The sequence below is a fragment of the Anser brachyrhynchus genome (genome assembly GCF_964034855.1).
Source record: "Anser brachyrhynchus genome assembly, chromosome: 1".
Lineage (NCBI taxonomy): Eukaryota > Metazoa > Chordata > Aves > Anseriformes > Anatidae > Anser > Anser brachyrhynchus.
Window position 1 is genome coordinate 185,844,397 of NC_137694.1, and position 72,089 is coordinate 185,916,485.

The 72,089-nt window shown below is 37.2% G+C and overlaps 1 protein-coding gene across 15 annotated transcripts; it reads left to right on the forward strand.

The window, feature by feature from the left end:
• The first annotated feature begins 14,774 nt into the window (after positions 1-14,774).
• Positions 14,775-49,843, forward strand: POSTN (periostin). 15 transcript variants are annotated; one of them, XM_080552088.1, is made up of 24 exons: positions 14,776-14,982; positions 16,442-16,540; positions 22,528-22,592; positions 24,329-24,486; positions 25,093-25,257; positions 26,143-26,289; positions 27,789-27,930; positions 28,728-28,940; positions 29,111-29,245; positions 30,113-30,261; positions 30,785-30,921; positions 31,598-31,728; positions 34,598-34,728; positions 34,908-35,010; positions 35,400-35,467; positions 36,047-36,092; positions 36,994-37,041; positions 40,279-40,374; positions 40,939-41,028; positions 42,581-42,658; positions 43,102-43,182; positions 45,338-45,424; positions 47,466-47,507; positions 48,613-49,843. In XM_080552088.1, exons 1-24 carry the CDS (start codon positions 14,861-14,863, stop codon positions 48,651-48,653), a joined length of 2,574 nt encoding a protein of 857 aa, XP_080408214.1. In that variant the 5' UTR covers positions 14,776-14,860; the 3' UTR covers positions 48,654-49,843. The 15 variants fall into 15 exon arrangements, with proteins under 15 accessions (XP_080408224.1, XP_080408221.1, XP_080408225.1 ...); XM_080552098.1 differs by lacking the exon at positions 40,279-40,374 and having other exon boundaries at positions 14,775-14,982; XM_080552095.1 differs by lacking the exon at positions 36,994-37,041 and having other exon boundaries at positions 14,775-14,982.
• The last annotated feature ends 22,246 nt before the right edge of the window (positions 49,844-72,089 follow it).

The window sequence follows — 72,089 nt, forward strand, 5'->3', positions numbered from 1 at the left end:
CTTCCTTAAATCTGCTCTCAGAGAGGTGCGAACAACCTTGCTTATTGTCTCGGCTCTGGGCAGCAGCTGGTGCCTTTGGAGCTGGCTGATACTGGCCCTTATCTAACATGGGGCAGCTTCTGTATTTTTCTCAAAGAAGCCTCCCCTGCAGCCCCCCTGTTACCAAAACCTTGCCATGTAAACCCAACACAGGGTGGGCTGTGCCATGCCCACCTTGCCCTCAAGCTGCACAATCAGTACAGATAGACAGAGAGGTGGGAGATGGGAGCTTGGCCTGCCCTGTGGCTGACAAGCACTGAACAAGAGGACCCTTGAGGGGGGCTGGTGGCCACTCCTGACAAGCTGGTCTGCTGGGTTTACCATTCCTTGCTGATGAGGCGAGCCTGAACAAAGCCCAGGAAAGAGACTTCAGGTGCTACTAGGAGGCAGAAGCAACAACTACAGAGCCCTTGGGATGGCATTGTTGGGTGTGCCAGGGGAAAGCTGGAGGCACATTGCTAGGCAGTTCTTGTGGGCGCAGAGACTGAACTTCTGGCTTTTCTGCACATAAATATATGGGTCAACACATGCCTGGCAGCACAGCATGTATGCAGGAGAAGGAAGAACAAATACCACAACCACTGAGTCCCTCTCTGAGGCTTGGGAAGTGTTCTTGAGGATCACAGCCCACAGCAACCTGCTCTGTCCCTGCCTTGCTGGGTGATAGGCAGGACTGAAGCTGCTGGAAGGGGCTTTATGGCTTTGTAGATGAAGGGGAAACTGTAGAAGTGTGTGTCACACAGGTGTCCCAGCAGGTGTGGGGCAAGAGAGGCTGGGGAAGGCTATGGCTGGTGTCAGAGGTTGTCTGTGCGGTGAGAGGTTCTCAGACAGTGGCTGCAGTCACCTCACAGCTGTCACCAGTCCCTCTTCCTGTGGTCGCCTGTCACTTCTTTTGGATCAACATCGTCCTTATATTTCTCAGGACTCATCAGATCATATAGCTCGATGGAGAATTTCCCCCCAAAATGAAAGCAAAGCAAACAAAACAAATAAACAAACAACAATAAAAATGAATCTAACATAACCTTTTCCTAATCTAGATTTTTTTAAGAGCTATTTCTGCACTGTATATGTGGCTTCCTATATTATTGTGACAAGGGGTTGACCCTGTATTGGGGCAACCTGAATTTGAGAATTTCTCTTACAGTCTCTGGCAGTGACACTTCTGTCACAGTCAGGAGTTCTGTTGCTGTCTCTGAAATGTCACCTTTTCAAAGTTGCCTTGGGAACAGAATTTTAAAAGAATTTAAAGTTGCGTGGAATTGCAGATGGAATTCTTAACATGTGCGAGAATGCATCTCCTAAGTTGCTAAATAACTTTTAGAAAGTTTGTCAATCAATGATTTAGGAATCTGGCACCCACTGAAAGTAAGTAGAATATATTCAGTTTTACTTTCTGCCTTATCAGTTGTAACTAGATTCGTAAGTTTATTTCTGTTTGTGTTAGTAGAATCTAAGAAGCTAATCCTTTGCATATTGTTAACATTAATCAAACTTCTGAGTTTGATATGAACTGTAATTACTGGTTATTTGCTTGGATACCTTCCGAGTCGGTCACATAATATAAACCTCCTGATATCAACGCACCACAGCAGTCAGCAGCACTGAAGTGAGAAAGTCACAGTCTGGTTATTTAAAGAGGTGGTTGCCATGTGTCTAATAGTTTATTAGCTATCATTTCATTAAAATTCAGCATATTCAGCAGTTTAAATTTATTTAACAATCAACCAGATTTATACCATCTGTAGCATATTTTTTAGCACTACAGTGGCATCGTCTGTACTGCAAAATATATAAGTTTACCCACTCACGCAAACAATCTGGTATAAACTTTTATGTATGACTGAAAAGGAAAAACTGTCCCTCACATACACGCAAAAAATGCATCTCCCTTAGCAATACAGAAGATCTCTCTTGCATCCAAGAAATACAGTACAGTGTTTGGACTTCTACTTTATTATTTAGGTGACATAAGAAATTATAATCTTTCTTTTTCAGAGCCAGAAGTCTCAAAGAACAATTCTGTTCATCAGCATAACAGCGCAGTTCTTTTATGCATACATCTTTTTATGAACTCTTGAGAATCTGATTTTTAATTAGCCACACATCTGATCTTCTGTGGATGTGGATGCTTGCTTCGTCCTGTGGCTTTTACTCATAAAAACAAATATTATAATGTAATTATTATTAATTCACCTTTTCTGCAGCTAGGGATTATCTGATACAGAAATGTTTGCATGCAGTGAATACTGTCTACTAAATGAGTAAGCTGCGTTGCTTAAAGATGCATCACGCAGACTTTGAGTTTACTTTTTGCACCTGCCTTTCATGAGGACACCGTTTTAAACTAGTGTCAATGTTAACAGACATCACTGAGCTGTCATGTAACTAGAGCTTTTAGTGGTGTTCTGCAAACACTACACAATAGGTGGGAAACACACAGTGTCACAGAATGGTTCTTGTAACATGAAAAATGACCACCTGAGCAATCTACTATGGGTCTTTCACAATATATTGATGCATTAAGTAGTACAAAAAAGGATGATTTCAAAAGACAGATCTGTAAATAAACACTAAGTATATTTTGCAAAGCTATGGATTGTTCAGTCTAGTTGGGGTGAAAAAATGATTCTGTCATTTTGATTCAGCTTTATTCTGAATACAATAACCCCGCCCCCAGTGGTTATGCTAAATAAAGTATATCAAAAGCCACTGAGTTGTATTGCTATGGTAACCCACTGAACCACTGAAATATTAATTGTGCTCCTGACATTATACATAAAGATTCCATTTTCCCTCCAAAATACAATACTGATGTACTTTTTTTTTTTTTTCCACAACCCTTTCCACAAGTCAAGGAGAAAATCAGTTTTCTCTAACCTCTCAGCATTAAATCTACTGATTTGTCAGATTATATTCTGCATAGGTTTGTTTGTGTAATTTCACCTTAAAAGTCATGATCTTTAAACTGAACAGAGTAAAAGCTATGGAAGATACCACCTTAAGTTAAAAGTCACATGTTCTAGGAAGGACTGAAAACAAAATTGATGTGTGAATAGTGAACTGCGTCTGGACACAAAGTAAAGATCAGCTGTGACTGTGCATGCTCTGAAACATCTAAAATCCAATAAACATGCTCACAGGACTTGTTGAACTGAAAACTAAATCTGAAGCACACATTCATCTACCAAGAGCAAAACTATCTTTTTCTGTAATTGCATTTTACTGAATTTAAATAGAATTCGTTTAAAGACAGAAGTGTGGCATCCTTGAAGTTGGTTTCTATGATATGTTTCAGAAAGGGGACACTACTCATATTTTCATGCTGACTTAGTTCTTCAGGAGACAATTTGTGTATTTTAAGATATTCATGGGGAAGACGGTTTCATGAATTTTGCCAGAAAAGTATTTATATTTTGATTCAACTTCTCACATTGTATACAGAAACTGCAGAGAGAGACTGGAAATTGATTTTTGCTGTCTTTTTGATTGAGCTTTGTTTTGCACTCAAATGTAAAACCAGTGAAGGATCTCACTTGTATGAGACAATGCCTCTGCACTGAGTTCACACTATTATGAGGACTGTTTATGGGTTTTATTGAGTGAACCCATGTTTTTTAAAAGTTAAAAACCTAAGTTTTTACTGCATTTCCTGGAAAAGGTAGCTTGTTTCCTAGTAAAGATTATAAATCATAAGATTCTTCAGGGCTCTGAAAAACTAACTGCTTTTAGGGAATTAATCTTTATAGGAAGAAACCCTGATTCAGAACCCATACTGTTTGTTTATTTTACACTTACAGTACAGTAGCCTAACCATGTACAGAGAAAACCCTAAGATCTGTGCCACATACTATAGCTGGTGTTAGGGAAATGACACCAGACAATTTTCTTGACTCTGGAAATTATAGAACCCCAACAGGCTAGGCAGGAATGTAAAAGGAAGGAAAAGGAAGGAAAGGAAGGAAATCAGTGTATCTTGTCCTGTTCCATAAATTTAATTTCAGCTCTGGGCAGAGAATAGAAACTTGAGTGTCAGGCAATTAGAGATGCCTGATATTTCACACTGGTCACAGTGTGAATCCACAGTCCAGTCCCTCCCTGAACAGCTTCAGCGGAAGCTCTGGATATCCAGTAACTTTTCAAACTTTATAAGCTTTATAAACAATTTTTCACCTCGTAAATAGAATTATATTGTTTCATTGATTTGTTTGAGAATGATATGTTCTGCGTTCAAATATAATCTATTTTTTTAGTATTTATCACTGCATTATCAGTGATCAATCTGATGTTCACTTTGTGAAATGACTTCTGAAATCAAGCCACATTACTTCCAATATAAAGAATAATCTGAATTGGAAGTACGTTTGAATCTTGCCAACAATATCAATAGAAGTCTTTACAAATCTGTCAGATAATTCTCAAAAAATGCATCCAGATACCTAGACCGCTTTTCTTTTCCCATATTCAGCGTACACAGCTCCATCCTTTACTTGACATTTATTTTGCTATGACAAGTACGTGAAATCTAAGGAAAAAATCATTAACAAACCTGCCTTTTAATGTCAAATGCATTCCCCTTCTATACATTTCACTACAACCAGCTCAAATTGGAAGTTAAGTTTTTAATTTTCACCCCACCTCAATTATGGCAATCTGTATTTTCACAGCTTCTAGAATTTCACTTATTTCTATGTTTAACATCACCACCTTTTAAAAGCTGGAAATATTTATTTCATTTGGAGCCACACCTAAGTCTCTCTACATTATACTCAGTGCAAAACAATACCATTTCTTTTATTACTGTAGTCATATTGATGTGATCAAAGGCCAAACATGAAAAGTTTAAGTCTGCATAAACGCTAGTTATACCCATTTTTTCGCGTTTTTCTTATGCAGAACTTTTTCAGTGACCACATTCTCTCCCCTCACATTAATTCCAATATCTTTCTTATGGTTTTCATTCGTGTCTTAGAAGTTACATATTCTAGGTTATACCAGGCTGTATCAGGAAGAACTCTTAGCAATTATGGTTCTACAATCTATGAGTAACAAGAAGTTTAGAATTTTATTTTGACAGCACCCAACACAAAATTCAAATGAATGATGTGGCTATCATTTTTGTAATATGTATCCTGGGATTCTATCTTTAGTGTTCCTGACAATACAATCACTACAATAAATGGCCTTTTGGTTAACTCGAAGCCTGGCAATTTTACATGCACTGGAGGGGAGGGATTAAGAGACCTTTGAAATCAATGAAAGCTTTCCAGCAGACTAAATAAGCATTTAATTGGGGATTTAGAATGCATATTGCTGTCAATTTGCTGTCATTTCTACCTTGACAATATATATATATATATATATTTGCAAGGAGATGTGTTAAAAAAATATAGTAAATGGATGGTCCTGACTGACTAGTGGGTGTTTTGTTATTGTTTGTTTGTCTGTTTGTTGTTTTGTTTTCTCCCTTAAGCAGTAAAGAACAGACATTCTGGACACACAATGTGGTTAACTATCATACCATCTAATACCAGGGACACCTTAAAATATTATCAGGAGAGAGCACAAGCATCTCTGATGCAGGCTTTTGTTGCTTGCTTGGGGCCATGTACTAGATTCCACTGCTGTCTGAATCACTTATTGACGCCTATTGATTTGTTCACTCAGCTCTTATCTCAGTGTTGTGCTAACACTTGCCATGTGCTTTACAAGCACAAGAACTTGCTAATACTGTGGGTTTTATCTCAAACTGTTATCAGATTATGCGCTCATTTTCTGAGGAAGAAGAGAACTGTTTGCCTATGGCAAGAGCATCACCTGCTGTTGGATGAAGAATCAACACTGCCATTTCCTGAGGAGTTGGCTAAATGCTTACTGTATTTTTCAGAGTAGCTCAGCTGAATATGCAGATAAGGTTTGAGGAAGAAGACCAGATGAGTCATACTGAACTGTAATTTTTTATAAATTATTGCTATACGTACACAGGACCAAAGTTCCAGAGTTTGTGGCTGGCAAGAATCCACACAATAGCCAAAAGATGCAACACAGTTTATTATCACTCTAGAGCCATACAGTCCCAAGATAACAAAAAACGTTTTTACAAATACATCAACGCAAAAAGGAGGACTAAGGAGATTCTCCATCCTCTACTGGATGTGGGGGGAAACGTAGTTACAAAAGATGAGGAAAAGGCTTAGGTGCTCAATGCTTTCTTTGCCTCAGTCTTTAGCGGCAAGACCGGTTGTTCTCTGGATACCTGGTACCCTGAGCTGGTGGAATGGGATGGGGAGCAGGATGTGGCCCTCGCTATCCATGAGGAAATGGTTGGCGACCTGCTACGACACTTGGATGTACGCAAGTCGATGGGGCCGGATGGGATCCACCCGAGGGTACTGAGCGAACTGGCGGAGGAGCTGGCCAAGCCGCTTTCCATTATTTATCAGCAGTCCTGGCTATCAGGGGAGGTTCCAGTCGACTGGCGGCTAGCAAACGTGACGCCCATCTACAAGAAGGGCCGGAGGGTAGACCCGGGGAACTACAGGCCTGTTAGTTTGACCTCAGTGCCAGGGAAGCTCATGGAGCAGATTATCTTGAGAGTCATCACACGGCACTTGCAGGGCAACCAGGTGATCAGGCCCAGTCAGCATGGGTTTATGAAAGGTAGGTCCTGCTTGACGAACCTGATCTCCTTCTATGACCAAGTGACACGCTTGGCGGATGAGGGGAAGGCTGTGGATGTGGTCTACCTTGACTTCAGTAAGGCTTTTGACACCGTTTCCCACAACATTCTCCTCGAGAAACTGGCTGCTCGTGGCTTGGACTGGCGTACGCTTTGTTGGGTTAAAAACTGGCTGGATGGCCGGGCCCAAAGAGTTGTGGTGAATGGAGTCAAATCCAGTTGGAGGCCGGTTACTAGTGGAGTCCCCCAGGGCTCAGTGCTGGGGCCGGTCCTCTTTAATATCTTTATTGATGACCTGGATGAGGGGATCGAGTGCACCCTCAGTAAGTTTGCAGATGACACCAAGTTAGGTGCATGTGTCGATCTGCTCGAGGGTAGGAAGGCTCTGCAGGAGGATCTGGATAGGCTGGACTGATGGGCTGAGGTCAACTGCATGAAGTTCAACAAGGCCAAGTGCCGGGTCCTGCACCTGGGGCGTAACAACCCCAAGCAGCGCTACAGGCTGGGAGATGAGTGGCTGGAAAGCTGCCTGGCCGAGAAGGACCTGGGAGTACTGGTTGATAGTCGGCTGAATATGAGCCAGCAGTGTGCTCAGGTGGCCAAGAAGGCCAACAGCATCCTGGCTTGCATAAGAAGCAGTGTGGCCAGCAGGTCTAAGGAGGTGATTGTCCCCCTGTACTTGGCTCTGGTGGGGCCGCACCTCGAGTACTGTGTTCAGTTTTGGGCCCCTCGCTACAAGAAGGACATGGAGGTGCTCGAGAGAGTCCAGAGAAGGGCAACGAAGCTGGTGAGGGGTCTGGAGAACAAGTCTTATGAGGAGCGGCTGAGGGAGCTGGGGTTGTTTAGCTTGGAGAAGAGGAGGCTCAGGGGAGACCTCATCGCTCTCTATAGGTACCTTAAAGGAGGCTGTAGAGAGGTGGGGGTTGGTCTATTCTCCCACGTGCCTGGTGACAGGACGAGGGGGAATGGGTGAAAGTTGTGCCAGGGGAGGTTTAGGTTGGATGTTAGGAAGAACTTCTTTACTGAAAGGGTTGTTAGGCATTGGAATGGGCTGCCCAGGGAGGTGGTGGAGTCACCATCCCTGGAGGTCTTTAAAAGACGTTTAGATGTAGCCCTTAGTGATATGGTTTAGTGTAGGACTTGTTAGTGTTAGGGCAGAGGTTGGACTAGATGATCTTAGAGGTCTCTTCCAACCTAGACGATTCTGTGATTCTGTGAAAAGTTGCAGGGGAAGCCCCAGGAGCCCTGCCAGGACAAAGACTCCACCAGATGCTATGGAGCATCAGACCATAGTCAAGGATTTCTCCTACTTAAAAGGGCAGCACTTATCTAACCTATCCTGCATATCCGTGTCTGGGGTTCATGGTCATGGCAGGCAGCGCAATAGGACAGCAGCTGCCCTGAGTGATCAGGTTCCAGGTCTGGGAAAGTTAATATAGAAATAGAATAGAATATATAGGGGTGAGCGCATATAAAGAACGGAGAATCAAGAACATTGTGTGATCTTGACCTTCAGCCAAACAAGATATGGTTGGGTACTTGAAATATGCCAGACAGTGATAAACAGTAACAGTCCTTGGCTGATCACATAACTCTTTGCAGAATCTTTTGCAATGGTCCACATAATATGCACATGACTTCGTCAGTAAATAAATAATAATAATAATAAAATTAATCATATACTGGGATTTTTGGTGTCGTTTTTACTCAGACAAAGATGAATATTTTCACGTTTAGGACTATAACTTCCCAAAATACCTAACAATGCCCAGTCCGTACTATGAACAGCTTGTAAGGTATTGTGGTGGTTTTACCCAGCTGGGCATATGAACTCCACCACAACCACTCTCTCACTCCCCGTCCTCAAAGGGAAAGTGGGAGAAAATAAAATTGGAAGGGCTCAAGGGTTGAGATAAGGACAGGGATATCACTTACTTATCATGGACAACACAGACTCAGCATAGGGAGATTAATGTAATTTATTATTTATTACTAGCACACTAGAGAAGTGAAAAGCAAAATGAAAACACTTTCATTCCCATCCACCCTCTTCTACCTCCTCTGGCCAAGCTGCAAAGGGGAACGCGACATTGCCCGGGGCTGCGGTCAGTCCCTAACGCTTTGTCTCCACGGGATGCAGTCCTTCCCGAACTGAGCCTGCGGGGGCTGCCCACAGGCAGCAGCTCTTCAGGAACTGCTTCCCACACGGCTCCGTACCACGGGGTCCATCCCCCAGGAGCAACCTGCTCCAACCTGGATCCCCCATGGGCAGCAGCTCCTGCCAGGTCACCTGCTCCAGCGTGGGCTCCTCTCCACGGGCTGCAGCTCCGGCCCGGGGCCTGCTCCTGCGGGGGCTCTCCATGGGCCGCAGCCTCCTCCAGGCCACATCCACCTGCTCCACCGGGGGCTCCTCCACGGGCTGCAGCGTGGAGATCTGCTCCGTGTGGGACCCATGGGCTGCAGGGGGACAGCCTGCTCCACCAGGGGCCTCTCCACAGCCCGCAGGGGAACTTCTGCTGTGTACCTGGAGCACCTCCTGTCCTCCTGCTGCACTGACCTTGGGGGCTGCAGGGCTGGTGCTCACTCCTCACTCTCCCAGCTTCTGTTGCATAGTAGGTTTTTGGTTTTTTTTTCCTTTTCTTATATCTGTTCTCACAGAGGTGCAACCAATATTGCTCATGGCTTGGCTCTGGGCAGCAGTTGATCCTTCTGGAGCTGTCTGGAATTGGCTCAATCTGACATGGGGCAGCTGCTAGGCTATTCTGGCAGAAGCCACCCCTGCAGCCCCCCACTGCCAAGACCTTGCCACGGAAATCCAAGAGAGGCATTTATTAGAAATAATCCTTCCCTTAGTTTTTAAATCAACATTAATAACAATTTGATAAATTAAAAGTAATAATAATAATAATAGTTAAATACTATATGTCTTGGTTTAGAATTGCATCTAGCAACATTGGATTTAAGATTAATTCATTATGCATTAAAATTAGAATAATTTTGTAATAAGCAAAAACTTTAATATTTACCATGTTAACTTAAAATTTAGGAATATCTCTTATTCCATCAAAATATGACTATAAAATAACACTTTCTAAAGGATCATATTGATTTTGGAACTTCTGTTGTCTAGTCTAATATCTAATATAGACACAGCTTCCAAAGATGTGTAGGGATGGGTGTTTCCTTGCATATTACAGGAGCCAAGGTATTGGTATTTCAAGCTCTGGTCACAATAACTAGTTTTGTGTCTTCCTTTTGCCTTCCCTTCCCTCCCAAATTCAGATGGCTTACAGCCATCTTTGTGTTTTTCCATCCAGCAATGCTTTCTGTGATTTAATCCCCATATACATACACATGCTATGTTATGCAGACATTGGTGGATGTCATGAGGAAGAATAACACAAAATTACTTTGCTGAACACCATGCTTAGTGTGTCACTTAAGCTCTTGAGAACAGAGAAATCTATAGAATAAGCATTAAGCGTGAGTACAAAACAGTAGAAATGGGGGAGGAGAAAAGCCATTTGCAGAGGAGTGTTAAATTAAATTTAAATTAAACAACAAGAACAAACAAACAAACAAATAATCAAAGAGTATTTAGAAGCAGAGTCCTTTGTCTAAATCTCGCAGTACAGGACCAGAGAGAAGAGTATAAAGAATTAGTAGTGGCTTCTTTTGAACCATCCTGCAGTCATGTTGAGATTTGCCTTCAGTCAAACCAAGGTTGATTTTGTTACGTTCAAAATTTCCCTTAAGGTTATTTATTTATTTATTAAACTGCTTTTGGTTTAAGCATTGTTGGGCTCTTCACTACACTTGGGATCTCTCTTCCTTTGGTAGTTTGTTTTGGTAGCCAGGCTTATTGTTCTCTGTGCATTTTTATTTTTGTTTGTTTGCTAGTTTTTTAATTGTCTGATCTAATTTACCAGAAGGTACAAATTCTTACTGAATTAAACTGACTATGCTTTTTCACAGGCAGTTCTCTGCTAAATAGTCTTGAAGAAATTGAAGACTTTTTACATGGCTTTTTCATGCTTTTTTTGACAGGATTCCTAAGTGGCACTGCAATAAACCACCAGGTGTTAAATACTTTTTTTTTTTTTTCCCCTGTCTAAAGTTCCCTTACAATGTTCATATAAGGCAGAAAGGAAGAGAAGCCACCCACCCCAACTGTGACTAGCTCTGTACTGTTTTACATTTAACCCCTTACTTCCTAAAGTGTGTCAACTTCCTTTTATACACAATTTCTTATATACCTATTACAGTCAACCTATTACTTTGTCCAAAAGCACAAAATCGGGGGTTCTTCTAGTACATACCAGTGACATTCCTAACAGCAAACTGTTTTGTTTGCTTGTTTGTTTGTTTAAGAAGAAATACAGCAGGTTACCACAAATGAAAATTTCTGATCTATTGAACTTAATGGTAGAACTCCCAAATTTGCTGAATTGAAGTTTATAAGGAAGCCTTAGGATTCAAACATCAACTGTAGGATAAAGCATGCCTTTATTTTCATCTTAAAACTTTCTTTTCCATTTGCTCTTTTCACTGAGCACACACACACCAAAAACTAAACACATCAAGTGTCTATAAAATAGAGAAGCAGAATATGTATAATGCCACATACACTGTAAATGATCTGCAATGTGGGTAGTTTTTAACTGGGGGAAGAGTATTAGAAAAATTTTTCTTTCCCAACATTCTCATTTGCTAAATTTTTGCATGTCATCAGTAGAATTAGTGACAAGTGATAAAAACCAACACGCTCTTGTCACTTCAAGCTTTTACATTGTAAAGGCTTCTTCAAGCCCCTAAGTATTCAAAAGCAAAGATTCTTGTGACATAATGAAACTAAACCTCGTTAGGAACAGTGCGACATTGCTTCATCATAAAATAAATTCTTAGTGTAAACACTTACTGCAGCTTTGAGGAAACGACCTTTACAGAGTTCTCTCCACTAGAGGTCTCTAGAGAAATACAAGTTAACAATATTCAGAAATTAGCAGGACTTTGCCTTTCTGATACTATATACATTTCGTGGAAGATAAAAATCAATACTTGTTCCCTGCTTGTCCTATTTATTTCTTTGGATAGGTTTCTTCTGCTGTGGATAATATCTTCTACTACAACAATAATTGTTAGATATAATTCTGTGTTTTATGCACTTTATATTTTCTACATTTTTAGTTAGATTTTCAACACCACATCTCTTAGTAAGTATTATATTGTACAAAGCATTTAGTCAAAGGGAGAGAAAACTTTGTGGGATAGCCACCTTACTAAATAAAGACTAAAATTAAATACTAATGATCAAAGGTGAAAAAACTGTGGATAAACCTAAACAGTATGTTAGCTTGAAAATTAGAAAATTGTAACTCTGGTGTGCTATTCAGCAAGCCATTATCTCCCAGGCAAAATATAAATAAATAAGGGGGCCTGGCTTCATTATTTATTTTTATATCCAGGCAAATGTAAACATAAATGTGGAATAGCATTCATGTAGTTGGCCTGTTTTTTTTCTTCTTGATGCTTGTTTTCTTCCATAAGTTTTTAAATGATAATTTGGTGCAGTTTCCATCATTTGAAGATTTTCAAAATAGACAGAGATAAGCTTTGTCCATTCTGGTCTCTGCGTTTTTCACATCACTCACCAAAGCAAGTTATTCAATAGTTTAGAGATTTTTCAGAAAGTCAAACTTATGATCATTATTTTTCTTCATGCTATTTTATTTCCTTGAACTTTATGTCAGTATTTACAGTAACATTTGCATCATTAAATATAATGTAGTCACTAAGTTTTCTACAAGGTTTAATGTCAATTATTCTTTAATCTGATTATTTAGTATTTGCATATTTCTTTAACATCATTTTCTGTGCTGTCCTAGCACCTCTGCCACCATATCTGACACTAAGTTTGACATGTAGCAATACTTCAGATTATTTTTTTTATATACGTCTGAAGTGGAAATGCTAGTTTTTTAACATTAATGTTCATTGCTTATATGGAGTTAGAAACCTGAATGGTTTTAGGATTATTATTTGTTGCCATTATGCCTAGTTCCTACCATGACCAAAAACAAGCAGTGACAGGGAAGATGCTATTCATAAGAACTACCAGTGTAAGAATTAAAGCCTTCTCTATCTCAGCAGTCACTCCAACCCTCAGGAGATAACTACATTAACAAATGGGGTTCTCTTTGATATGGAACTGATTCACTAATCAGAAAGCTGGAAAAATACGGAAATACTTGCCCTGTTAATGTTGCTCCTTCGTTAACTGCAGTGCATAGCTTTGTAAGTGACAGGAGCTCAGTGTGTGTAGCAGCATTAATTTTTACTCATTTTTTGATGCTACATGGTTAAAATGTGAAAGAGAAGGACATGAGCTATGCTGAGAGGTTGGAGACTCAAGAAGGTGATACTGCTGAGAAGACAGGTTACTGTGACAGTGCTGTGACTTTCTCAAGTTTATCAAAGTTATTTTAATGGTAACTTCAGTTTATCTTCTAATTTTTTCATCTGTAGAATGAGAACTGCAAAGGGTAATCAACTGAGACCAATTAGTAACTCTGAATGTCATAGCTAGGTATCTAAGGGGTGGTATTTCCTGCAGTATTTTTCTGCAAAGACCAGAAAGAGGTAAAAAGCTTTGAGACGATTAGAAGGAGCACAGCAGTGACATTCTCCTACAACTTGTAATACTACGCCATATAGCTGACCCATCACCTCCATGAGCTATCTGAAGGTGACGATTCCAGGCAAGGAGTTTTCCTGAATTCACATGCAGCCATCAACTATCTTGAGTCATTTGTAGGTAGGATTATACAGGCTGCAGTACAAAAAAAGAAGTCTTTCTACCTTTTAACCAAATGTCCACGTTCTTAACCTTAGAAACAACGAAGTGCCATGGTCATGTAATATATTTCCTTAATCATTAAATGCCTATATATCTATGCCTAGTTATAATCCTCACCTATAATGATACATAGGAAATAGCCAGTGTCTCTGACCACTGTTCGTTGTCCCATTTTTCTCTGTTCTGTAATGAGAGGTTGGTCCCAGGTGTGTCAGTCCAATACTGCATCCATTTCCACATCCATTCCCATATTCACATAACCACTCTCCCTGTTTTGGAGGAATAATCTACAGCAAAGTACTGTCATGAAAGCTAATATATTTTCACAAAGATCTGAAATGATCTACAGACTATACCTTGAAATTGTATTCATATGAGAACACTTTTATGCGGATGGCAGATTTTTTTCCTTGACGTGAACATTGCAAACTCCTGGATTGCAGTTCAAACACTGACTGTCCCTGGAGCATTAAGACTGTCACTTCACTTTTCTGCCTCAGTTCCCACATTTGCAGCTCAGAATTATATTTTCTATTTGCTTCATGAGAGGCTCCCAACAACCAACTAATGGGTATAAGTAGGTATATATTAAAATTTCCAGCTACTTGGTGATTTTTGTATAACTACATAAAGCTCTAAATAAAAGCATTATGCAATAGTACATGTTATTATTAGAATTAAAATACATATTTAAACTAATAGTGCAACTGCTTCATAATCAGAATGTATGTTAATACAGCCTTCTTTTCCTGAAGACAATAAAAGCTGTTCCAGATTATTGACAGGAGATTATTGTTTGGAACTTCCACCAACTTCACTAGTTAAACAACTCAGAGTTGATAACCATGAGGACATGGAAAACAAAGGAAAGCAATGGAGTTATTATGGGAAGAAACTTCCTCTGGGTTTGAACAAAGCCACACATAATGATCCTGACTTCTGGATGCTTCAGTGCTAAAAATACCAAATCATAAGTCAAAGTCTAAACTTCCCAAACTTTTTCTGCTGTTGTGTCAGCAGAATAAAATGCTAAGCCTTCTGTAATGAGGAAGAAATTAGTCAAGCAGGGATAAAAAAAGAACAGTTTATAAGGCTAATGTATGGTATTAATTTAGGTTACTGAAGCTGGCAGCCAAAGCAGCTGCTCTAAGGAGGGTGGTACGAAGTTTCAGGTTGATCCTGTAGTTCCCTCCCACCACCTTCCAGCATGTATATAAATTGTCAGCTCTCCAGACCCTTTGCCAGTTCTCTCTTCTAGACTTGTCAGAAGCAACAGAGGACTAAAGATGAAGATCTTTTTCTTATTCACCTTTTCTACTATTTTCTTGACGTCTTTTGAACAAGCATCTGCATCTGCTCACTATGACAAGATTTTAACTCATAGTCGAATAAGGGCACGCGACCAAGGGTAAGTACATTGTGTTCATTTGCATTTTAAATGTGAGTTTCTTAATAGCTATTCTCTCCTTTCTTCTCACATTATATTAAATGTGTTTTTTTTCTTTCACTATGAATTCTTACTGTCATTCAAGAATAACTTTCTTTCTAAATTAATTTTATAAAAACTGCTTCTGAATTAAAAGTTTCCTGAGGAGTTTCAAAAGGAGTCAAATTAATGTTAAACTTAAAACCTGTAAAAAAAATAAAATTCCCACTTATGATGAATAAAACATACATTTTAAAATCATTTAAGGCAATTACAGTTCATGATTAATATAATGAGACATGGGGTGTGTTTAATATACATTTTAAAATATTTGGATAGAATTGACACCTATTCCACAACATTTACTCCCTTTATTCTGCCCTAATGAAAATCATGAGCTCTGCTTTCTGACACGGGAAAATACACTAGGAGTCCTTTGTAAAACTTCTGTTCCTGCTAGAGTAATGCAGCAAGCTGCTCAGCAGGGTGCCCAAAAGACAATGCTTACAAGCCAGTCTGCTCAGAGACATGGAACTAATTTGAACAGCTGGTGTCAGGGAAACGCATGTGTCTAAACGTATTTTCTTTCAGTCTTTTAAGTAAAAAAAAAAAAAAATTCTGTGAAAAGAATTGTTCACAATCCTGTCCTTATTGAATTCTCTCTCTCTCTCTCGTCTGTGTGTGTGTGTTTTAAATAGAAAGAGTTGTCTAGCTTCACATTGTTGTAAAGCATGTGTTTTAGCTTTTGAACTGATGAACTTCTGTACTGCAAAAGTATATGAATTAGTGACAAAACACCTTTGCTCCATGGAATTTGCTCTTAAGAAATTCCTCTACACCACCATGCTAAGAAAAAGTTTTCCTTGTTTGAAATCTGTGACTCCTTTTATTTACATGCCAATTACCCTTTGGTCCCCAGTAATTCCCAGAATGTTTACTTAGGTGCTTGTGGTACTCCAAAAGGTTTGTAATCAAAATAACTGATTGATTTACAGAAGACAGGGTTCCCTTTTACATGAAGACCCAGTCACTTTTCTTCACCACCTCCCCATGACCTTCAGCTGCACAGATGTGTGCAAGAAAAAAACTTTATTAAAAAGAGCTTGATGGTATTCACAGCTCAGTCCCTAGTGGCCTGTAATTAATTCACTTCCCAGGAGGAAGGAAGAAATGTAAGGCATATTGAGACAGAGGGTCAGGACAGAGCAGAGGGGGATCATCTGTCTCTACCAGGAGGGTGGGCTTGCCAAGGAACCCAGCTGGGTAGTCCCAGGAGTTTTCACTGTGGTTGCTTCAATGCACACCTGCCCTGGCAACTGAACCCAGATGTTGCTTCCTTACTCTTGCTCAGTAGGAACTGTGTTTACTTCTATTTTATATAATGCTTTCCCAAAGATGAACAAAAATTCCTTTTTAAAATGTTTCTCACTCCCACCCACAGCCCCAATGTCTGTGCCCTTCAGCAAGTTATGGGAACCAAAAAGAAATACTTCAGCACCTGCAGAAACTGGTACCAGGGAGCCATCTGTGGAAAGAAAGCGTAAGTATCTGCTGTTTCCAAACATTCATTGAGATGGGATAATGTACTATTAGAAAGTTCTTATTTTCTCAGTGCAAACAAAACACTTGTTTCAAAAGCAGAGGCAGGAATAATTAACTTCATAATTTTACAGTGTTACAGCATCCCTTTCCCTAAAACCACCTCTAAAACCACTCGAATAACTGATTCAATGATTGCTGCCAAAAATAACCACAAAAGGTATGAAAATGACAGCATGGTACGTAGCACTTTTTAAATTCAGTGGGCTTCAAATCATTAGTTTCACGAATAGTTCTTTGAGTTAAGTTTTTGTAGCTCTCTTTTAAACACGAGGAGAGGAGAGGTTAAGTGTCCTACCCAAAAACACAGAGGGATCTAAGAAGCCAGTTGTGGAAAGAACTCAGCACTATCCAGCAGAGTTGAGTGCTTAGACCACATCTTTCCACAAAGAAACAAAAAAAGTATATATATATATGCATATATATATATATATACTTGAGGACACAAAATAAGTCTGGGTGAGTTTGACATTCTTTTGGAATCTGTGTATAAATTTCAATTTTTAGTTTTTCTGATAATGCAAGCCATTGCCTTTTCATGTGGAAAAAAAGTCAGTAGTATTGGTCACTGCCTCGGCATCAACCACAGAGTGGTTTCAGAGTAAGAACACACAAAAAAACTCCAATCCAGAACTTGGTCTGCCCCACTTGTCATGTTTAAAATTGAGTTAATTTAACAGCAACTGACATTGTTTACCCAATGCATTAAACTAACGTTTTTCCAGTGTACTACATTTTCTCTTGCTGTTACGCAATTAGTTGGATAACTTTCACAGCAGTTGTCAAAGGAAGTTATTGTTTCTGCTTTGCTGTTATTCTCTTACAGGGTCCAGATAGGTTTGGGGTGACATTTTCAGGACAGCTCAAGAGAACAGGGAGTCTAGGCTTCATTTGCAACTCTGTGATAGGATATCAGGAGTCTCATTTTGAAAGCCCATAAGAAATCTTCCACATATCTGTGTAATGTTCAAGTACACAATTTTAATAGTCACTCAGAGATTATGTGCCCTAAGACATAGATACTAAGTTACATTGATACAAGGTGCATATTACATGCATAAGGAACTTAACTCCATCTAAAGTAAGATAGGTGTTTAAAACGTACCTAAATAACCTCAATCACTGTTTCAGATGTTAATGAAAAGTGAAAGAAAGATTCTTTGTTTCCAGGCCAAAGGATTCCTTAACGGAGGTTAATGTGGAAGAAAAATAATGATTAACAGTATTGATCACATAAGCCAAAGATGTCTCCCTTTATAAAACAATCATATTCATAGTTCTTCTTGAGCATGATCCCTATACGTTTTAATGTAAAACTGATTACAACTCCATGATTGTCCACGTGAGTGAAATACCTCCACTAATGATTTTTTCACTGTTCAAATCAGACTTGAATTTGTAGACAGTAGTCAGGCAGAGGCCTGAAATGCACTTATATTGTGATTTCTAGTACTCCTGTTGGGTGTCAGAGGCTTTGCATTTTTGAGATTCCCGAAAGACACTACAGGTCATAACAGAGTGTTGGAAAGGACCCTTAGGGAAAAGACTGAAGAAAGATGGAGGAGGAGGAAGTTTTCTCCCATTGTCTTTCTGAGAAAATGTGTTTATTTCTCTGCCAGTGTAACATGGATTAATGGAATTTAGTTACGTTTACAATACAATGAGGCATAAATTCCACCACAGACTTGCCTTTCTAGTACTGACACGGCTTTGAAGTCTATACATGAAGTATGATACCACGGCCCTACCTGAACTGAGGAAAAGATGATTTTCATGGACCAAGCTGTCACCCTAAGCTTTCTGCTATTGTAAACTTTATTGGATTGCTAATTACTTATTTCCTTAAGGATATGAAAGAAAGTAACAGCATTAAGCTAGAGTGGTAGTAGCACAAATCATAACGAACTTCCTTTGAAGAGAAGCAATCTGATTATTTTAAATCTTCAGAATTTCCTCTGAAATATGATTTACTGTCTAGAACCCTGACCAGTCTCTCCTATTTTGAATTTAGCTTTGTTTTTCTTAGCAGTTCCAGACAGGGTAGAATCCATTTTTCATAAAAATTATCCAGAAAGTTTGAGTAATTAAAAATTGTAACAATGAACAATTTCCAGTCAATCTAGACTGTGTGTGGTCATTTGCCCCATCTCTGCCTTCAGTTCTTTCAGTACCCATAGGTTTATAATCTTTATCAGAATCTTCTCCTCCAGGTGGCATTATAATACTGACTTCCTTTCTTCCTCAGTGGACATGCTGCAAGTCATCCAAAGTATTTCACCTTTTGAGAAAAGTCTGCCATACCACTGATTTGTTTGATGTTACATGCTATTCCACTACAGACACATTAGGAAGAAGGATATTTCCTGAAAATGACTTAGACTGAAATTTGGATATTCTCAAAGTCAGTTTTGGAAACCAACTTACTCCTGTGGTTTTATTCCTGGATAGATGTTGTGTCTTCCCAGGAGGAAAAGTTTGCTCTCAGCACAAATCTGAGAAGGAACTCATTACTTTACTAAGCTCCAGAAGTAAAATGATTTGTGTAGTGAGATACACCTTAATGGGTTAGGAAAAGTAATTTGAAGCAATAGACAGTTTGGACTCATATGACTTTGTTCTATTCTCTGACAAGAATTTAGAGGAACATAAGCTGAAAAACATTTTACAGAGCCAGCGTAAGGCCCTAAGCAGGAAACCTTCTGCAGCCGACCAGTGGCAGACACTGAGCAGCAGTATCTCCATCCTCTTTTAACACTCCTACCATTGTATAAGTACTCAGAGAGGAAGGCTAGAAGGGGAAAACAGTGTGTGTGGAACTAAATTGAGTCATAGGTAGAACTGGGCTTTTGTGTGTGTGTGTGGCTGTAATAGAGCACCTGTTATAATTTAGTCTTAGCTCTTACTTAATTGGATTTTTATATTCTGTTCTCAAAGCATAGATGGAGATGTGACTAAAGGTGTTACTTTAGTAAGAACAGTAATCCAAAGGACAATGGCTCTTCTCAAGTTAATATCTCTGATATCTCTATGTTAACAAGCCATTCATGACTGTATATATGATCTATAAAATGTTAATTTAAGAAAGCTTTTTACATTTACATTTCCTGTCAACTGCTGTAAATTTCCAATAGGGATACAACTTAAAGATTTGCTAAAAACAAAATCTGTTGGACCAGAAAGCTTTCCACTGTTTTTATACAGTATTTTATCTCCATGCCAGCATGGAGTAGAAAGGGATGAGTCACAGAACTCATCTGAATAAGCTGAAAACTGCTCTGTTAACCAAGAATAACAAGGGCATAAAATAGTCTAGCTCTGTCTTTTCTTCCTTCGGAATATATTCCCTTGGATGAGGTAGGAACAGGTTAGTAGTAAAAAATACAAAAGCAACAACAGCAAAAATTACTTTATTCACTTGGACACCATCTTATACTGAGCTAGTAGGGTGATACAGATGAGGATGACTTACAGTGTGAGATGGCACTTCTCATGTGTACTGTGTATATGAGTGATGCTGAAGAAATGCATCTTGCATTAAGTTATATCTTGTTCTGATGTTACCTTGGAATTCTCTTTATGGACCCCTCTTTTTCCGTTCCATCTTCCTCACTATATTTTGAGCACATCTGATACATCAACTTTCTAACTGCTGTCAGCCATAAGAGAATATCAATAGTGATTAGTAGGAATTTACAGTAACCCTTGATGACTGAAAAAAGCCTTGGTTGTATAACAAGCTACATGGTAAATAAGGCACTGATCTTGTAATGCTTGAGTCAAGAAATATCTTTCTTCAGGCAATTTTCTGCCCTTCATTAATTGTTGTGTATGTTAAGAGGAGAAAACTTTCCATGTCTTATGCTATACTTACAACTCATTTTGCTTCTCCAAAAGCTAATGAAGACTGTAGTCTCTTATAGCTGCTCAAAGGGTGAGGTAGAGATATTTTCTAGTCAGTGGAAAAGAAAAACTTTCTGATGACAAAGCAATTCACACAGTTGGACAAACATTCTGACTCCTGTTGAGGAAGTCAGGTGACTTGTTTTATTAGCTTCTGACAGGGATGCAACTAGGAGGAAGGGTATAAGGTTAATTTCCTTGTTAATTAGTAAATCTGTAGCTTAAATTCTCTTCATCTTGTATTCCTAGGAAATAGTCATTCAGTGAATTGCCCTACAGAAAGAAACATACTAAGAAGAACTGTAGAAATACTTTCAATATATGGCTTGTCTGCTGAAGAGATGAACATGCCAGAAATGTGAAAATGTCATGTGCATATGTGTTTATGACAGAATGAAAATGATAGGGCTTGTTTGGTTGTTGTTGTTTTCTGATCTTTATTCTTTAACAGCTCTATCAAACCACAGTAAATCATGGAATTCCAAACTTGACTTTTAAAATAATGCTCTGTAATGCTATTGCTCTTCGAGTCTGCATTCATTTTTTAAATCTCTTCAAGTAGTTTAGATAGTGAAGTTCTTAAGTCCAACTTTTCATTTGAGTAAGCTGTTCAGTTTAATGAGTTTGTGGTTAATGTTTGTCAGATTTAGCTTATGAAAAATGAGAGAAGCCTATTCAACTGCCACTGAAGAGTCATCAATTTAAAAATTGGAATGCAGTGGTAAAGACTCAGCAAAAGTCTTCAAGGAATTACTGTTGAGAACTCTTCTAACACTGCCAACATAAGCCACACGTATAAAAATAAGACTATTATGTAAAACCATGATGGCAAATTTTCCTTGTCATTCACAGTGTACCATAGTTTGAAAAGAAGTATCTGAAATGTAAAGTCAGGAAGTTTAAAATATGCTTTAGACCTTGATAAGGTCTACATAATTTAGACCTGATATAATTTGTTGATATTCCCTGCCTGTAATGGCCAAAATCAACTCAGTGATAACTCTGTTAAATTTAGTGAAGTTGCACTTTCTTATGAGAGAATTTTCAAGCAAGTCTATGGTAGAGCTTTTGTTTCTGTCATATTAATTAAGAAGACATTATATCCGATTGACTTCAGAGCTAAGTTGAATGTTAAACTACAGACTTATCAGTTAGCCCTGGTTTGCTGCTCTGTGTAGCTTATACATGCTCAAAAATGGGAATATTTTATTGATATCATTATATAAAAGTTCTTAGTCTGTTCTATTGATAAATTTTAAGTATACTGTGATGGCATGCTCTTTTAACTCTGTTCATGGTTTGTTACAATCTGGTTTTCATCCTTAATACATTTACAAGGGAACTTTCCCTCAAGTCCACCTATCCTGTCTTTAGTCATTTTATTTTCTATGACCTGCTTTATATCTGTTCTTAATTAGTTCTCTCCCTCATTCCTGAGATTCTTCAAAGTCCTCTTTGATACACTGGAGCTCTGCCATCCCACTTTCTTTCACCATAAAATCCACAGAACCTTCTTCTTCACTACCCTTTAAGTTCCTATATCCAGTATGCAGGTTACCTCACATAGTTTTGTCATTTAAATTTATTTTCAGCTTAATTTTTTTATTTCCTTTTACAACCCTGCTTATAACAGTTCCTCTCACTGTCCCTGCTATCTTTTTTTTTGTTTTTCCTCAGTCCCATCTAATCTTTTCAAAATAGACCCATCAAATTAATTTTCTTCAGCTGCTATTCTATTTACATTATCTTTTCATAACTCTGCATGATATCCACATTCCCTGCCATGTTCCCTCCTTTCAGTTAACGACTGCAGTCATATTGTAAATTCAAAAGCTCTGCATTTACTAAAACAACTAATTTGTAATGTACACAGAATAGGTCAAATGATAAAAAGGCCATGAATATCAAGAGTGTATACTTAGCTATGCAAAATTAATAATTAAAAATAAAAAATGAGGCTATAAGCTAAAATCTGTATACAATTGTCCTGTATGTTACTTAATTATGTTTTTCATTTATATTCCACAGAACTGTCTTATACGAGTGCTGTCCTGGGTATATGAAGATGGATGGTATGAGAGGATGTCCTGCAGGTACAGGCTAATTTGCATATGGATGAATCAGTATATGAGAATCCTTACAACACAGGAGACTTTGGGCCCCTCAGTACAAGAAGGACATCGAGGCCCTGGAACATGTCCAGAGAAGGGCTACAAATCTGGTGAAGGGCCTGGAGCACAGGTCCTATGAGGAGCAGCTGAGGAAACTGGGGTTGTTTAGTCTGGGGAAGAGGATGCTCAGAGGAGACCTTATTGCTCTCTGCAACTACCTGAAAGGAAGGTGTGGGGAGCTGGGGGTTGGCCTCTTCTCGCAGGTAGCTAGTGATAGGACTAGGGGGAATGATCTTAAGTTGCTCCAGGGGAGGTTCAGGTTGGAAATGAGGAGACATTTCTTCTCAGAAAGAGTAATCAGGCATTAGAATTGGTTGCCCAGGGAGGTGGTGGCGTCACCGTCCCTGGGGGTGTTCAAGGAAAGGTTGGACGTGGTGCTTAGGGACATGGTTTAGTGGGTGACATTGGTGGTAGGGGGATGGTTGGACCAGATGGTCTTGGAGGTCTTTTCCAACCTTAATGATTCTATGATTCTATCATATTGCCTAAGAATACAAAGGCTCATTTGCATACTGTCAATACAGTTAAAAATGAGCCTCCATTGAATGTGGTCGTGCAGTTTAAGTTGAATTCCAAGGCTGCTTCTAGCTGCTGGGTTGGAAAAAAGAGGTAGACTCCTCAGTTCCCAAAGCTACTGAAGGTGAATTTTTATTCCTATTCCCCTCCCACTCCAGAGTAACCTAAAGCATACCAGTGAGGTCAAAAACCTAGGACATGAAATGTGGCTTATCTAAATTCTGTTTATTTCTTTGCCTGAGAACACTTGAATCTTGTTAACTAAAAGTGTGTTATAGACTTTAAATAAACTAAGAAGGGGTGAAAATGAAGACAGGAAATCTTAATTTCTCCTGGTTTTGGTGATCTATTTTGCATAAATAAAGTTAATTGCAACAGGAAAGAATAATTTGAAATGGCATGCTTTAGAACACTATATCTGTGCTGCTCTTTTTACATTCACTAATAAAGTAAGGCATATCTAAGGCAGAGTTCATCTTGTTTAGATGAATTCATGTCACTTCAGATGTTTACATTGGAAAGAGGTTGGTCATACTCTAAAGTTGCCTGTTCCTCTCCACAACTGTAAAAACAGCCAGGGACAACTAGCTCACACATCAATGCCTGACTTGTAGATGCATAGAATTAGGAGATATGCATCCTATTCTCATGTGGCAGTGGTTTAACTGTGAGTCTATGACCATTATTACCCTCTGGCTGAATCAATATCTGCGCAAGCCCAACACTGGAGGAGGCCTCACAAAAAGAATTCTGTTTCACCATGCCCACTCCATTGCAATTTTTGTGACTGTAGATAGAATTGACTCATGTCCTTTCTCAAAGGTCCCAAATGGATAGGTTCCCACTTCAGGTTAAGCTTAGCGCAAACAAGACATCTTTTCTAAAGAAAACATAACAATATTTGGTTTTGTTTGATCTAATTTTTCAGCTCATTATGCAAACCAGAAAATAAATAACAAGCAGATGTGTTTGGATGGATTTGGATTACATTGATAATGGAATTTTAATACAAGCATGTTTTAATATTGATTTAAACAGTTTCATAAAGCCAATACCATTGTCCAAACAAAAGAAGTAAATTAGACTTGGTCATGAGAAACTGACTGAAGAATTTACAGTATTTTTGTTAATTTCTGTTTTAGTTGCTCCTATTGATCATGTATATGGTACACTTGGTATTGTGGGAGCTACCTCCACTCAGCAGTATTCTGACATGTCAAAACTGAGAGAAGAGATTGAGGGACGAGGTTCATTCACTTTCTTTGCACCAAGCAATGAAGCATGGGAGCAATTAAGTTCAGTAAGTGTGTGTGTGTTTGAGCATGTGTTTTAAGTATTATTTTTTTTCAGGTAATGTTTTAGATGCAATAAACTAGACTGGAAATGATAATGAGATTTTAGATATAAATGGACAATAGTTATAATACAGAAATGTACATGTAATGTGCATTACTGAAGCTAGAACATCTGAGTTTATTTTCAGTAACACTAGTCAACAGTAAGCAGTTCTTATTTAAGCACTTGCATGTCAAATTTTAATCTTGTTAGTGTTAGCATAGTTTTGAGGAAAACAACAGGAATTCCAGCAAGTACATAATGTAGAGTACAGTCATGGTTTGACAGTGACTCAGGTGTCCTCCTTTTAGTAATGCTTTTAGTTAAAATAAACATTGAGCCAAAATACCTTCAATGACTTCTCTTTGATGAGACCTCTTGTCTTCCATTTGTGAGCAAGTCAGACCAAAGCATTATCTAAACAGAGCCAGACTGATAGATATTGAAGTCATATAGGAATTATCTGTCAACTATATTGAAAGTATATGTTAAGGTAAAGCAATATGTACATCTTTCTGAGTGGAAGAATGCTCTTGAAAAATCTAATTAATTAAAATCCTTTCTTCTTCAGGAAATTCACAGGAATTTGGTTGACAATGTAAATATTGAATTATATAATGCTCTCCACCACCATATGGTAAACAAGCGCATGTTGACAAAAGATCTTAAGAATGGCATGACATTAGTGTCCATGTATAATGGCCAGAAATTGCTTATTAACCATTATCCTAATGGGGTAAGTCTCTTTACATAAGTTTTCTATAATATAATAATTCAATTTTAGCCATTGTTTGTTCCTTTATTTTCTTCTATAGCTAAGAATATTGGTTTTGGAAAGATTAGCATCTAGCAAGTCAGTTGTCACCGATAAAAATAATTAAATGGTCTCTTGAAAAAAATCAGTTTGCTGTGCAGGCTAATCGCCAAGAAAGAATTAATAAATATGTGCTGTTTACTGTTTAAAAATCAAAGTTCAAATGAGAATGAACTTGGTCCATAGAAGACAAAGCCTTTCATAGTGAAAATATATCATCATCATAGATCTGAGGGCAAAATTTGATAGTACTCTTTATCTATTTACAAAATAACATTAAATCAGGTCTTTAATTAAATCAGATCTTTTATTTGAATTGGACTGCATGGTAGAAGCATTTAAGATTGTAATGGTACAGGTATCCATTACTTTCCAGAAAGAGTTTCATTTTTATAAATGTTAAAAAGCTCCCAGTCATGTTACCCATCTTTTCTTACCCATCTTTTCTTAAAATGCATGGAAATGTTTATGCTATACTACAATTTACATCAGTAAAAACCAATACGATCGTCATATTAACCAGATATGGAAAGCAAGTCTGAAGAATAAGGATTGCAATGACAAATAAAACGTGAATATGAAATCAATGTATCCTGCATTAATCTGCTGCTAGCTGAATGCTTTCTAGAAGAGTTCAGTCAGCCTCTTAAATCTTGCAAGGTTTTACTTGATATTTAAAATAAAACCAGAAAGAACTCAGTGAACACATTATGTACAATACATGTGTGGCCAGTCTGTAAGAATCCGATTCCAAGTGTATGATCAAGTGAATGTTTAATTGTCTACTGCTTGATTCCTCAAACATAGGTTGTTACCGTTAACTGTGCCAGGGTCATCCATGGCAACCAGATTGCTACCAATGGTGTTGTTCATGTTATTGACCGCGTCCTGACTCCTGTTGGAAATACCATTCAAGATTTCATTGAAGTAGAGGATGATCTTTCGTCTCTCAGAGTAAGTGGACAAAAATAGAAACACTTTTCTGGTCTTGTAGTTTCTTCTTTTTTTCTATTTGCGTTGAAGGCCTGGAAGTAAGAAGAGTATTCAATAACAGAGAGAAATAAATCAAATAAAGGATTCCTACTAATATTGCAAAGCTAGTTATTTAAAGAACAAGTGTATTTTATGTAAGGAGTCCTCTTGTGTTCTTTTGTGGATCTTGTACCTCATCAATAGGACAGATCATGTCACTGTACCTTAAAAAGTGTGCCCTTTCTTCAAGTAGTGAGGTAACGCAACATATGAGCATAAGTTACAGTGTCTGGTGCTAGGTAAATAAGAATAATTTTGAAATGCATCACAGAATATGGTAAATTTTTTTTCCAGAATCTGCTCATAGCAAGTTTCAGAGCACCATGGAAAACATGGATTTTTCTTGCAGGGAGGAACCAGCTTACTTTCTGTCCAAGTGTCTAATTTATTCTTCTTCCAGATGTGTCTTCTTAGCATAATAGGATTTCACGCTGCACATTTAACAAAATATGTCATGGTTTTGCAAATAGCTTTTGTTCTCTTCCCTTCTTCATCTCCTCTTAAAATTCAAAACTATTTTAAATGCAGAGACATAAAGGTGGAAAAGACCGCCTGAATTCTCTAAACCCAGTCCATTGCACTTCCAGGCAACCATATACATTTAATTCCTTTAAAAAACTGGGGCTAAAACAAGTCTTGTCTACTCTTCAGTTGAAAAAAAGAGACTTTTTTTTCTACATTTTCTTCTGCATTCTTTCTTCTACACGTTCTATTTGGGTTTAACTTCCATGAACTCTAAGCAAGACCTTTTCACCTAATCCTAGATGACATTTTACCTATTACTTTCTACTTACTTATGTACTGGCCTAACTCAGCTTGAAAAAAAAACTTTAACACATTTTTTTATTATTCCAGGTGTAATTTTTTATTATTCCAACTGTAACACACTTTTTATTATTCCAGGTAGAAGTTAATTTTGTTAATAGACCATTGCGTTAATCTAATGTGTCAAAACCTACATGTTCACATTTTTCATTTAAAAATTTAGGAAATAATAATTTGTGCCCTGTTGTCAGTTCTATCAGAATTTGGCTAGTGTGTGCTAATTTAAGGAGGGAATTCATCATATCAAGGTACATTTTTTCCCACAGAATTATTTTTTATTCATGTTCGTCATTTCACTTTTAACACGTCTTTCTATAACACTGTTCTCATTGTCACAGTAAAGAACTCTAGGTACTAAGTGAAAACACATGAGAAGTTTTGTGCGAAATGCTGCCTGTGAGCTCTCATGAATAACTCTGTAGTTTTCAGTATGAACTCAATATTACTCTTAAAGAGCAAGATTTGACTACTCCAGAATTCTAAATTAGGGAATAAAAGGAGTGAGCTTTTTGTCCATTTTTTGTTGTTTTCCTGTGTCTACATGGCTAAGCTAATGCTTTAAATAACAAGCATTAATAACCAAGTTTATTTTTTAGGCTGCTGCAATTACATCAGATGTCTTGGATACTCTTGGAAGGCCTGGTCATTACACACTCTTTGCTCCTACTAATGAAGCTTTTGAGAGTCTTCCAAGGGGAATCTTAGAGAGGATCATGGGTGACAAGGTGGCCTCTGAAGGTATGTAAACTTTTCTTGCAGAAGAAGGATACAGGTTAGTAAATCAGGATGTAGAAACCACATTATCCTTGTAGCACTGAAATTCAGCACCTGTACTTTTACAGGAGGAGGAGTTATTTCTTCTGACTTTGTCAGTTACCTAATGATTCAAATTAAATGAAAATTTACTTTCCAGAACATTTTAAAGGAAACTATGAAAATACAGGCACTCTAATGTCTCTAGCTGTACTTTGATGTTCAACTCCCTAGTTCTAATAGAGATTCCTGCCTCTAGAAATGAAGAGCTATCTGAATTTGGGGGTTCATTCGTAGCTTTTTCATGAGCAGCCTTTTCATACAGACCATTCAGAAATTGAAGGCTTCTTTACTGTGAATAAGTGAGTCTGAGATTACCTCATTTTAAACAAAAATGCAAACCACTCCTGCTTCCAGTCGTCCATCTTTGTTCTCATCAGTAAGTATTTCAAATTATGAACCTTCATCCAAATTAATTCTGCTGGGAATGAGTACATTTCAGTACTTAACATCCTGTTTGTTACTGAAGCAATATTCTTGTTGACTTCCTTGCAAGTAATACCTGCATTAGTACTGTAATATAGTGCCTTCTGTTGAGGACCTAGTAAGAGAGAATATGCCAGGGAAATCACAAGATTATCTGAAGAACCTAATTAACTTCATTAACTACATCAGTAGTTTAACATTCTACAAAACCTGTATATGAACTATATATATAATATGTATATGGACTATGTGTATCTAAACATCTATGTATGAAATTTTTGCTCTTTTCCCTAAAGCTCTTGTGAAGTTCCATATTTTAAATACTCTTCAGTGCTCTGAAGCCATAATGGGTGGAGCTGTCTATGAAACCTTGGAAGGAAACACACTTGAAGTTGGCTGTGATGGTGAAACTCTGACTGTGAATGGAGTAAAGATGGTGAAACGCAAGGATATTGTGACAAGCAATGGCGTTATCCACCTCATTGATAAAGTGCTAATTCCTGATTCTGGTTAGTAATGTCCATGACAAACTTCTTAAACTGAAGATGTTTTCTGTGAACCCCCCTGGATTCCCTCACGTGTATTGCCGTTAATAAGATTATGAAACCATGGAAAATCCAGATCAGGAAGAGAAATAAAAGGTGTGTTAAAATACTTCTTCTTGTTTCTTTATTTGCAGCCAAGCAGGTCATTGAGCTTGGGGGTGCCCAGCAGACTACTTTTACAGACCTGGTGGCACAGCTGGGACTGGCATCTTCTCTAAGACCAGAAGGCCAATACACTCTCCTGGCACCTCTGAATGGTGCTTTCTCAGGTTAGTAGAGTTAAAAGAGTATGCTCTGAACATCAAAATAAACAAGAATATATGCTACTCTGACAGTCTTCCAAATAATACCCAGTACTTGTTCTAAGTCCTGAGGAAAAAGAGTAATTGAGAATTAGAGTGAGTTATTTAATCCTTTCAAAATGCACACCAAGTAGAAAGACAAAACAAATGCAATCATCAGACTGCACAGATATTTTTTTTAGTGGTACCTTTGTTGACAGAAATATTCTCACTAAAATAAGATACAAAATACACACAGGCAGGCTGTGGGAAAGGAAATGTGCTAATGAATTGGCAGTTCTCTTAATCTTTACATTACCTACATAAATTCACAAGTTGGTTATTCTCACAAATTTTATACAAGGATATTGGTATTTTCTAGTACATTAAAGCAGAGAGAGACTGATACAAATATGCTTGGAACATATCTGCATATCTGGAGGAATGAGCTCACGAACAGCCTGCTCTCCTCAACGATCTGTGTATTAACCACCCCCACAGTAGCAAATTTGGGAAGGATTTCAGGTGCACATTCAGAAAGAATAAGCTTCAGCAGTAATTCAGAAGTTGGAGCAGGCACACATCTGGCATTTTATTTCTAGTAATAATCAGGGCTGTGTCAAAAGATTGTTTCTAAATTTGAGAAAGGGCAATTTACAGAAACTGTTTAACAATTTTTTGTTACATAGATTTTTTGTACATAGATCCTTCCAAGTCATTGGAAGTCACTCAAGCATTTCAATGAAATATCTAATATTTCCATGGTCTTCTAATACAGATATCCACAGTTAACCTTACTTGAATGAAAGTTCACTATATAAATAACTATATATAAATATTTAATTGTCATTGTAGATGACACCTTACAGATGGATCAGCGCCTTCTTAAAACAATCCTGCAGAATCACATTATAAAAGTGAAAATTGGGCTCAATGAACTATACAACGGACAAGAGCTGGAGACAATTGGAGGAAAACTGCTCAGAGTCTTTGTGTATCGCACAGTAAGTGAATGGGACATTTTTAACAATGTGTATTCTGACTATGAAAATGAAGATGTATAAAAGAATGAAAGACAAAGTTGAATGAAACTTTCAACATCTACCATTACCACTGTCAAGCAAAATTCTTTAAGCTTTTAAGTTAGAAAAAAAAAAATCCAATCTTTGTTATGGGAATTTTGCATTTGGCAAAAAAATACAAGATTCCGGATTTGTCACTCAATTAATAATAAATTCATATAATTAGTTTTTAGAACTAAGTAAAAAGAGGGAAACCAGAAAATCAAGTTTGGAAATCTTTGCAGCCTGCCAACTTACTCCAGATTTTGATACTTTTGTTTTCTCAAGCAATACCAGAATTCCTGTCAAGAACATAAAATTTGACTGTCAGAAATCCAGATAAATATTATTTTTAAACTCAGGAGCCTGTTGGGAAATACACATCCATTTCATTCATTAAATATGTTTAAATGTGTATCATTCTGTGAATAGATGCACTTAGGTGTCTCATTTCTCTTTTAATCAGGCTGTATGTGTTGAAAATTCATGCATGGTCAGAGGAAGTAAAGAAGGAAGGAATGGTTTTATTCACGTCTTCAGACAGATCATCAAGCCAGCAGAAAAAACATTGCACGAAATGCTGAGAAATGATAAGCGTTTTAGGTGAGTAGCACTGAGATTTTCCTACAGATGGTAACTATATATAAAGCACAGCTGCTCTGAGAAATAGTTGTGGACCATGTTGGATTTCTGGGATGCAAGAAGGGCAAGAAAGAGGTTATTACCTCCTCAAGAAAATAAATAAATAAATAAATAAATAAATGTTCCTTACTGCTACATAGGCAAGAGAGGAGCAAGCGGTAACAAGGTATTGGATGACACATCCAGAGCTATAAATGCGTCAGAGTCTGAAGGTTTAATTAACCAGTAATACAATTCCATATTAGTGCAGCATGATCGCAGGCTGTATATATACTATATTCCCAGTGTGTACTTCTGTCCCCTGCCTGCAAGTATGTCAGTCCTCCAGAGAGAGCGACTACCATTGTCATCCTCCCTTCATCTCTTTGATCTGTAGGGTTTTTATTCCATGAATTCTTCTATGATCCAGGCTGCCAATGTTTTTTATTTTTCAAATCATTTTTTCTCAGTCTGCTACTCTTAAGATAGTCTTTATTTTTCTCATTTTATCTCCTCTACTGTCTTTATTTCTGGGAAACTGTAGGAGTGTTTGAAGATGGATGTGCTTTCAGAACAAATGAGGGGACTAAGTGCTTGGATTTGAGAATAGCTACTACACTTCAACAGAATGTATTTGTGGTTTGTCTTTTTTAAACAGTGTTTTCCTCAGTCTGGTGAAAGCTGCAGATTTAGATGATGTTCTGTCACGGCCTGGAGAATGGACTCTGTTTGTTCCAACTAATGATGCCTTTAAAGGTTTGACCGATGATGATAAGGATGTATTGATAAGTAAGTAACATACCAATACTACATGTATAAACAAGGGTGAAATTAATGGGAAAGGTAGCTAGTGTATTTCTTAAATAAAAGATGTCTGATAAACCAGGTAACCTTCTGCAAGGAGCAGGTCATGGGATTTCCCTAAATTAATTCCTTCTTCAGTGATATAGAAAGTATCTTTTGGGGAAAAAAATTGAAATAAAATAAAATAAAAAATCCAACCTTAATTGAAATTTAACCTCATTTGTTGATTCCAAAGTGTAATTACCTTCCAAGTTAAAATCTGCATTCATTTAATTAACTTAATTAACTTCAACTTCTATAACAACATTCAGGGTTACTTTAGATATATCAAACTGCAGAGTCCATCAAATTTCTGTTCTTCATGTAGATACTTATTGTAACCATCACATTATAAAAATATGTAGTATTGAATTTCCATTCCTGTCCTGTCCTTTCCTTTCCTGTCTTTTCCCTTCTCTGCGTCCATCCAGTGATCTGTAGCACCACTTGTGCTACAAAAAAAGATCCTGAATATATATAAATACCAATTTATGCCATTACACCTTTAAGCTTTGGAATTGTGTAGATTTTTCACAACATTTAACATTTCATTTTTGCAAAAGAAGGAATGCACACCAATAACTTGAAACTCTCCTTCAGGATTTCCCACTAGAGGGTTAGACTGTGGCCACAACACTATAAATATTTTTAGTTTATTTGAGGGTAACGTGAATCTGTCTTGTCGCACAGGCGTGGGAAGAGCTGTCACCTTGAATCCCACATCCAGAAAGTTAGTCACTTTTTTTTTGCTTCTGCTCTGTTCAAACCAAAGTTCAAAGATATGAAGCCAAATCCCATGAATCCTTAATGGCTTCAAAGAGTTCATCTCAGAGCAGCTTCCCTAGCATAACTCAGCTCTACACAGACCTTAACTCACTAATGAGGCACTGTTAATTTGAATTCCCTCTTAGCCATATAAAGGTATGATTGTGGTATCTTCCAGTGTGCTGTGTCTCTAGTCATCAACGGTAAATTAACAGATAACCTAAATGACCAACATTAGATAGCTATAAAATCAAATGAAGCTCATCTCAGGGCTGTGAACTGAAGTAACTAGATAAACCCTATAGTTCAATTTTTGTCTTTAAGACTCTCTTTTCTTGAGAAAGAAACAAAAGAAATTGAGTTTACCAGGCCTATTATTTTGTGTCTTCAGTTCACAACTTGATGTACCCTAGGCCTCTGTCATTTTGGATTATTTCTACAGTCCAGAATACAACTATATTTGATGTTCAGCTTTTCAAGGGCTTTTATATACTGGCTTCTCTTATCATTGTGACATAGTTTCTACTTACTTTCTTTGGCAGCTGAAATTTTGATTTTTACCCTCCTTTTTTTTTTTATGTCAGATTGCTTTTTGGAATTTTACCCTAGCTTTCTTTTAATAAATAATATTATTTTCTCTATAAAAATTAAGCTTTTAAATATGTATTTTTTTTCCAAAGAATTTATAAAAATATTTATCTGCAATAAAGAGAAAAAACAAAGTTTACTTATAACCACTGGCCATTGTGACAAAGAACAAAAGAAATTTGATTGTGAAACCAGCTTTTTCAAATGGTTGCATTTAGACTTTGTATATAACTTGATGCTGTCTATGAATAAACATATATAAATAAAGTCACAAAAACTCAGCACTAATTTTAGTAGGTGAAAAGGATCATTTAACTGAACTTTAGTAGTAAAGTGAATTGCACTGATATTAGCAATCAAAGGCAGAAAAAGGAAAGTGTTCACTGAGAGACACTAGAGAACAATTATAACCACACAGTATTTTTATTGCCATTTCATCAAGGTTGAAACTCTTGGAAAGAAAAATCAACATGTAATACTAATAAAGAACATGCAATGGAATGGTCAATATTCCACATAATGACAAGAACTTGTATTTTAAAACTGCTCTGTTTGGTACCCTGTCTTCTGGTCAGACTGTGGATGTTCCTGCAGCTCATCCAAGACTCTGAACCTCCATGGATGCAGAGCTCCAGGGAGCCCTGGCATGACTCTAACTTGGACTCCAGAATCCGTTTGCCTTGTTAGCCCTTTTCTAGTCCTTTCTAGTGGCTTTTTCTTCCAAAATAGGAATTAAACCAAACTTTGAAATACAGAAATCACACTCACAATAGGGTTGTCTCCGCTTTCTCAACTTCTCTTCCTCTCAGTTTGACTGCAAGAATAGTCAAGACCAGTATCCCAGATTACCTTCTTCTGTTCTTCCTGCAACTTTGTCCTGCCTGAGATGGGAAAATGTGTATATAGAGGGAGTTGTCAGTTATCCCCATTCATCTCAGAAGGGAGTCGCCCAAGAGAATAGTTACATTAATTTCTCTGCCAGCAGTTAGCTATGGTTCCCTTTAATTGAAAGGATGTTAAGGTTGCAGTTTGTCTAGTAGCTTGGTGATACTTGATGCTGCAGACTGTTTAGTGGTCCTGAAATTATTGTGTTTACAGAGCACAATTAGAAAAGGAATGAAAAATCCTGATTAGAGGGGAAAGCAAAGAAAAGCAAATAATACTAAATAATAAGAAAATGCTGCTCTTTTATATAGTAGTTCTCATGTTTATAATTATGTTGAGTCCCTTTTGGCATAAGATTATTAAAATTATAATAACGGAAAAAAAAAAGAAAAAAATTCAATATATATGTATTTCTGTTAGTTTCATTCATACTATGCTTAATTCTGTCTCAAACCTATGGGAATCCTTAGTATTTCCCAAAAAGAACTATCTAGTACAATTTAGTTTTTATGCCTTGCTTTATTTATTTATTTATTTTAACTCATTACTTGTATTCCTTATTTTTCTTTTTAAATAGGAGATAAAAATGCTCTCAGGAACATTCTCCTTTACCACTTGACACAAGGAGTTTTCATTGGAAGTGGCTTTGAGCCTGGTGTGACAAACATTCTTAAAACTATCCAAGGAGGGAAGCTCTACTTGAAAACAGTTAAGTGTTTAAAAAAGTATTCCTGACACAATCTTGTAATGGAGATTTGACATTCAGTGTCTGCAATTTGATATTGTCTGCAGTTTAACATTGAAGAGTGGGATGCATATATCTGAAAGTGACATTAAGGGTTTCAGTTTGTTTTTTAATGTCTCTGATAATATGTGTTCTTTACCAGGTGAATGATACTCTTCTGGTTAATGAACTGAAATCAAGAGAATCTGATCTCATGGCAACTAATGGTGTCATTCATGTTATTGATAAACTTCTGTATCCAGCAGGTGGGTATTAGTTCGTGGAATTTACACACATTTCTGAATCTGTCCACATGTTATGTAGGTGCAAGGAATTTTAAAAGATACTTACTTTAAAGAGACAATTCCAATGTGAAATAGGAAACAGAAAATTTACATCGCTGCTCATTTTATGCAATGCCTGAAACCATGGAAACTCTTGGAAATTTTGTGAAAGTCAAATACATGGAAGACAAGATGCTTAGGGCTATTTTTTCCCCAGTACAGAAGAATGTATATCTACACATAACACTCATGTGTACACATCCATATGAGTGTGAGTTTATGAGATTGTTTTACATTGCATTATCACTGTAAGTGAAAGTAAAGTGAATACAGATGTATGTTTCCTCTTATATACCTGTTTCTTTTCTTAGATCTGCCTGTTGGAAATGATCAACTGCTCACAATCCTGAAGAAGTTGATCAAGTACATACAAATCAAGGTACTTTTTAAATGATGATCCCATTGTCTTTTTGGCAAGGTCTATGAAACCATGTACATTATTCAAAAATGGTTCTTTGGCTCTCTGTTTCTTCAGCAGGCAACACATCTAGTAGCTCCCAGTTACCCAAGTGTAATTTGGATGATACACTGCACTCAACAGTTAGAACTTACATTTTTCAACACCACATAATTGTAGAACATTTGCATATGGGCAACTCCAGTGTGAACTGGCCTAAATCCACTCTTTGCTTCAGGTACCCTTTATCACTCCAGCAGCATAAGTCACTTCCAAACCCTTGAGGCAATCAGTTTTTGAGGGAAATATCAAATAGCTCAATTACTATACAATTTAGCCCATTAGCTTCAACAACTCTAGATTAAAAAGAAGCATCCTTGTCTATCTCAGTTACATATCCTTTTCAACTTACATTATATTTCAAACATGAATGAAAGAACTTAGTTAAATAGCATAACCTAACTTATAGATCAGTGAAGCTGTGAATTCTATACACAATCATTAGAAAATAAGAATGTAAGTGCTCTTTCAAATTTTGAAATTACTTTTTTGTATTTATAGTTTGTTCGTGACAGTACCTTCAAAGAGATTCCACTGACATTTTACAGTAAGTTCATTTTATATATTTCCAGATGGGTTTAAGATTGATTTATAAATTTTGTCAATTCCAATCTGAATTGTAGATCTTTAATCATAAAGAAAGCAATTTATGGTGAAGTAAAGTGGGCCAAGGAACCACAGGAAGAGAAAGACTCAAAGAAGAATGTTTTTGGTTGTTGTGCTACTGTATGTATTTTTTCCCTTTCCAGATTCTCAACAGGGAACTGTCCCTAAAGTAACCTGTTTCTGCAATTTGGGATAGGCAAGATACATATGGGAAAGACTTTTTTTTTCAGGTTTTAGCCAAGGTTCAGTGCTCGGTGCACAGCAGTCGTACTGCCTCACAGACTCTCCAGGACTGACCAAACTATGCATTGAGTTGCTTTCTTTTTCATAAATGCTTCCAGAGGAGCAAAGTGTACCTTTTCCACCTGTTTTCTATACATGCATATATGGGTTTTGTATGGGAGGCAGTTGCTTCAGCCATTTCCTCTATAAGGAGTAAAAGCCCTCTGTTTACCAGGTGTGCTCCCCAATGAAACAAAAAGAGTAAGATTCAAGTTTAAGATACGCCAGGGAATTATACAGATTTTTATGCAGGGAATTGTACAAGCCGTTATTATTATGTATCTTACATTGTCATGGATTTCATTACCTCTGGGTTTCATGAGGTACAAACAAAGGAAAATAGCACATCAGTAGACTGTCTGCAGGTAACTTGTGTGTATACAGTACCATTTAGTAAACAGAACTGAGATTCATATTCTAGAGCCTTTTGATTTACTTTGCCTTCCATTAATATCTGTGACTTTATTTACATCTTTATGACCAGACCTAATTTAACTGATCATTACCATAAAGAAAATGTAAGAATGGAATGTTTTATATTCCATTTTCTATACTTTCAGAAATTAACATAATTGAAAGCAACGTCCAGCCCATCATCAGAAAGGAAGGTAAATGGGGCCCTTCCAATATATATTTCTGTATATGTTCATATAGGTATACATATACAGAATATATATTGCATTTATTTCTTTAACAGAATGTATTTTTCACATAACAACTCTGGGTTGTTCTGTACTTTGCCAGGAAAGCAAAGATACAAATATTGCAATTAGAACTGGCTGAAATATTTTGTATTTAAAGATTTCCCATGGTTGCTCTCCCCAACTGGATTTTTTTTTTTTAATTTTTGTATGGGCATTTTTAAGATGTGTTTTTTTAAAAGTCTTTTTTATCCCAAACAATTTATTTAAAATGCCCCAAATAGTACTATATTTTATATAAAGTATATAGAAAGTTGGATTCTATAATTAAAATGTTTCCATTTTTTTATTAAAATAGTTATTTTAAAAAATGAAGTAGAATAGTTATACATTAAAGTTAAAAACAAACAAACAAAAATCAAGAACAACAACAAACAAACAGTTAATTTCTCTACAGTTTTCAGTCAGTTCTAAATACCAATATCTGTCAGATGCCTGGAAAGGACAGTTAACCAAACTTTCTTTTCAATTTCTCTGTGGCAAAAGTATGAGTTAAAGATTAGTTGTGGGACTGAAGAGAACAAAAAGTTGGGCTGGGACTGTAAAACCACTTGTGATTCATGTCTTAAGTAAAACATCATTAGTTTCACTAGGCCAGTGTCACCCCTTATGTGCTCCAGTTTTCTTCTGAAATGAAAATGCTAAAAAAGAATCTGGTAAAGTTCAACTGAGAACAAAGGCACTTGAAAATATCTTCCAGATATTTTATCCAAACTGATTAAACTTTGTTTCTGTGTTTCTCTGAGGACTTTCTCCCAGCAGAAATGGCATGAGCTTACTTGCTCTACAATTTGTTTGTGCTTTGTCCCACCTAGCACTAGATACTATATACATATATATATATACTAATCCTTGGTGCCTAGTCTCCAGCATGAAATCAGAGCTACAAAGCAATATAAATTAGCAGATGATTCTATGTGATAAATTATCCAAATATCTTAGTCTTCACAAGATGAAGGTGAATCACTTTCTGGATGAACCTGTTCTAGGTTAAATCCAGAGACAGGGCAGACAGTTTAGGCAATTTTCATAAAATTTGGAAGATGAGAAAAAATGATAAATGACTGTCTGAGCTATATGTTTGTATATATCTGTACAAATGTACAACTAAGCATTCTTCACTAAAGAGGGAAACAAACAAAAAAAAAAAAGTTTCAGGTGTTAGTGAGCACTGAAGAGTCACTCCTTTCCACTGCCAGTACAGTACTTCTGCTTTGGGACCCTGTTCAAAGAAGGATCTCTAGCCAGCACAGTCTTCCTGCTGATGACTCAGAAATAATCCTAATAATGCCAATTTAGGCCCTTCTGAGCTTGCTAGCAGTAACAGTAGTGATTGGCAGCTCCCATCAAGACCACATATGCCCGCAATTGTCTGAAAAAAAAAAATAAAAAAATCTGGCAGCGTTGCATGTTAATTTTTGCAACATATGTCAAGAAGTTCCAGCAGATCATGATGGGAGATTTCATTTAAAATAAAATAAAATAAAATAAATCCCAAGTCTTTTTAGAGGCTGATATCTACTTGAGTTGTGCTTCATTGCCCATACATAGACAAGTTCAAAGAGATCTCAACAGTTAAATCTGGTTGAAACCCAAATCTTAGTGTATTGAATGTTTAAAAGATTGATCCTTGACTAGGAAATACAGGAAAATACAGGTTCTGCATGCATCTACGGTATAAGTCACATAGGAAGGTAAAATAAATTAGAAGTTTGTTTTGTTTTGTGAAGGATTTATAAACATTAATAAATATCTTTGATTTTTTTTCACTAACATTGATAATTTCTCTCAATGTATGTTGGCATTTAATATCTCAACATACAAAATTACCTCTGAATTTGGAACAGAAGCAACCCAAAGAGTCTTTTAAGATTGCTTCTTTACAAAATTTATGAATATTTTTCTATCAGACTCCTTAGAAAATAAAAAAATAAAAGAAAAGGCAATAGTTCAGCTGTTTAAAACTGAGAGTAGATTGAGTTCTGTAATAACTGGGAATCATTATGGTCCTATCATATCATCACATCTGCAGCAAATAAACGAATTACTTAGCTCTGAGATCTAACCTGTACAATCATCTTCTGCTGCAAAAACTTATGCTTCAATTTGTTACTGTTGACGGACACTAGTAAGCCTCAATCATACTGCTCTCAGCAATTCAATCCCAGGCATATGTATTCAAAAGCTATTATTAAATCCTGATTATAAAAAAAAGAAAAAAAGAAAAAAAAAGAAAAAAAACCTCTGTGCAAAATCAACTTTTACATGAAATAATTTAAAGAAATATTTTAAAGAAATATTATTAAGGGACCACAAGAACATGTGAAAGATGGGCTGTGTTATATTTCTAACTCTGAGCAGGGAATAGGGGAAGTGTTACAAAACCAGCTTAACTAAAACACTATGTTAGTCAGTTAATTAACTGCATCAGAGGTATGTTCTTCATTTTTTTAGGTGTCTATCTCCAGCCTGCCAAACAGAGATATATTTGTATCAGTGTGATCTGTGGGGATTGCACAAGAATAAGAGATTACCAAATTATTTGTTTTGGCCATTGAAATCAAGATGACATCTGCCATGAAACTCAGAGGGCAGTAGTCATTACTGCTGACAAATACCCTTACAACCTACCCAGCTGATCTCTGAATCTATTTATTTTATTTTATTTTATTTTAGGCTATATGCCCACTGCCTAAGTCTGTCTAGCTTAAAATAAAAATAAATAAATAAAAAGATAGATAAATAAATGAAAACCCAGCAGAACGTTCCAGCAATGCCTCAGTTTAGGCATTTTACCAATATATATACAAGAAAGCTTCCTTTCAGCTGCCGAGGATCTGTGTTTGACACTTGTCAACAGATGTTAAAAATACCCAATACACAAAAACAAAATTTGTAAATAGTAAGTGCACAACAGGATCTAAATTTAAGACAGCATGGGAGGAAGTACGAGATTGTACAGCCACTGCTGCAGACGGCTTCTCAGATTTATGGTCATCTCCATCTCAGATTTATGGCTTCTCCATTATGGTCATCTGATTTATTAGGGTAGGGGTGATAATGCTAGCTTCATCTCAGTCCTGTGGAATACCGTAAATATTTTTATGACTATTTGTAACATGTTGTTTTTTCCTTGTGTCACAGACCCATCTATTACACAGCTCACTAAATTAATTGAAGGGGAACCTGAGTTCAAAATAGTCAGGGAAGGGGAGACAATAACTAAAGTGATACATGGAGGTTGGTATGCTTTCAGCAACTCAATTTGCATTAGTTAAAATCTGAAATAAATTATTCCTGGACTGTTTTTACTTGAGTGCAGGTGGTTTCTGTGGTATGTTAGACAATGGACTTATTTTTAACAGGACCTTCTGGAAGTATGGCAATTTTATTTTTTTTTCCTTAGCTGTACCTAATAGCTACAGTCAAGACAGTGTTAGAAATGTTCTGCATGCTGACATAATGCCTGTCTCAGTTATTTGCTGATTGTTGTCCTGCAGTCAAAAATGCAGGATGTGATTCTTGTGATAGAAAGGCAGCATTATCGGACAAATAAATCAACTTTGTTTCTTGCTTTGCTAGGAGCTTTAAGGATTTCATATCTAGGGTGGTTTCAAAGAAAATAGCATGTAGTCATCTTAAATTTGGGACAAACAGCTCCTGGTCTACTCAGTGTTTTTATTTTTTCTTAAAATATTCTGTGGTTGTTCCTTGTGTGCTTCATTAAGTTTTGGTGTCTCAAAACCAGCAAGTGTAACACTGCTAATCACTTTATTAATATCTTCAATTTAAAAATCCTTGTAGAACCAATTATTAAAACATACACCAAAATCATTGATGGGCGGCCTGTGGAAGTGACAGAGAAAAAGGTAACAGAAGAAAGAATTATTCAAGGTAATTCATGTTGAGTGAAGTTCTCCATTACATACAAAAGTAGAACATCTTAAGTCCTGTCCTAATGCCTAAAATGCATTTCCTGAGGAGGTGAATTTTCCTCCTGCTACTTCCCACTGCCATGTATAGCTCAGATTGTATAGCTCAGATTTTCAGTGTCTGGTACACATATACATATAGAATTATATATGTCTGATAGATATACATATGTATACCATTTCAGGCTAAGACTATTCTTTTGCATTTTTCAGTCTGTCTTATTTTAGATTTTTATTTTTATTTTTTGTGTGCTTGTGAATTTTTAGGTTACTTGTATTGTATATCTCCAGGTAGGCTTCATCTGACCAGCACTAGCCCTTCAGTGTGTAGACACCTACTTTTGCATGTTTTTCCAGGCTTCCTTGAAACTCAGTTGAGGAAAAAAATATATAATTATAAAAATAATAAAAATAAAATAACTGTTTCTTTTTAAGGTGAGACTATCTTTTTCTGACATCCAAAAGGCAGACATTTGTTTAGTGCTAATGTAGAACAAAAGTAATGAGCATCTGTCCCTTTATCTTTTTGTACAGTAGCTTTCAATCTCCTTGGCCAATTTCAGTTACATTTGACCTACTGTGAAGATTTTTATGTTTAAGCATCCTAGAAAACTTACAGAAATTGAAGTGAGTAGATTGAGGCATATTTAAACAGTCACAAATTCTCTGCTAACACATTTGATTCCCTTGGATAAATACTATCTTGTATACTGTAGTTAAAATACTGTCTGCAAGAACAGTTGCAAAGGAAAGACTGTGTTACAGAAATATTGACTTAGCAGAAAGTCTTTGTATTGAGTTTATCCTGAAAAAAATCAATTTAAGTCATTCAAGCAAGAGAGAAATAAGAAACCAGGCAAGTTATTCTCATGCAACTATTTACTACAGTGAAAGCAACTGAATGAAATGACTATAACAGTGAAAAAGACAGCAGTAGTTTCTGAATAAATCAGGGATAATTTTTCAAAACAGAAAATTTCTGGGAGAGAAAATATTATTTTCTCATTTCTGAACTGCAAGTTTCAATAATAGCCCACATGAAATAGTCATTATCATGTACATGATGCCAGCATTCCAGACCTGAAATTTCCTTCTCTCTGTAATAGAAACTGATAAAGAATTTCTGCACTAAACTCTCAAATGACTCATAGCTGTTACAACATTAGTAACATCTTTTACAACAGTGGATCCAGACCATTTTACAATGAGGAAATACCTGATCTGTGACCTAATACAACAAAATTATTAAAACTGTGAGCAGATGTTTACTATGTTAAATTTGCCTACTTACTTGTCTGAATAGTTCTAAGCTATTCGTAGTCCTCTTTCATTTCAGTTTAGGACACAGTGAAAGGTAAAACAAACAAAACAAAAAACATAAAAGCAGATTAAAGCATGTTAAAGACAGAATCATCATAATGGTTAAATTGAGGAAAAAAAAATAACTTAAAAGGCAATAGTGCTATATCTAAGTTAAGTCCTTGTTTAAAAAAAAAAAATCATATTTTTTCTAGGTCCTGAAATAAAATATACCAGAATTACTGCAGGTGGTTCAGATAATGAAGAAAAATTAAAGAAATTTCTTGAAGAAGGTTAGTATCCTTGTTTTCTTTTCTTCTTTAAAAACAGACAATCAAAAACAAACAAACAATGACAGCAATAAAACCAGTATGATATTACTTAAGTAATCACTGAATGGATACTCAAATGTGTTTTCATCAAATATGTTCACTCTGCAAAATCAGAGATTAAGCCAGAAAAGCTGAGAAATGGCCTAACTTAATATTCTGGTTTGAGTCTCTGATCTTCACATTCCAGTCAGCTCTAGAACTGAGACTGCCTGGGTCTAATAAATACTAAGTTATGCTTGTCATGCAATATGGTGTTTTCAGTATTTAGCGTGGAACATAATATCACCACAGATAACTTTTGTAATTCAGCAAAATGCTATAACAGGATAAAGTCATTAATATGCTGTTATAGGATTGTCAAATATTTTCTGTCAATTTTTTTGCCATAACCTGTATCCTATCAGAGGTTACCAAGGTGACCAAATTTATTGAAGGTGATGGTCATTTACTCGAAGATGAGGAAATCAAAAGACTTCTGCAGGGAGGTAATTCAGTGTATTACAACTAACCTTGTTGTAACAGGTTATGATAACTGAAACCTCTCTCAGATTTGTCTAGTTCAACATTTTAAAGACTGATCTAGCAAAAATTAAACTTCAATAGGAAAAAAAAAAAAAAAAAAAAGAATGACATACAGGAAGTGCCAGATGCACATAAAAAGGAAACAAGTGCCAAAGTTTGATTAATTAATTTTGGTATGATATCAGTCATGACAAATAGATAAAAATTTAATTGTTTTCTCAGTCTTTAAAAAGTTATCTAATTAAAACCCAGGGGAGCAATGAAGATTTATTCCACTAGCTGTGAACCTTTTTACTCAGCAAATTTAAATCTGTGAAAAATATTTATGAAATAGAAAATATTGTAATAGGCCAAATTCACCTTACTTATCAGTCATCCAGAAATGAATATTCATTGCCCTCAAATTAATAATTAAAGGCATGTTTAGCATCCCTCTTTCAAAGCTTACAGGTGACGGATATCAAGGCATTAACCTCAACTCTTTTCAAATATAATGTTCCAAAGAACGGTTTTCTTTCCTTCTTGCTCTCTTAATTCTAACAGTTTTGGCAGTATATAACCAGTAGCTGTAGAAAACTGGTAAACAAACTTGTGCTTATGAAATTAATCTATCTATAAATTTGGAATGTTTTCTGCTTAATGTATAGATTAGAATCACTATCTATAATAGCAATGGGGAATAAAAAAAGAGAATTCAAGTATTGTGCTTTTAGTAAGGATCAATGTAAACCTGAGTGAGAGGCTCAAAATATGTATGGATATTTCTCCTGGCATAAATTAGCTGAATCGAATTCATATTATGTTCACTTTCTCATAAGTTACTAACTCAAATACTACTTAAGTAGCTCATACTAAGTTCAGCCATGTGTACACAGAACTAAATCTTGTAGCTTTTCACAAGCACTCTTCTGTATATGTAACTTAAACCTCAGAATCACAAGAATTTAGTGATGGCTGAATGTCATAGCAGTTTCTTCATCAAACAAAAACATGCTGGTTGATAATGTAGCTAGTCTTAGAGACAAAACATGATATGGCCATGAATATGACTGTATTTCTTTCTGCTATTTTAAACAATCAAATCTTAGTTTTGCAGATCTTAGCCAGGATTTTTCTGTGCTCATTGGAGAGAAATATGATCTAGAGGGTTTTTCATCGTATCCTATCCTAAGTGTGAGAGTTGCTCTCTGGAGCTGCCTATTTCAGCAGCGAATATTTAAAAAGAGAGTTGAAAATAAGAAAATATATCAAAAAAAAAATCCCTCCATCTGTTGGACTATATTCTACTGGTCTTAACGAGGCTATAAAAAGCAGGAGTAAAATTTATCCCAGAATGTTCAAAATTCTTCAGTTACAGAGATATACAATTAAATAGATATAGTCTATAAAGATAAATCTTATAGTGATCCTATCATTGTATAGAAAAGTAAGAAATAATTTATCTGCAGTAAATTTGGAAAAGACAATATTGTCTCTTGAATTCTTGCTATTTTTCCTTGCTATTATATGTTAGTTTGCATAAGCATCCTGCTTTACAGAATGGGGACAAATAGGCAGATTTCTGTCTCTTGTTTTAATTTGATTTTTTTCTGTCTTTCCCATGATTTATCCAGTCAGATACCCTTGTCTTCCATTATAATATCTTACCATACTTTCGGGCCAATAAAAGCAGATACACACACTGCTTTATGGCTGTTAGTGTTATTGGTGATAGTGCTTTATGGCCCTCTTGTCTATGTCAAAATGCTTGTTTTACTGAAAATTTCCTAAGCACTTAAATCTGAGTCCCAACGCAAATGGATGTATTCCCACTGTATAAAATAAAAGATTTTATATGGGCTATAATTCAACTCATATAATGTCCAGCACTGCTTATTACAATTGGCAGTCTTTGCTGAAACAAACTACAATCCAAGATTACAATGAATGACTTTCAGCCCTAGAGAAGGCATCACCTGTGTCAGGGCCAAGAAAATCAGGAGGACTTTACATCATGAATGCCATAGTGGCCTGCATATACCTACACCCCCAAAACAGCATTGTTTCCGCTTATGGTTCCTTGCACATGAAAAAATGCTGTCCCAGATTTAACTCATTTGTTTTTAATGCCTATTGTAGCTGGAACTGAGTACACCAAGGTTACTAAAGTAATTGAGGGAGAGCCACAGATTATCGAGAGAGAAATCAAGAAAGTCCATTTGGAAGGTTAGTTTGTCTAAAAATCCAGTATCACTAAGACCTCACTTGTCTGAAGTGATCATTCTAGGTGGGGATTTGTAGCTTTTATTCACAGAAATTACTTAGGTCTGAAGCCAATATTTTAGCAAGAAGAGTTTTTTGATTGTTTTGGAAAAGAATTCTTTCACTGATGTTGCAGAGAAAAATGTTGAGGCTTGTCTTGTGTCTAAAAGTAACTAAAAGATTTGGCAGGCATAGTAGACAAGAGGAAATGTCTAAACCACAAAGCTTAGGTAAAACAAATGAAGGAACATGCACCATAAGAATTGCATTTTCTCTAAGCAGCACATCCAGAAGAAGACCACGTGAGTTGTTTTTAACTTGAGTTATTTCTTGTCAGTTTTAATGTGATCTGTCAATGTGATCTGTTGGGTTCTCAACTTGGTAAGAGGGGGGTGGAGGGAATATGATCTCTGGGGAAGGGTAAATCTTACGGGGTCTTGGAATTTCTCTAGTCTTATCCTATTTAATAAGGGAAACTCTTGGTTTTGAAAAAGCTGAATGGTCTGGAGGTCCAACATGAGGAGTCAAATACAGTTCAGCCTCAGTTCAGCCTGGGTATATGCCAGGAATTAGTTTTTCAAGTTTAGCAATCTTTATTTATTTATTTATTCCAAGTTAAAAAGTAGTTTGTTTAGGGTTTCTGTTGTATTTGAATGTATGTCCTTTTCCAATTCTAATGATGCAGAGTAAGAATTTATTTAGTCTGTCAGCCTTTGAAATACAAATTCATAATAAAAATATGGCTTGTGGATAGTGGTGTTTAAGAAATAAATATGTTTCTACTTTTTGCATTTTGAAGTTTATACCAAATACTGAAGCTATACCACAATTATTTGTAAACTTCAATGTTGGGTAGTACAAGGCATGCAAGGAAGTCAACTATTGCTTGAAAATGAGAGATGGGTGTGATTTTCAGACATGGAGCTTTACCAGAAAACACACAAGTTTGTATGGGCCATGTTCTCTCCTTGTTAAGGTGGTGCAGAACTTGCAATTTTCTTTAACTTGGTGCAGATGCCCAGTATTTCACCTCAGCAGTAATGAAGCCTATATTTCAGGGCATTGTGTTTACATACCCTGTACCTCAAGATGAAAAGGCAACTGCATGTGGCTAGTTAAGCAAATGTACAAGTACTTTATGTCTGTAAAGAACGAAATATACTACAGTAACATTTCTGTGAGAGAATAATTCTCTTTAAAGTTTGTGAAGTGTTTTCTCTCCTAATGAGGAGACACTTGGTTTTAAAAATTACATCAAGGTTTGATGAGAGAGAGGAAAAAGTGTCTGTAGTTTCAGAGAATTGGTCTTTTGGAAAACAGACATATCTGCTAATGAGGGTGGTACCTATACAATGTCTCTTGCTTCGCTGTACCCTTTAAAACAGAAGTTTCTGAGAAAATAAGCTGACCTGTTAATGTGGAGTGATACTGTGGGCTCACAGTGCAGTTATATATCAAGGCCCAAATGCAGCTGGAAATGTGGCTGACATCTTGCAATGGCTGAGATTCAAGCATATCATTTATATATAATTCTTGAATAAATGTCTATAGTGTGCCCTGCAAGGAAATCTGAACTTCCTCTGCCAAAATCTGAGACCGAGTCCTGGGCAGTACATTAACATGATTGCACATCACTGACAGTGTCAGATGGCTTTTGCTGTGTGAAGAGTATGGGAAAAATGTCCTGGCCCATGCCTACATCATGCAACCATCCACAAGAGATCAGTATGAATAATTCATACTATTAAAACTTAAAAATACTTTTGAAATGTAGGTAAGAATTGATGGAAGAACACAAATTATGGAAATGTGTGCACTGTATTTATTATTCGCATTCATGTTTCAGGTGATCACGTCAACATACTAATGGATCAGAATCCTTAATTCATTAAAAAACCTTAAAAAATAGAAGACATTACAAGTGTACAATAGGTTTCCAAGATTTTTAAAGAGTTTTCAAAAGCTCTAACAAATAAATTCTGACTGAAACATTTCTATTTTCTAGAAGCACCTATACGGAAAGTACAAGCAAACAAGAGGACACAAGGTAAAAGCAAAACATATATTTAAAATTTTTAACTTCTATCAAACATTTTTCTCAGATATGTTTAAAGTAAAGGGTGGAGAGTACACAGAAGCTTAAGAAAACAGAGTTCCAAAGGGAAGAGTTGCTTTTATGCTTTAAAAAAAAAAATTAACAAGACTTGCTATTGTTAATTAAAAGGCTTGTATACTCTTTATATATATGTTTCTATCTGAAAAGAACTTATATTATGTGCTTCGTTCAAACCATGTTTCACAATAGAATAAAGGTGTGTTGTGGTTTAACCTGCCACACAGCAAAGCACTACACAGCCATTCACTAACCCTTCCCTGCACAGTGGGATGGAGGAGAGAATCGGGGGGGAAAAAAAAAAAAAACTTGTGGGTTGAGATAAAGACAGTTTAATAGGACAGAAAAGAAAAAGAAATGATTAATAATAATAATAATGTGTACAAAACAAGTGATGCACCATGCAATTGCTCACCACCTACTGACCAATGCCCAGCCCGTCCTTGAGCAATGGTCCCCCCACCCCGGCCATCCACCCCATAACCCCATATTAATTGTTCAGCATGATGCCCTGTGGTATGGAATATCACTTTGTCCAGTTCAGGTCAGCTGTCCTGGTTCTGTCCCCTCACAGCTGGACCCCCAGCCTCCTCACTGGTGGGATGGTGTTAGAAGCTGAAAATTTCTTGGCTTAGTGTAAGCACTGCTCTGCAACAATTAAAACATGAGCCTGTTATCAACATGATTTTCATCCTAAATCCCAAACACAGCACCATATCAGCTACTAGGAGGAAAATTAACTCTATGATAGCTGAAACCAGGACAAGGTGTCAAAGTAAGATCTTATTCTGGAATCTGATACTGTGAAAATGGCACTGTGGGATTCCCCAGTGCAGGATTTGTATTCACTGTTTGCACACTATTTGAATCTATTGAGAAGCTGAGAGATCACTATAATTTTCTACCTGCCAGTATGACAGTGAAGGATTCAGCATCATTCTTTCCTATTCACGTCTGTTTCACCCGTAAATGCAGTATCTAGTTTAACTATATTACATATAATCATAGGTTATATTTTTTTTTTATTTTTTTTCCCCAGGGGGATCAGCAAGAAGGAGGACAAGACTAGCTTATTCTTAAAAGCTTTTCAAGATAAAATCCACAGAATTACAAATTAATGGCATGGTCTTTGAGATGAAGAGAAACTGTTTTGAAAAAAGAATATTAGAAAACAAGGTGTTTTGATAACAATGTAAACTGAACCATGAATCCACAAAAAGATGTGAAAATGCAGATGCTCACTACTGGCATAATTCTCACAAGGTGCTGTAATTGCTCTTGATAGTAAGCATTATGCAAGGTGGGATCCTGGAACTGCTAAAGGCATAAGCAAAACTTCCATCAGCTTCTGTAGAACCAGGATTCCCTTTTAAGCTGGCTAGTAAGTGCTTGCACGATTGGATTCAAAAACAGCAGGGAACAATGCAGAATGTATTTTTATTATTATTTTTATTTCTACTAAATGAGAAATATAAATGAAATTAGATCATTTCTAGGAAAAAATAATCAGATGACTTTTAGAATAAGTAATGTAAGGAAATAAGGGTGTTAATGTAGCACTTTTGGTTCAGTAGTATTGTATGTTTTTTGTAAGCCAAAATTCATAGTATTTTTAATGTAATTCTGACACCAGTAACATTACCTTTTCTAAACAGACAAATATTATATGTCTAAACAGACAAATGTATCTTTTCTTGTTCTACATCACATATCCAAATGCCTTCTGGTAACATGGCTAATGGAAACTTTTAAGAAGGGAAAAATAAAATGTTATAAGCTTCCTAAAGTGTATTTGTGATCATGCTGACCTTTATTTATATGAAAAAATAATTCCCATTAAAGGAATCCTATACCAACATATATACTGAAATTCTTAAATGTTTTCCGACTTTTCCCTAAATATGTCTTTTGATTACTAAAGTGGATTATAGAAGGGATAATTAAAATGCATGCAAACAGTTATCTCTGCGTGGAAAAAGGTGTTACAAAAATGAGCCTAGGTCTGAAAGCTTTTATATCAAAACATGCTTTGCTAATGTCTGGTACTAATGCGGAGTTGTCTGTAAATTATGTCATTTTTATAACTCTAGTTTTGTACTCATAAAAATTGTTTGCCTTTATTAATGAAAGTTGGAAAACAATTACTCATGGAGTAAGAAAGAACATGTTCAAAGTGCCTTAATTCTGCAGACCAAAGTTTAAGAGGAGTTATCTGATGTGCTTTTATACTTCTGTTTTGAAAGAAATACTCAATAAACAAGTTGTCTAAATGTCCTTGTATTTGTAAATCTTTTTTTATGAGAAAGCAAATTGTAAATATTCTTAAACTGTTAGTGTTGTTTTTAGATTAAAAATTCGCCCTCAGAGAAGCAAGCAGATATTTCCCTTTCTCACCTACAACAAATTAATGCTCTAACTGCATCATTCTCCTTAAACAGAATTCAAAACTTCCCTTAATTCAATAATCACATGCTGTGAACACTATCATCTCAATTTCCTTATGAGTGGAAAAGATACCTGAGCACTGGACTGTTACGTTTCGTAGATTTACTGGGCTGACAGAGTATCTCAATAAGGTGACCCCACTATTGTTAGAGTGCTGTTGTGGTTACTAGGAGGAAAATTAACTCTATCCTAGCTGAAACCAGAACAAGTGCTTGGGTGGAAGGATGGCTTCTAACCCTGGTAAGAACTTTTAGGTGAGAATGAGGCCTCTCAGTACTGCCCAGAGGATGAATTAAAACTGTCACCTTTCCCCAGAGTCTTTTGCTGTCATTAAAACATGAACTTTATTATGCTCTCTTCACTGATACGTCATTATAAGATGTTCAGTCAATATTTTGAAGAGCAGACTTTAGAAATCCATTCTAAGTCAAATCATTCTAAGTCAAATCAGGGCTACGAAGATGGTGAAAGGCCTGGAGGGCTACGAAGATGGTGAAAGGCCTGGAGGGGAAGACGTACGAGGAACGGCTGAGGTCACTGGGCCTGTTCAGCCTGGAGAAGAGGAGGCTGAGGGGAGACCTCATCACAGTCTACAACTTCCTCGTAAGGGGGTGTCGAGAGGCAGGAGACCTTTTCTCCATTAACACCAGTGACAGGACCCGCGGGAACGGGGTTAAGCTGAGGCAGGGGAAATTTAGGCTTGACATCAGGAGGGGGTTCTTCACAGAGAGGGTGGTTGCACACTGGAACAGGCTCCCCAGGGAAGTGGTCACTGCACCAAGCCTGTCTGAATTTAAGAAGAGATTGGACTGTGCACTTAGTCACATGGTCTGAACTTTTGGGTAGACCTGTGCGGTATCAAGAGTTGGACTTGATGATCCTTAAGGGTCCCTTCCAACTCAGGATATTCTATGATTCTATGATTCTATGAGTCTATGTTGCTATGTGAACGATGCTCTTGGACCATGGCAGGGATTCTGGACTGGTTTATCTCCAAATGTCCCTTCTAACCCAAACCATTCTGTGATTCTATGCTAGGGGAGGGATGTGTCTGTGCTCTCTGCTACCCAAAAAGGAGAGGCATATCAATGAGAGAAAGACAATCACAATGTTCCAGGAAATTAGAATGGCGTATGTGTCCATACACCAAGACTATGATAATATATGTTTCATCCACAAGCCTTTTTAACAGAGTGGCTTCAGATTGTGACAGGCCACAAATTGGATATCATCATAACAACAACCACTGGGTTGATAGAGAAGGACCTCACAGTTGTCACAGCAACAGACTCCCTTTTAATGTCACTGAAATAATTAAACCACAACAAACACAGTAAGCAGAGACTAATGAGTAAAGGTTTCAATAAAAACAGTTTTTCAGATTAAGTTCAGAGCAGTACTTAGACACCTAATGTCAGTGGAGAAGACTGAAAATTTGAGAAAATATTTTCTGACCACAATTACTGTTGAAGGAGACTGGAGAGATGATCAAATACCTAAGAAATCAATGATACTTTGTTTCTGATAGATTTCTGTATTCTGTGTTCAATATCTCTTTTCCAAATTGATCTGTAAGTGGCTAAGAGGTTCAAAAATTAATATATGACTGACATCCACATGCACGTCTTCCCATACTCTGCTACACATTCCCATCAGTGTACCCTACCCATTCAGAACGTGACTACATGAAACCAATGAAAGAAGACCTAAAAACAGAAGAAAAAAAAATGTTAATAGCATCTGATTCTTCCTTTATATGAAGCAGTAAATGTCTCACCTACCCTTTTTCTCAGCCTTTGTTGAACAGGAGTACTGCAATATACAGCCTGATTTTTACATCACATGGGTATCAGAATCAAATTTCTTATACTACCTTTTTCTGTCAGGGTTCATATTTTTAAGATTAAATAATATCCTGTCAACCTTGGTACTGGGTGAGAAGAGTAAACTTTGCTGTTCGTATAGACACCAGCCTTTGGGTTAAATCTTTCTCTCTTACTCTTTTGCTGCTGCTTTTAAGATCCTTAAAATTACCTGGGGTAACATGTCAGTGCTCTCACCAATGACCACTCAACCAGCACCCTCTTGACACAACTATAGGAACTCTAGTAGTATAGGCAAATGCAATATTTGTACAAAACGAAACAAAACAAAACTCTCCATTACTCCAGGCCCCCAAAAAATATATCCAAAAATGTTGCAAAATCAAAAATGACAATGCTGAAATTTTAAAATAAGTGGAAAAATGTCATCTCTGATGTTCTTCTATAGCAATATTTGAGTAACTATTTTCATTAGTGCATTTAAAAGTCTATTTCAGCCATGTGTATTCAATGTTGGCTTTTTTTTTCATTATTTTTGAAAGACTAATGTGACATTTCATACAAACTCCGTGAACAATTTACCATGAACAATTATTTTTAAAAAGATTGAAAATCTTCAAAAATCTTAATATTTAAAAAGATTATTCTGATATTTTGTAAAGAAATATGTTTTACATTTTCTCAGAGGCTCTGTATTTCAATTAAATGCTGTTTGTGTGAAATGGAGACTTTTGATATTAGCTATTTTCCAAAAAATTGCAGGAATTTTTGAGAGAACACCAGACAGAATGTTTTCAGGTTATACATTGAATTTAAGAGAACATAAAATAAAATACTGTTTACAACAACGTTGCATAGGTACAGTTGCATTCTTCTTTCAGACTCTCAGAGTGGTAGCCAATAGTATCAATCAAACTGACAAAAAGTTATTTCTTTAACATTGCTGTTTTTTGCCAGTGTTTATGACTAGCAATAAAGTTGGTTAGAACACTCTAAAATCTGACTGTCTAAAGATTTAATAGAATTTAAATAACTTATGAAAATCACAAGAAGATATTCTTTCTGTTTTAGCATGTGTTTTGAGATTAGTTTTTAGTAAAAGTATTAAATAGATATTAACATACCTGTTCTCGTGTTTGGAAAATACAGGAAAAATAGTTATTTTATTTTAGTCAACAGACAGATCCCCAAGTACTTTACAAAAAAACTTAATGTAAATGTCTTAGTTTTACAGATGGAAGCAGACAAAGAAAATAAATAAATAAATAAATAAATAAATAAATAATCCTCTCTAGAATTCCTGTTCATTTCACTGTTTTCTAGATCACACGTTTTGTCTGGTTTTCTCATCACTAGCTAACATCAAAACAAATTGACATCCTGTTACTCTGATGGTGGTACTTTGTGTGGTATGACAGCAGCTAGGTAGGCCTACTACAAACTATCATGTTCTCAAGAAGGCATCCTCCTGGATGTACACGTGCTTCATATGGAGACTGTGAAGCTGTTTATTTTGTTCTTCTAGGTAGCCTTGAGAACGGTCCAGAGCAGAATCCAATCTCCTCAAATACATATAGCCAGCAACTTACATTTTCTCAAGTTCTTTGCCAGTGGATATCAGGCAAACATTAAATACCTCCACATGCCACTCAAAGTGAGAAATATGTTCACATATATATTAACTAGAGAAGGGAAATATTACAGTAAGGCCTCCCCATTGTAATTGGATTGTGTGTGCTGTAGAAAGTCTTTTTGATATTCCTGATAGCACAGGGCTTCTTGTTCAGTTATTAAAAAAAGGTCTCCATTTCTCTTCTGCATAAGCCACAGGAGTTAAGATTTCAGAAGCTCACATTCTTCTTGTCACTTTTAACCAAATGTATGTTTTCCATAACTTTTCAAGAAAATGCAAGCATGACAGCATAAAGGCTTGCCAATATTTGTGTTGTTTTTTCAGTATAGCAAGAACAAAATATATAAAAAATGTTCACATCTGTAGTTTACCTCTATTTTAACCAGTATTAAATAAAAATTCAGTTATATATGAGTTTTGTGTTTAACTGCTAGCACAGAAGAGGAAATATTAACTACAGATTACACATGGAAAAGAGGATAATTCCTTATGGTAAAACTAGTTAATAAAATAATACCAAGATGATACTACACCATGAGGAACACAGCACATTAATGACTGAAAGCTTTTATTCAAGAGATTTTGCAGTCTCCTTTACAGCTGTAGTAATTTATTCCTAATGTCATACCATATGAAAATATTTCTTTTCTTTCTGCTCTAAATGGCATCCTTTAAAGACCACAAAGCTCAAGCTTTCTGTTATCGATTTCTTCCTCATTAAACAAAAGTTACTACTCAGAGGAATGACATCAGCACTAACACTTTGGATCATAAAGTCCACTCATCTTCATGAGTTTCATAAGCTGGTCGTGACAGCTGGAGTCACTAACAGTTATATGATGCAGCATTATACGTATTCAGAGAACTCTAGTAGGACATCATCATGTGAAGCACCTGCTGATATAATTGAGACACCCAAGTAGAAAAGTAAGAGATTATGTTTTTAAGGTCAGCATTCTTAGAATGTTATATCAAGAAAAAAGGTTTGTGCTTTCCTGTAGTATACTGAAATGGCACAGAAAAATTGTCCAGGAATAAAATCTAAAGAGATGAGAACTTAATTTGGATCAATGAGATTAACATGCTGTAAGTTACTGTCCATTCTCTATGCTATGATATCCTATTGCTTGTATGACTTTAGACAGCTGCACTTGCAAAGTAAAACATGCCATGGATCTGGTAAAGTCTCTCTCTTACACTGCTCTCTGCTGTAGGGGGCTTGCCTTGTCCTTAGACTGCAGTCGCCGCAGGGAGTGTAAATTCCACCCTCCCCAGTCCTGTCATCTCTTCACATCCATGTAGCAGGGAAATAGAGCAGCTGAAGATCTAGCCCACTGTATTTCAAAGATACATGGTACCATCCAGTATTTTTGGTTTTACAGTACCACTTAAGGTGTTGGGCTTTGCACTCCTACTTCCCTTTCTGGTGAGATGCATCTCTTGCATGCTCAGGTTTCTTAACTTTTGGTTATACTTTACATATCTGTACTGCTAAACAAAAACAGAACCAGATAATTTGCTCTTACAGTTATATACACTGGCACATGCAGTCTGTATCCGTACTGCACAACACTTTGCCCTCAGCTTCTTTTACTACTTGGTATTCCTGTGACCTAATTTTCTTGAGAGAAAGGGGGAATTTTTAACTCCTGTTTTAGTGTGTGTAAAATAAGATGGTACACTGAGGATTGTGTCTTTACATGACACAGAAATTTTCCATTGTATGGATTGTGGTAAAATGTACGGGAGTTAACTGAGAATGCAAAGCATGCTGGGGCAGGGTTAGAGGAAGAGAGAAAGCCACATCTGTGCAGTCTTCTCCATACTGTTGGAATATTTCCTGGAACCTGTTCTTCACAGATTAATGCATGGGATTGGCTCAAAAAGTGCAAAATGGCATGGGCCAAAACCATGATACAGACTGCTCTAACAGCAAACTATTGTGTCCAGTGCTTCACTTAATTCCCATATCCTATTTATAGTACAGATGTAGCAATGGACTACAATAGTTGGAACTGGATTTTTTAATATATTTTTATATAATATACCTCATGCTTAAATCCAGCTGAGCTGTTTTAAATTAGTTGCTATAATATTTAAATGGAAGGAAAAAAAAAAGGAAGGGAGAGGGAGAGGGAGAGGGAGAGGGAGAGGGAGAGGGAGAGGGAGAGGGAGAGGGAGAGGGAGAGGGAGAGGGAGAGGGAGAGGGAGAGGGAGAGGGAGAGGGAGAGGGAGAGGGAGAGGGAGAGGGAGAGGGAGAGGGAGAGGGAGAGGGAGAGGGAGAGGGAGAGGGAGAGGAATGCTGCTTACTCCATAATCATGAATTTCATTATATCTCCTGCTGATACTTTTTAGGGTTGTTTCAATCATGTCTGGTTTGAATCACAGTCGGTTAGCCCTCTAATTGTTAGTCCAATTACCTCTTTTTTTTTTTTTTTTTTTCTCTCACAGAGGAATATTTAACAGTTTTTTTCAACATCTTTATTTTCCACAAATAAACATGTGACCTGAGTCAGGGCCACACTGAAGCCATGTGATGTGAATGTGATATTAAACACAATTAAAACAGTATGTTTATTAAGTGAGAAAAATACATCAGTGCAAAAAGTACTGTCAAGAGATGGGGAGATTTTCAAGGGCACAGTCAGGAGTTACTTGAGATATGATTTACACAAGTTTACCCCAGGCCCTTCAGGCTGTTAACTGTGCTGTGAATGATATCCAAGAGACCTCTTAAGGTCCTCACTGTCCCTACAGACCCTCAGAGCTAAGGCGCCTGCCTGTCACTGTCAGTCTGACACCACTGATCTATCATAATCTGGCAAATCCAGCCCCTGCAATTCTCAGCAGCAAGTAGAGATCCACTTTTCTACAGACACCTACATCCATTCCTCTGAAGAACTTAACAGCACTTGTGTCTGTCTTTTGTAAACATTTTCATTACAAAGTGCCCACACAGCAGTGGAAGATGTAGATGCAGTGGTGACTGAGACTGCCAAGCCTCCCTGCTCTGCTCCACTGTACAAGGAAGCAGCTATGATCTAATTCGGAAAGACTGCTCTTTCCAGTGAAGGTGGAAGGACAACTAATTTCTTGATCCCAGCTGGTTAGACACAGGAAATACAGTAAGTACAAATTTTAAATAGGAATGCTGGCAAAAGAACATTCGAAAATGAGATACATAGTGGCATATTTTTTCTTTTATGTTTTCATATGAAAATAGCTACAGATAAGCTGGCAATGCCTTTGGGAAATCTTATTCTGTAGTGCTGAGACCTTGGCAAAAGAGCACGGGACCACTGCAATGCATATACCTCCTGTGTAAGTCTGCAAAAGCCCCAGGAACATTTCCAAGATCACGTCTCCTGGCATGTGTCTCAAAGATGCCCTAACTCTATTGAGACAATACCTGAGTGCTTACTGTGCGCCACCTCCAGTCCTCAGCGAGGACTCTGAAAGCATGAGCCAGAGAGATGTCATGCCACAATCCAAACAGTCTGGAACAAAACAGCTGTACATCGAGAGTGTATTTATTATTTCTCCAGCTATAAGTCAGAGACATTACAGATGGAAAAGTCTTACTAGATCATGTTATCAATCTCCTAGCCAAGGCTGGAGTGTTCCCCACTGTTACAGTCAGTAATGCTTTGCCCAGGCAAGTGGTACCTTCCCACAGTCTTTCTCTCACACTAGTCTCAGAGCCTTTTTCCCATATTCTGCTCTCCTTCCTGGCTTAGCTGCCATCAGACTAGGCAGACATATTCCATGAAGTACTCTTTCAACAGAAAAGACAACTGGTTTAGCCATAACAAGGATGAGAATCCCAGTTTATGTCAGTAATGAGCTTGCTCATACTTTCCTGAAACACCTCTGCAATTGGAAATATATTATGGTGTTGAACAATCTATTGTCTTTGATTTACTGTGTAGACAGCCTCATAGGTTTGCCACTTTTTTTTTCTTTTTTTTTTTTTTTAATCTTAATAGTGCCGTAACAGTTTAGGATAGCTCATGAAATCATAGAATCACAGAATGGCTGAGATTGGAAGGGACTTCTAGGGGTCATCTGGTCCAATCCTTCTGTTGAAACAGGGATATCTACAGTTCTAAAAATACTTAAAGAATCAATTACATTTGTTAAAAAACATTATGAGCTGGAAACATCCCTACATAATTTCCTTTCTTCTCCCATAGTAAAATGTGTTTTTCAAACACCAGTGCAATGAGGAATTATTACATGTAATCATTTGCACTCCTTATAAATCAAGTAGGGTTATGTCAGCAGAAGTGTGGAAGACTATAAAATTCAGCATTCTTAGTTTCATCATTGAAAAATTTACTGGTCTGAAAGTCCTAGTAACCTCGCCCACTGGCAGCCAAGACATTAGGGCTGCCCCAAGAATCAGGCAGCAAAAATCCAAAAAGTCCGTTTGTCTCTTGGCATCAAGACACTGTGACTCAAAGTTCGGAAAGCTTGTAAGCTCCTGGTTTCACAGCCAAAACTGCCTGCAAAAAAGAGTGCCACTGACTGAAATAACAAGAGAAAATCAGGATGTATTAGCTGACCATAAAGAGACAATAAGGCACTGACACAGCGTATCTGCTTACAAAGTAAATGCATCTGTATTGTGTTCACTAAGAATCTTTTCTGTGTATGCCTCATCTGTCCATACAAGCTGTGTACACAGTCACAGTGAATTTCTCACACTAACATATTTTTGTGCATTTTGTATCTGTGTATTCAAGTGCAAACATCAAAATTTACAGTCCAGTTTTATAGTGTAATTCAAATAAGCTTAGGACAGCAGCCAGCCACTCTGAAGTGCTAGATAAAAAAAACTGCTCTAAATTTTATATAAACAAGTACTGTCAGATGTTGCCTATGTGCCCAGAGTTTCGAAATGCTAAGAAGCCAGCTAAGTCATTGGTCTCTTACTGTCCTCCTTTCTGTTCAACAGTTCAGTTTTGAATGGTAGATTCTGTTTTAGAAGTTAAAGTGCACTATACTAACAAAAATGTCATCTTCAGCACTAAGATCCTAGACCCAGTGCTAAACTGTTATTTCGGATCTTTAGTTTTCTCCCTATCCAAAATTCCTGGCCAACGACAGGGATCAAGACAGGGCTCAGCTGGTGACATTTGTGACTTTCCTTCTAGTACTGATGACATACTGCCATCTAATCAGATTGTGAGGTTATGATCTAACTCTCTGCGGTTTCTGTGTGAACACTATTAAAAAATAATTTTGCAGTGGAAAATTACCACGTATGGAGTAACAAATATTGAAGATGAAAAACAGATTTTTGCATCTCTTCTATTCCTTTATGCTCTTTTATTCATTCATGGGTGATGAGTCAGTATCAGAAGCAGACCTGGCTTCTCTTTTCCCTCTAGTCACCACAGCACCCACAGGGAAACCACAGCATGGGGAGGAAATCCTTGTATGACCCAGGCTCACCCAAACATGGGGGTGATGGCATGATATACACAATCCCAGCATATCAGAAATATTCTCTGGTCTCAGAATAACACTGCGAACAGGTTAACTGACCTTCCTAATATGTAGCAGAGATTCCCCTATATTCTTTTCTCTGTAGCATTCAATGTAGTAAACCCTCATTTCTGTAACTTAATTATTTAGGTTTCCCACTATGATACCATTATTGCTTTGATATTTTCTTTTAGTTATCATGTTCAAGGATCTACAGGAAAGGAATAGATTTTTATTTGAGCAACAGCTATAACTGCAATTAACTGACAAGATTTCAGGTACACAAATCCTTTGTCAGGGCTGATGTGGAAGCATTCATTAACCAAGCCACACAGTACCAGAAAGATAAGTCACTTCGTAAATTTAATTTGGCAGATACAATAGGTGTGACTGGGACAAAGATTTACCAGTTGTTTCATTATAGACAGTAGGTGGAGATCATCTGGGTGGAGAAATCCTATTCACACAGACACCAATGGGAGTTTTGTTAATTTTAGCGGGGGTAGAATTACATCACAGTATTTTTCCTTTCTTTTTGCACTCCCTCTAATCTTAATTTGTCATATTTCCTGAAGAGGATGGAAGCCTCATTAGCAATGATTCTGAATCTGAATAAAGCTTTTAAACACATGGTGTCAGTGGGTTGAAATATCTGATAGTCTTGCTGCCAGCACTTGCTAACTACAACAAAGAGAGTTGTGGGTGAGAAATCCTGGAGGATGGGTGGTTTGGATCCATATCACTCTCTTCTTGGACTTAGAAACTGAAGTAGATGCCTAAGTCTGACATCTGCTCTGTAGTATATGGATTATGGCTCTTGAGCCTTACAGTATCCAGGAAAAAGTAAGGTCTAGAGTTATGAACATCACCCACATGAAGCTGCAGAAGTAAGTGGTGTTCAAATACAAACATGAGAAATTGTCACAGAATCACATAATCATCTAGGTTGGAAGAGACCTCCAAGATGAGAACATTTGAGTTATGTTCTAATATATGGTTAGTCAAAACACAGATCAGTGTAAAGCATTCATGTTCAGGTTGTTTTCAAGGGAAAGACTTTCTGAAAGAGCAGTGTAACTGGGGAATCTGATTTACTGTTGCTTCGAAGGAAGAAAAGATCTCCATTTTGGATAAATGCATTCCAGAGTTCCTTGAAACAGACCCAGTTAATTCACTCTTAGCGTTTATTTCCGCCCTCTAGACATTAGCCAAATCATCCTTTTCATCAAAACAGATATCCTTAGAAGCTTGGCAGTATGTCACTTCTATGTTTTCAAAAATGCTCTTAAGAGGTTAAGATGACCTTATCAGATTTCAGTCATGTGACAGATGTGGAATGGTAATAACTTACAAATAGTGGAAGGTACCTGATTAAGGTGGTATTTTTGTTTGTTTGTTTGTTTTGTTTTGTTTGTTTGTTTTGTTTTGTTTTGTTTTGTTTGTTTGTTGTGTTTTATTTTGTATTTGATTTTACGGTGGTGTTATGTGAGTTAAATGAATGGTGTTACTGAAAACAAATAATAAAGCAAACAATACTTCATGATATAACATTGTCCAGCAAGCATATATGGAGCATCACAGGACGACTGGAGAGCCACTGGTAAGCAGACTATAGACTGATCACTTTGTGTCTATGCCATCAAAAACTTATGTAAGCAACTCCCTCTGAGTTCCTTGACTTTCCATCACATAGAAGTGTTAGTCTACCCCTAGGGTTTCTTTGGAGCTTCCTCTAGATCAAAAAATTTGCTATCATCAGCTGATAATTCACTCTGTGGCCTCAGTCCATGGACACTCTTGAGCCAGCCATAGAAGGCAGTGGTCTATCCATCCTCAAACCCTCTTACATGACCTCATTCCCTGCCCCACAACATTCAGCACCTGCCCTCAGTTTCACACCATATCATTCTGCTGGGCTGCAACACAGCTTTTACTTTGTTTTTGACACTCTGGACTGAAAGGCACAGGCCAAATAATTGCAATGTTTAGAGAAGACTTGGTTTCACACACTATCTGGATGAACCAATCCATTGTACAGGAAGCTCCCTCTGAACACTATGGGCACAAACACTGCCCTCATATGGCACAGCATCCAGGAATCACTACTCCATTAAGCTTATTCGTTCATCTGTGTATAGCTACTAGCTAACATCAGAGTCAGAAAGCCTAGAGGCTGAGAAAACACAGATGGTCAGGCTTGATAAGAAAACAGCACAAGCTTGTCCAGATAATTACACAGGACCACACATGAGACCTGTATGGTTAAACACTATTATCTACTACAGCTTTCAACACATTCGACATATCCAGCTCATTTTAAACACTTTTCAGATATACTAGACCTTCTTTCTACTATTAAAACTAAGCAATATTTTGGTGTAGGAAATATTGTAAGTATACCAGAACTGGGGAACCTGGGAGCACTTCCTGCTTCCAGGCCTGATGGTACTTTTGTGATGCTGTTACTGAAATTGGAACCAAACCTGAATAGGTACCATCATCTCACATGCACAGGTTTTCCAGTAGAAGAGAACCCAGGTATGTGTGCATAAGGAGAGCAGTGTTTGTCTGAATCAGGTAACCTGGTGTGGATAAGCAGGGGACCAGGACAATTAGAAGACCAGGGATCCCACCCACAGTCAAAAATCCATCTCTACTCACAAAAAAAAGCAGGCAAAGAATGGCCTCAGATGGGGCAGTTTAGGGACCAGGGCCTGATCAAGGTAAATCCCATAAGCCTGCCTGAGAAGAAATTAAGACATGATGTTTGCTTGATTACAGGGGTTCTTCTGACACTTCTGATCAGCTACATAATAAAGACCAAGCATCCTAGATCATCAGTACAGTCTTCATTATGCAGGCATAGTTCCAACATATTAACAGAAAACTCTGGGATAATATTTTGCCCTAGTTTTTCTGATCCCATCCTTTATGGCAGGTTATATTATGTGATGCATGCTCACATCATGAGAGTCTCTGCTTCCCCTAAGAAAGGTTTCTCCTACCCCTAATCCAGCTCAATCTCAAAACTGTTAAATTGCTTGTATAATTATATTTTTTTGTAAGCAGTTAATTTAGACTCAATCAGAAAGTGATCTCAGCTGAAATTGCACTATACATGATGCCAGCTGAAGTGGCAGCTCTCAGTGCAGCATGGATTTGCTCATGTATGCATTCTTCCACACCTTCTGACTATTCACAAAAGACAGAAGTGCAGCTGCTGGTGCAACCACCATGTGTGTACTATGCCTGCAGATCCCGGCAGCCTGGCCCACAAAGAGACGTTTGCCTCACTAACCTTTGGTAACAGGGCTTTCTTTCATGCGTAAGTCTGAGCAAGAGTGAGGTTGTTCACAGTGGATTCAATCCCCTTTTCAGTAAACAGCAAAACTCTTGAGTTATCCATGTGATATTTCATGTTTCTAAATTGGGCATTTGCTTTTGTCTCACTTGGCCTGAGTGAGTGTTCTTCACCCATAAAAGGAAGAGAGTTTGTAATGAACGTAAGTCTGATGCACAAAGTGCACTGTACTCAGCTATCTTCTTAAAGTCTTTTAAGGTATCCAATGTCAGATTTAATCTCTAGTATTTAGGCTTCATTTCCAAAACATTAAGGCAGCCTCAATTTTTAACTAGCTGTAAAAATATAAAAATGTTTAACGGACTGTTCATAATCTCAAATTATGTAAAGAAAGGTAGTCAGCAAATCTTATACAGATAAGTAATAGGAGAGAAAACATTGTTTCTGGTAAGAACTACTAACTTCAGTATAATAATAATGATAGTAAAGATAATAATAACAAAAATAATAAATCCTCATGGCAATGTAAATACAATAAAATTCAATGCAAGGTTAACAGAGCTGATTCAGCTATAGAACTGACCAAGGCATGAGAACAGAACCTTTAATTAGCAAAGATGAACATCATAAAATAACTTGAACATACTGCATCAAACAATCTGCTGCAGTAAGACTTGTAATTTCCTTTGTTTGAAGTGTATCCTTTGTTCCAAACTCCATTTCCTGCATGACATTGAAACCATTTATCCAAAATACAGGACAATTGTGTTGAACAACAGGTCTGTCTATATTTAAATAATAATTATCTGCTCCTAAGCCTTGTGAATTTTAACTTTTATAGTTCTTATTTATAGTCACCCATCTTGTCTGTCCTGAGAAAATACCTCTTTAAAATTAGTTGACCTCTCTAAGATTTTGCAATGCATGCACAGTGTTTGTTAACAGATAAGGACTTGAACTGATGCTCACCCAAGAAAGTTCTTCATCATGTTTATGTAAAACAAAAACTAAAACAAAAACAAAAACATATTTTTCTTCTTTTTTGGCTCATATTTTTTAAAGAATTTTTTTATGGCGAAGAGTTCAGTGCTTTTAAATTTTTCTTTTCCTTCATAAACCATACACATTTGGTGACAAAATTAATATTTCTTCACATAATCATATAATGAAACTGAATGTAAATAAACTTTTAGGAAAGATGAATGCCAGCTGGGATTCCAGGATCTTTATAGGGCCACTGAGCAGACTGTAGTCTCGATTCTGTACACAGCTGTCCTTTATCTTGCCCCTAAATTGTGTAAAAAATGATACTTCCCCAGGACTGTTTTTCCTTGTCGGTGCAGAAAACAGTAAATACTGCAGCAGGCAGAATCAGCTAAACACAGTCTCTTCATAGTATTGAATTGCTCAGCAGAGAAGGCAGAAAGCAGTAGTCAAAAATTGCTGATGGAAAGTTGGGGGGCTTTGTAATGTATTTTGGCTGGTATGAGTCTAGGATCCTGAATTCATTTGGCTCAGGAGAACAGTTGTGTGAGGTAGCTGTATTCACTTGCCAGGAGACATCAACATGGGAGTTTCTCAGCCAACATATTTTGTGCACGTGCAGAATTATTCTGTTTTTCTCCTGAAAATAAATAAATAAATAAATAAATAAATGGAAGGAAGGAAGGAAGGAAGGAAGGAAGGAAGGAAGGAAGGAAGGAAGGAAGGAAGGAAGGAAGGAAGGAAGGAAGGAAGGAAGGAAGGAAGGAAGGAAGGAAGGAAGGAAGGAAGAGAAACTTCCTATTAGAAAATGTTTTTGTGCAGCTTTATTTTTGCCCTGCGTTTTAAACAAAGAAATTGTCACTACATTTCTTGAAATTTTACTCTTCCAGTTAGATAGAAAATTTCTATGTAATGATTTCCTTTCATATGATAGACATATAATTTTTTATCCTTTACAATTAGGAAGTTTTACAGAGAATCACAGTCCTCAAATATGTACTGACATGAAGAATTTATAATGTCAGGTTTCATTTATACAAGCCCTTATGCAAGTGACATTAAGCATAGGGGATCTCCTCTCTTCGTGTTCCCTGCCTTCCCTGTTTCTCATATGTGCCATTTTTTACTGTCATCAAGTACTCTTGTCCCTGTGCTTTATTTCTTCAGTTGAATTCTACAGCCCCATTATTAAAAACAGCAACTGTAGGTCCGATGTGACCTCCATATAGCCTTCTGCCAGCTGTGGCAGCAAAAAACTGCTGGATTCAAAAAATAACTTTTTTTTTTTTTTTTAAATCTGCATCTTATTACATCCTTTTGGAAACAAATGCTCAAAGTCCAGAGCATATCTGTACAGTTAAGTTCCCATTTATTTTCTAAGAGGTCTGCCTGAGTCTCACGCTTAAGCCTAGATCCAGTCGACTGCCTCATTACTGCAAATGGCAGTTCATTCAATCTGTTCCCTTCTGTCTGCAAGGATTTTTTCAGGACTCAGTCCATGGACAGGCTTTGCAAACATACCTTATCAACATGCTACTGCTTTCATGTGTCTCAGTGATCACATGGCACAATTTTTTCTTTAATAGAGATATGTCTCTGTTCTTGGGTATTCAAACTTACCATGCTGAGACCTATACTTAATTTGTAACTCTAATTAGTTTTAGATAGTTATTTTTGGTGTTGCATTCCTTTAAGACTGATTTCACTTACTCCTTCTGCTAACAGCAGTCTCCTGTCTCCAGGACAGATGGAGTACACCTAGCTGGATTGCTTCTCTCTCTGTATCAGTAAGAGCATCCCAGCTACCATTCTAGCACAGATCACTTCTTGTTCTGACAGCAGTGGTCCAGTTAGGCAAAGGGAAGGCAACAAACAACTCAGTTCCCTGAAAGTAAACTTTCAAGGATGGACCCTCACTTTCTGCAAAATATCTTTGGAAAGGCATCCAAAATATGCAAAAGCTATCCTAGAGCTATGATTTTTGAGAATTTGTATGCTTCAGAATGCTCTTATTTCTTATAGAGGAGTTACAGCCATTTCTAGAGTTGACAGATGCAGAGAAAAATGGATTACCATCCTGCTTGGTTTAATCCATTACCTGTTGGCCTTGTAGCTGGATTAAAATAAATAAATAAATAAATAAACAAATAAATAAATAAATCCAATATTGTGTGCTATGCAGAAGTTTTTATTGACACTCCTTTGAAATAATCTGAACAGAATAAATCTCATACTTACACTGTTGCTTCCCCAGTTAAGTGATATAAGGGCAGTTTATGGATTATTCGAAAATATGTTCATGCTGTCAAAGACTAGTCTTAGCATGCAACCATTAGATCATACACATCCTTGATATAGGCCAAATATTTTATTATAAAACAAAAGTTTATCTAAATGCTATATTTACTTAATATATTAGTTTACAGAACTAGGTTGTAAATTTCAGAAAGTATAATATTTCTTACAAGGTTTCTGGCACTTTTATTTCTAGTTTCAACTGGGATAAAGCTAAATAGAGAAGTAGAGACTTTATGATAGTGAAGCATTTTGTCTTTTAGTACAGATCTGAAATTCACAGGTGAAGAAGAAAAATTCTAGCCTCAAAACCCCTAAAAATATTCTGTTTAGATTTGCCACTGAAAAAGAATAATTAGCTTTTGATATTCTTCTGTCATTCTGGCTCAGGTGCTGGGGGTCACAAGTAGGAATTAAATGAATTCCACACTGTGAGGGGGAATATTCTGCCATAAGGATTGGTCAGCTGGTCATTGTTCATGGACATTTCTTCTTTTGTATTTTATTTTTTTCAAAGGAGGTCACTTTGCCAGAGGTTAATTCAAGTTCTGATGCCTCTGCTTATACAATCAGTGATAATTCTTTGAGAACCAGCTGAACCTGGGAAAGTCCCCTTCTCTGGCCTGGGAGTCTGGCACTATTTCAGTCACACTTTCCATACAGCCATTGCTCCAGAGTTCAGCAATTCAGCACTGACACAGATGTGGTCAAGCAAAGCTGACGCAAAGTGTTATACAAACAGTAACATGGTTACATTTAGCTGTAGAAAAAGATTTATAGCTTCCCATAATCCCATAAATCATTCAAAGAGCCTGGAGTTTCTCAAATACAAGGAAGTTATTTCAGCTCAGCACTTGCAGATCCAGAGGAGACTCACTGGACAAATAGGCAGGTGGATACTTCAGCAGAGGACTCCCTCCAGCTGCTGGTGCTGAGCTGCTTTCTACCACGGGGCCGTATAACTCTGGAGGTACAAACCCAATGGCTGGACCAGCAACATCTTTCAGAGCACATAGTTTGCTGGCCCAACACATACACCAGCAGCCCTACATCCATCTCAAAACACAGGTCACATGTTACTTCTTACACAGGGCAAGCAGGAAACCATTTGGAGTCCTACTAGTCCACATGGGGTTGGACACAAAGCTCCTTCTTTGCCAGTGAGGGATAGCATCATAACGTCTAATCACAGCCAGGAAACAGACTTTCAAGCATTTTGGCATTGAGTACAACAATTCGACTGGTTTGGACTGTCAGCATATTTCCCAAATTCCTTGACAATTTTTTGGATGAAGAGGACAGAAACATTTAAAAGTCAAAGTCTATCTTATAGAATACTCTGTAAGCGATGCGCTCTCAACTCGTGCTGTCAAGGAAAATGAAAGCAGGAAAACAAAGAAATATAGATATGACTTTTATTTTTAATTCCCTTGCTACCAATTTGGACATATTCTAGTTCATATTGGGTTCATCAAGCTAAACTTTCTGAACAGAAACTGTAATGATTATATAGAAAGCACAGAGTGCAGTGAGGATGCAAAAAAGACTGACACAAAACTAGCTGCCTTCTAAAAAAAGAACATGAAATCCCAGGTGATCCATTTTAATGTGCAGACCAACAGCTCTGTCAGGACTTTGCTGAGATATAAAAAGCTTCATGAGTCATTTGTCCTACTGCTGAGGATTCTTCACAAACATTGTGATCATTTGTCTCTATGTATTTTTGGTCACATTGGCTAATCTGCATTACTGATCTGATCCTAAAATTTCAAAGGACATAAAATTCATGAAGATTAAATTGCATTTTTTGCAGGGGGGGTGGGGGAGGGGGATATTATTTAGATGACTAACAAATACAGTAATTAAAATGTTTTTTTAATTAATCCTATATATAAATACATATTTTCAACACCATTGATGGGCTCTGGGACCCCATCTGCCCTGAGTTGGAGGACCATGACTGCAGGAATGATAAACTCCCAGTCGACCCCGAACTTGTGTGGGGATTTGCTGCTCCATCTGGACGCATATAAATCCATGGGGCCTGATGACATTCATCCCAGGGTACTCAGAGAACTGGCTGATGTCATCACGGGACCTCTCTCAATTATTTTTGAATGGTCTTGGGAATCTGGAGAGGTCCCTGTTGATTAGAAGCTGGCAAATGTAGTCCCAATTTTCAAGAAGGACAAGAAAGAAGATCCTGGTAATTACAGGCCTGTCAGTCTCTCTTCTGCATGTAGTAAAATTGTGGAGAAGATTATTCTGGGAGTTATTGAAAAACACCTGAAGGACAACATAGGCATTTGGAACAGCCAACATGGGTTCATTAAGGGAAGGTCATGTTTAACAAACTTATTTCCTTTTATGACAAGATAGCCCATCTAGTTGACCAAAGGAAGCCAGTCAATGTAATCTTTCTGGATTTCAGTAAAGCTGTTGATACTGTCTCTCACAGTAGCCTTCTGGACAAAATGACCAGAATACACCTAGATAAAAGCATAGTAATATGGGTGAACAATTGCCTGATGGGTTGGGCCCAAAGGTTTCTTGGAAATGGGGTTACATCAGGATGGTGACCTCTCACTAGTGGGATTCCCCAGGAGTCCATTTTAGGACCGGTCTTCTTCAATGTTTCATAAATGATTTGCATGAAGGACATGAGGGGTTTTTGAGCAAGTTCATGGATGATACCAAATTGGGTAGAGCTGTTGACTCCATCAAAGGTGGTGAGGCCTTGCTGAGAGATCCTGACAAGTTAGAGAGCTGGGCAATCACCAACAATATGAAGATTAACAAGAGCAAGAGCTGGATTCTACACCTGGGAAGCAGCAACCCTGGCTATACGTACAGAATGGGGACAAGATGCTGGAAAGCAGCCCCAAGGAAAGGGATCTGGGGGTTCCAGCTGACAGCAAGCTGAACATGAGACAGCAGTGTGCCCTGGCAGCCAGGAGGGCCAACCATACCCTGGGGTGCATCAGGCCCAGCACTGCCAGCCGGGCGAGGGAAGGGATTGTCCCGCTCTGCTCTGCGCTGTGCGGCCTCACCTTGAGCACTGTGCTGGTTGACACAGTTTAAGAAAGATATAAACTGTTAGAGAGTATCCAAAAGAGGGCTACAAAAATGGTGAAGGGTCTGGAGGGCAAGGTGTATAAGTAGCGGCTGAGGTCCCTTGGTTTGCTCAGCCCAGGGCAGAGCAGGCTGAGGGGAGGCCTCATGGCGGCCTGCAGCTCCCTCACGAGGGGAGCGGAGGGGCAGGCGCTGAGCTCTGCTCTCTGGGGACAGCGACAGGACCCGAGGGAACGGCATGGAGCTGGGACAGGGGAGGGTCAGGCTGGGTGTTAGGGAAAGGTTCTGCACCCAGAGGGTGGTCGGGCACTGGGACAGGCTCCCCAGGGCAGTGGTCATGGCACCGAGCCTGCTGGAGTTCAAGAAGCACTTGGACAATGCTCTCAGACACATGGTCTGATTTTTGGGTTATCCTATGTGGAGCCAGGAGTTGGACTGGATGATTCTTGTGGGGCTCTTTCAGCGAGGGATATTCCGTGATTCTATGATTCTATGATATCAAGCTGAAACAATAATTTTGATTAAAACCTAGAGGAAATGTTTATTTCAGAATTTTCAGATCTTTACAGTTTATTTTTGAAAATTAGATCTCTGAATGAAAAGTGATTTGATTAAATTATATTAAATAATGAAAATTTTTCTTATCAAATATTTTTATGAACCTGAATATGTTATTTTTATTTTGAAAAGAAACCAAAAGCCCCACAATTTTTTAATTGATGCATATATATTTTTTTTCAACTAGAAAATCATTATCTCTGCCTATCCACTTTCATAGTTCCAAGTGAAAAGCCACCCTGTTGCACAAACTGATCTGATTGCTATAATATTATATTGTAATTGTTCATTATATATACATATATATATATATAACTGTTTAGGTTGTAATATGACTGCAAGTACAGACTTAGTCACTCAGTCACTCACCCACCAAGAATTCATTGGTGGTCCCATCGCAGTCTAATTATACACTTCACCTACAGAATGAGCAAATTTCTGGACTTGGAGCTATATAAACACATTTTAAGTACATTGGCCTCAGTTCAACACTAAAGGTTTCAGAGGTCCTTTACAATCTGGCAACGTTTACAAAGTTGGTAAAGGTAATGATATCTCATTGTCATTTCACTAAAAAATGACATAATCCTTTTTCATTTGAAATGATCTGCGAAAATGTTTAACCAATGATTAATAAAATCACATGGTTGAAAATTTCCAGAACCCTTAATAAATCAAGATTGATAATTCAAAATATATCCTGAATTTATAAATGCAAAGTTACAAGGGTAGATAAATACGCTAACCTTTTGTAAGATAATGTTTTTACAAATTGTATCACATCTCCCATGTCTTAGTAGAAAGGAAATCAATTCCTTTCCCATCTAAAGAGAGATAAAAATAGCATTTACCCTTTTCCAAATATCAAAGAAAAATGAAGTAATGACACTGTAATGAACAACATATGCATTACTGGCATTGTCTCCCAGCTTTTTTGAAAACAATAGCAACATAATTCAGAAATCTCTATACTAGCTGATAGTTTGCCAATATTCTGAGCAACATCAACAACGAGGTTTTAATTATAATTCACTTATGGAAAATGGAACTTGAGCAGAATTTAGGTCCATGAATCCAGAATTGTTATTCTTACTTCCCTCCTCAGTTCCTGCTAAGCTGAAGGCTTTGAAACTGCACAGAAATTTATGACCTTACAAACTCATGGTTCCTCCAGCATGTGAAGTTCTGAGTAGGTCAAAAGATGCCTAAGTCTTGGCAAGGTAACTGCCCCACAGCTAAATCTGCCTGTGATACAGGAATGACATGTCTCTTCTTAACACCCAAAGGCCAAACCTCTGAGATGATGTGACACGTCAAATTGAATTCCTCACTGGTAACTACAGCTTTTATTTAGCAATAACATCACCATCAGGTCAAGGAAGGTGATCTTTCAGTATTGGTGAGACACAGCTGGACTGCTGGGTCCAGTGCTGGGCTCCTCAGCACAAGAGAGACATGGATATACCGGATGATGAAGGAAAAGGAGCACCTCTCCTATGAGAAAAGGCAAAAAGAGCTGGGGCTGTTTCACCTGGAGAAGCAAAGTCTCAGGGGAATCTTATCAATTTCTTCACTGAGAGAGTGACTGAGCACTGAAACAGATTGTTGAGAGAGAATGTGGGGTCCTTCGAGATTATTTAAATCCTGATGGGACACAGCTCTGAGTAACCTGCTGTAGTTGACCCTACTCTGGGCAGGAGGTTGTACTAGACAATTTCCAAAGGTGACTTCCAACCTCAGCCATTTAAGTCTGTGATTCCATGATTCGTTTTCATACTTTATTACCAACCACACCCCTCTCCTGATTTTAATTCCACTATAACAACATGACTGTTTATTTGATTCTACCTTATTTTCATGCTTGTCCTTTTACTTCAGTTACAGTAAGGTTTTCTGTAGTGTGACTCCCACAAAAGCAGAATGTTTGAAATTTTAGTCATCTCAAAATGCAGCTATTCTTTGCAATAACGTAGAGGCAAACTTCTGTTGAAAAAATCAAAGAACAGCTGACACCACATTCCTGATGGTGCAGTTGATTAAACACAGTTGTCTTTATAACTTTGTCTCAGAAGAGTACTTGTGCCAGAGGTTAGCAAATGTAGGATTTCTTGACTGTGAACTGAATCACCGCATTTGCACTAGCAGAAAATGCAGTGAATTGCATACATTAGGTGAAAGGCTTAGGTATTAGCAATTTTTTCACTTCTCTAAAGGTCAGACTCCAGAGTTCATCTGTCTAATTCCCTGAGGCCAAATTCTGTTCACACTAATAGCACAAACTCTATTCATCACTGAATCTAAATCTATACATGTGAAAAGACAGACTAATAACCTTTGAGCAGTTTAAGTTGTTATTGACTTACACATTTACTGTTAATTGTTACCACAGGTTATTTAGCTGAAAGGCACAGCAGACAGAGGCATCATCCAGACCCTACTGTATTTAGCCAAGGGTTTGTAATACATTTCAGTGGGCACTGAATGAAGCCTCAGGATCTTTCCAGTATTCATTAGAGAAAAGCAACTGTTGCTGGGGCCCTACTTGGTCCTATTGGGGCATTTTGATACCAATTACAGGCACTGCGGAAATGACTGACAAGAGTGTAATTTATCCTGTCTAGCTTCAGCTAAAAGTAAGACATCATGAGAAAAAGACTGAAATTTTTGCATTAGAGTCAGCTCTTGTGGGCTTGTATTCACATCTTTTCAAAGAATCATTTCAGTGAGGTAGGAGTTACTTCCTTGCTATTTGACACAGGGGGATACAGGAATACATACAATCCAATCCAATTTTGACTGAAGTCAAGGAAAGACTCACAGTTAACCTCAGTGGAGTGTGAACTGGACCTTGGGGATGAAGTAGCTTTCATCTCACCTACCTAAGGTTTGTCTGTGATCCTTATGAACTTCCAACT

Bases quoted from the DNA above. Each gene is read 5' to 3' on its own strand.
- POSTN (XM_080552088.1), top strand. From the start codon at position 14,861: ATGAAGATCTTTTTCTTATTCACCTTTTCTACTATTTTCTTGACGTCT. The intron at 34,729-34,907 runs GTTAAGTGTTTA...GTTCTTTACCAG, and splicing joins GGAAGCTCTACTTGAAAACA to GTGAATGATACTCTTCTGGT. The intron at 45,425-47,465 runs GTTAGTTTGTCT...TCTATTTTCTAG, and splicing joins CAAGAAAGTCCATTTGGAAG to AAGCACCTATACGGAAAGTA.